Consider the following 71,129-nt stretch of genomic DNA (forward strand, 5'->3'; position numbering starts at 1 on the left):
CTGTGAAGCACTATGAAGTGGTATATAGGTCTAAGTGCTCTTGTTAGTGCTGTATTAATCCAGCCTGGGCACTCCCAGTTGTTTTCAACTCAATTCTATTCACATTCACACTAACTTAAGGATAGGACGGCCTAAGCCACAATCTGGACAAACCAAGATTGGGGAGAGACCCTTGGATTGTTATATATGGCTTAAGTTGCAAATGAAAGAATTTGGCAGGGTACAATTTCTGTGACAGAATCACACACACACACACCCCTCGTGTGCACTAAACACTTTGAATAAAAATGCAAAAGAATTGGCCTGTGCAGTGAATTTCTTGGAAGGAAATAAGCATGAACTGGCTGGCTGGGGAATTCTGGGAATTGAAGCCCACAAGTCTTAAAAGTTGGGAGATCTCTGGTCTAAAGGAACCTCTGTCCTACAGACGTCAACTTTAAAAAAAATGATTTCACTTCGCAAGGAATCCCAGCTGCCTTCATGAGGCAAAACTGGTGAGGAATTTCGCCTCACGTGAGGAAAAATTCTTTCACGGAGACATTTCCCCCCCTCTTTTACAGAATTTTAGGACACTTAAAACTGTTTTACAACTGGATTCAGCCAGGTGCGGCCAACGCAAAGCTGATGACTTACAAAAAAAAAAACCCACTTTTTTGCAGAGCGGCAAATTTCAAAGCTTTACCTTTTCCCCAGAACCATTGGAGAGGAAAAAATATGGATCTCCCACTTCAGAAGTTGTTTACTGTATCTATCTATCATCTACCTACCTGGTACGAACTTTTAGTTTGCAGAGTGTGTCAATTCCTGGACCTCCTAACTTACAAAGAAAAGAAAAAATCCAGAATTCTAAGCTTCTTCCCAAACCTCATGCTCTTCAGATGTAACTACAATGCCCATAATTCAAAGTCAGCAAGGAAATGAGGTTAGGGAAGGCTTTAGGCGGGTTTAGGTATGAAGTGCTAAGTGGTTAATGGATGGCTTATGTTACTGTAGGACAGTGTTGTTGGGTTGCTTTTTTAAAAAAACTTTGGCAACTTTTAAGATGGGTGGACTTCAAGTCCCAGAATTCCCCAGCCAGCATGGCTAGCTGAGGAATTCTGGGACTTGAAGTCTACCCATCTTAAAAGTTGTCAAGGTTGAGATACACTATTGTAGGGCGAACAGGAGGAAAAATGCTGCCTAAATAGGTTTATTTACGGAACAGGTTCACTGCAAGTAGTACAAGAGATAGCCTTGTACTAGCCCCGAGCTACTAGCTTTCCACTTCCAGGGAATTAAGTGCAAAACTGTTAACAGTTCATTTTTCCCTCTCTTGTAACAGAGCCACACCTTCTTGAGGTACCTAGAACGGCTTTCTTGGAAAAGAGTTGTGTTCAGACGTTATGTTTTCCTGCAATCTCTCTTTACCGGGGTGCCCGTCTGGAAAGCTGCCTTTCATTCCAGCCATCTTGGACCTGGATGTCCCCACGTTCATTGGGATGTCCTACCAAATCACCCTCATTTCATCCGAAGGGAGAAAAAGCTTGCATGTCTAATCTAGCTATCGAATAAATAATAAAAACCTAGTCAGCTGAGCTTGCTCTCTAAAGCAAATGTGAAACGAGATAGGGATCGAATTGGTTGCTCAAGGTCCAACGTGACCAAACCAGTTTTCCTCCGTTAATGTCCCCTCTGGTATTTTTTTGCTTCTGTGCCACTATTTTTTGATGCAAGGCAAAAAAAAAACACATTCTGGCTCTGTGCTCAGGTAGGCTGACTCAAGCCCGATCTGAAGGCCAGGCCGCTCCCAAGTATTTCACATGCATCCACTAGGATTTCGTGAGGTAAAAGTTCTTTACGGCTCAAATCCATTAAAAAGTTGAACGCAATTCGTTTTAAAAAACCCCTCTGTGAAACCGAAGTCTCCTCGGAGAGATGGCAAGGGGACCCGTGGACCAAAAAAAAGAGCTTCAAAGACACATGGTTCCTCTGCTACAGATCCAACTTTCCAGTTGATCAGGAACTGCATTCTAGGCCCTGGGTAGCAAAGGACGATACTAAAACTTCAGGCATTCTCTGTCGTTTTCGGATCCACCTGATTCTGGTCCCCTCTCTGCATTTCCAGTTTCCCTCCAAAAGGGTCTGAAACGGGCCCGGTTTGGCAACAGGAACCAAAACTGCGACGGCCATCTCACATCTGAGGGGAAGGCATTCAGCAGCCCAGTCACCTCCCGTCGACAAAACCGGCCCTCCGTCGGCCGCAGCACAGTCCCTTTTGTGGGGTCTGAAGAGGAAGCTAGCTGTACGCCCGGCAAAAAAAGCAGAACACCCAAGGCCCAGCCGGCCTCGCCCGTTCACATCTTAGCATCGTCACTTTGTCCCGCTCCTTCGGCCGTTTCCAGATCAGCCTCTTCCGACGCCCGCACAAGATCCGACATCAGGCTCAGGTTCACGCACTCGGGACACTTCTCCGTGGACTCCGCGGCTGAGGAGAAAATCTTCCCGCAGTCGGCACAGATGAACGAGTTGAGGCCAAAGTGACCGCGCTGGTGGCGGAGGAGGGCGGCCTTGGCTTTGAAGCAGCTGCCGCACTCCGAGCAGACGTAGGGCTTCTCGCCGGTGTGGGTCCGCTCGTGGGCAATGAGCTGCGAGCTCTCCCGGAAGCCTTTGCCGCAGCCCAGGCACAGGTAGGGCCGCTCGCCGGTGTGGGAGCGCTCGTGCGCCACCAAGCTGGAGCGCTGGATGAAGCCCTTCCCGCACTGTGGGCAGACGAAGGGCTTCTCGCCCGTGTGGGTCCGCTCGTGTTTGCTGAGGCTGGAGCGGACGCTGAAGCTCTTGGCGCAGTAGAGGCACTGGTAGGGCTTCTCGCCGGTGTGCGTCCGCTCGTGGGCGATGAGCTCCGAGCTCCAGTTGAAGCCCTTGCCGCACTCCAGGCACTTGTGGGGCTTCTCGCCCGTGTGGGTCCGGATGTGGGCCATGAGGTGGGAGTTTTGGCTGAAGCTCTTCCCGCACTCGGAGCAGGTGTAGGGCTTCTCTCCCGTGTGGATGCTCTGGTGGCGGATGAGGTCGGCGCTCAGGCTGAAGCCCTTGCCGCACTCCAGGCACTTGTAGGGCTTCTCCCCACGGTGGCTCTTCTCGTGGAGGACCAGGGTGGCCTTTTGGCTGAAGCTCTTCCCGCACTCCAGGCAGGAGTAGGGCTTCTCGCCCGTGTGGCTCCGCTCGTGGATGATGAGGCTGGACCGCTGGTTATAGCTCTTCTCGCACAGCAGGCACTTGTAGGGCTTCTCCCCCGTGTGCGTCCGCTCGTGCAGCTGGAGGTGGGAGCTCTGGCTGAAGCGCTTGTCGCAGTGCGAGCACTTGAAGGGCTTCTCCCCCGTGTGCGTCCGGCCGTGGGTGTTCAGGGTGGAGCGTTTGCCGAAGCTCTTCCCGCACTCGTTGCACTTGTAGGGCTTCTCCGCCGTGTGGGTCTGCTTGTGCAGCTGGAGGTGGGAGCTCTGGCTGAAGCGCTTGTCGCAGTGCGAGCACTGGAAGGGCTTCTCCCCCGTGTGCGTCCGGCCGTGGGTGTTCAGGGTGGCGCGCTTGCCGAAGCTTTTCCCGCACTCGTTGCACTCGTAGGGTTTCTCCCCCAGCAGCGGCTTCTCCTGAGTTCGGAGCTCCACCATGCCGGAGCTCAGGCCTGACCCAAACGTTTTGGAGAGCTCCTGGCCTTTCCTCTGAAGGAAACTCTGCTGGACCGCAAACTCGCTGAAGTCGAAGAAGCCCCCACCGAATGGGATCGAGATTGGAGCTCTGGCCTCCAGCAGACAATCCACCGTCCTCGAGGGACTGTCCAGGGCCCCCAATTGGCCCCCAACGCTGGGGGTAAAGCTGACTTCGTCTCCGCCCCACATCATCCTGTTCAGCTGCAGTCCCTCCGAGCCCCCAGGCAAACAATCACGTTCCTTATTTTGGTTCCTCCATCCGGCTGCGGAAAAACAAGAGAACGGAGATGTCAACTCATAAAACATTTCTATGGTCTTTTCAGAATTGCCAACAGAAAGGGAGGGGACGAGCAGTGCAGCAGCTTGCAGAACCGAAAGTGCATTCCATAAATAGTTTTCAAAGATAGTAACTAAGTGACCGAAGTTTGTGCCGCGCAAAATTCTAATTGGAGAACATGATTGATGACTCTTGGCTATGGATGTGTCCCATTGGAGAATGTGAATTACGATACACCCAGGGGGTGGGGAGAAAAACCAGGGTCAAGGGTGACAATGAATGATGGGTCTCAAAGTCGGCTACACCCAGTCAGCGCCGGACATGTTAACTCCTAATAAATCCTTTTTGAAGTTTTGGAAGTTTGGCTCGAGACTCATGATTTAAATGGGGTTAAGTGCCAGAATCCTGACAGAAGTCAAAAAGTTCCTGACCAAGTCAAAGAAACAGGGGAGAGACCAGTTAAAGAAACATGGCCAGGTGAGGAATTCTAGGAACTGGTCCTTACTGTCAGGATTCCGGCGATTGCCCTTATTAAATCATGAGCCTCGAGCCAAGTTTCAAAAGAAACCAAAAGATTTATTAGGAGCAACTTGACCGGCATTAACCTGTATGAAGCCAACTCTGAGACACGTAATTTACTATCACCTAGGACTCTGTTTCTCCCACCCCACTAAATGTATTATATATCAGATTCTCCAAACAAAACACCTTCACGGGCTGGGTGTCATCAATCACGCTCTCCCAATGAAAAATTTCATGGGCAGAAGACCCAGTAGCCTAGGCTACAATCTCCACAAGATAAGCATGGAATGTGCTCCGTCAGGCCTCCCCCCACACACTCTTTCTTATGGTAACTCGGTAACTGGCATAGGTATGATTTACGAGTTGACACTTACCTCTTAGAGCTGCCAAGTTGAGAAACACTGAATTCGGTGTGGCGGAACAGAGCCAATTTAGGTTTTTTTTTTGTTAAAGGCACAGGGATAGAAATCAGAAGACTGGGAGTTTTAGTCTTGCTTAGCTGGTTTGAATGACTTTTGAGCCAATCCCTCCCTCTCAGCCTTAATGGAGGAGGAGGAGGCTGAAGGCAAACCTTCCCCAAAAATGTTGCCAAGAACACTGCAGGGACTTGGGCAGATAGTGGTCAAGATTCAAGACTGACTAAAAATCAGGAAAATCCAAACCAGAACAGAACAGCTGACTGGGCCAAGGGAGTGACTAAGAGCCCACTGGAAACCAAAGCATCACCAGAGACCATATTATGCCCTGTAAACTCTGCACATCAACTAAAGGAGCCTGACCTTTGAGCCGCAGGATCATTTCTTGGAAAACGGTGCTGTTCTGACACAAATTTCCGTATCTTTGCTTGATCTCCTCTAGTCTCCCAGCCAGCGGCTCGTCTTCTTCTCTGAGAAACCCAAGGAGAGAAAGGGAAAAAAGGAATCAACACAATTGACCCCGGAACAAAGAAAAGAACACGAAGCGCAAATTTAAATGACTCTCATTCCTAAGAGTTCTTGGTGTTCTGTGAGCTTGAGGGTTTACCTGCAGACGTTTCGTTACCCGACTCGGTTAACAGTATCAGTGTGAGGGAAAGTGGGGTTTGCTGCCTTTTATAGGCAATAGCTTGTCCTGCCATTTTGGGCTAGGGGTGTACATGTACGACTGCAATTGAGCCCAACATTTCTGTTGCTAAGTGAGACTGTCTGACTCTGAATCTGGCCTGACTGAGGCCATCTTGGAGGAGGCTTCATTGTTGCCACAACGGTGATGTCAACTCATAAAATATTTCTATGGTCCTTTTAGAGTTGCCAACAGAAAGGGAGGGTGGGAAAGGGGTTTGAAAGAGCAGTGTGGCAGCTTGGAAATCAAAAGTGCATTCCATAAATAGTTTTTCAAAGATAGTAACTAGGTGACTGAAGTTTCTGCCGCGCAAAAATCTACCTGGAGTGCATGATTGATGACTCTTGGCTATGGACGTGTCCCATTGGAGAATATGAATTACGATACGCCCAGGGGGTGGGAAAAAACCAGGGTCAAGGGTGACAATGAATTATGTGTTTCGGCTACACCCAGGCAATGCCGGATATTTTAACTCCCAATAAATCCTTTTGAAGTTTTGGAAGTTTGGCTCGAGACTCAGGATTTAATTGGGTTCCTGCCGGAATCCTGACAGGTGATGAGGGATAGAGAGGTGAGAATAGAGATAGCTGGGGTTTTGTAGCCAAAACAAAATAGTTTCCCCTGAGAACCAAGGACGTTCCCACAGGTAGCTGAAAAGAGGAGTGAAGTTTCCAAGCAACCGGACAGCACCTTGATTGGACCATGTGACTGACTGTTTGGGAAAGGGGGAAAAAACGTTTACTTTTAATTAGGTGAAAACCGTGGGAACCTTTAGAGTCGGTGTCAGGATTCTGGCAGTTACTCCAATTAAATCATGAGCCTCGAGCCACACTCCCAAAACTAAAGAGGATCTATTTGAAGTTAAGATTCTACATCCGGCACTAACCTGGGCACAGCCAACTCTGAGATACGTAATTCACTGCCACCCTTGATCCTGCTTTCCCCCCACCCGTCTGGGTGTATCATCCAACGAAACACTTCCATAGCCAAGAGTCATCAATCATGCTCTCCAATTACGATTTTTTCACAGCAGAAGCTTCAGTCATCTAATCAGTCTTTGAAGAAAATATGAATGGAATGTACTTTCGATTCCACACTGCTGCCTGCTCTTTGAAACTCTTCCCCCTTCTTTCTGTTGTCAACTATAAAACGTGTATACAAAATGTTTTATTAATTGACAGGCGGTTTTCACCAGTCTGTGCCAGTATGATACGTCCAATAAAACTGTTCTTTGAGGAATCTGCTTGCCTTGGAGTTCTGTTTGCTATGACCCTATTACCTGGAACCCTGACAAGACAGTTAAGTGAGATTTCCTCCCCCCTCATTTTAGGATCTTGTCAGAGCGGAGTGAATCCACCCCCCATTGTTAAATTAGGAACACGGTTAAGTGGAATCTGGCTTCCCCGTTGACGTTGCTTGTCAGAAGGTCGCAAAAAGGGGATCACGTGATCCTTGGGACGCGGCAACCATCCTATATACGTGTCAGTTGCCAAAAGTTAGAATTTTGATCATGGGATCACGGGGGATGCTGCAACAGTCATAAATGAGGAAAAAAGTCGCTTTTTTTGGCGCTGTTGTAACTGAATGGCTTTAAGCGGAGGAGTATCTGTAGTTTCCTTCTTCCTTCCTCCTGCCACGAAGGAAACAACACCCCATCCAAAATGGGCAAGGAAAACTATTACATATAAACAGGCAGAAAACTGTACAACTCAGAGGTGGTATATTCAGCAGGTTCTGACCAGTTCTGGAGAACCGGTAGCCGAAATTTTGAGTCGTTCGGAGAACCGGCAAATACCACCTCTGACTGGAGATTTTACAGTATCCTTCCCCCTGCCGCGCCCACCAAGCCACGCCCACAGAACCGGTAGTAAAAAAAATTGAATCCCACCACTGGCACATCCCCTCGCATAATGATGTTCCCTAGTCCAGTGGTCGCCAACCAGTGGGCCGGGGACTACTGGTAGTCTGCAAGAAAATTTTGGTGGTCCGCAGAGAAATGTCAACCCCAAAAGCAATTAATCCAGGCTGCGTGGGAACACAAGGCTGTGCCGCCCACATGGCCTGCGGGAACACAAGGCTTGCGTCCCTTGCATTGTGAACAACACGAGGTAGTGAGGGGAGGAAGAAAAGGGCGGAATGGGGGAACTTGCCCCACGTGCCTTGCCTGGCCACCAGGCTGCTTCTTTCCGCTTCTTCCTTCTTCTGCTTTTGGCTGCATGCAAGGAAAGCAGCAAAAGTCTTTCTTGCTCTCCCCCAAACTCCGCCAGAAATGATTCTTTGGGACCCTGCAAGACCCTCCAAGAGGCTGCGCCAGCGCAATAAAGTCTCACAAAGACTCATTTCTGGCGGAAAGAAAGAAAGACTTCTGCTGTTGCTGCTGCTTTCCTTGCACGAAGCCAAAAGTCTCTCTTTCTCTCTCTCTCTCTCTCCGTCCCCGAGAACGGAGCTGGAGACGGTATCCTGCGATCCCAAATAAAGAATGATCGATGGGTAGGAAAACGGGGTGCGGAATTTTCCTGCAGACTTTTCTGGGGATTTTCCCAGGGTCTCTGGTCCGCGGGATTGAAAATGATGAGTTTGGTGGTCCCTGAGGTCCAAAAGGTTGGCGGCTCCTGCCCTAGTCTATTGAAGCCCCCATCAACCCTGGGAAGTCAAAGCACTGTATATAAAAGAGGGAGCAAAACCCCACCCTCCTTCGCACTGATGGTGTTACCTAGTCAGATAATGAAACGTCTTGCAAGCAGACATCCAAACTCAAGAGAGCACCAAGGATGCCACAGTTGAACCCTGAACTACAGATATTCGCCTCTATTGCAAGGAAGGAGTGACAAGAAACTCGAAAGGGCAGGAGAAAAAGACAGTATTTAAACCATTCGGGCCACGTTAAGAGAACTGGATTGTTGATCCTGCAATGGCTGATTTTAATTACTACTGCTTTTTCTACTTGCAATAAATACATTTGATGAACCCGAACATTTAACTCATCACTCCAAGTTCCTAGGAAAAGATTTATTTTTTGAGCCTTGGGTGAAACTGTAGAAGAGCAGGCAAAACTGGTGGTGGTGGTGGTGGGAGTAAAACGTGTCATTAGCTTAGAATCATTATGTTGCCGTAAGTGGTCCAACTCCAGCCCCTCCTTAAATTCCGTTGACTTTTATCTGGCGCAGATTCAGATTGAAGTTTAGTTGACTAGATTCTTGTGTGCAGACTTGAACAATATTTCTGAACAGCAATTTAACTTAATGGCCCTGAACCTTTGCCCCTGACAGAAATTCCGGCAGAGATGCCATGAAATTAAAAAAAACCTCTAATTCTTACCTGCTCTCAATGCTTCCAGACTCCTAGGGGAAAAGAGAAACATAATTATACAGACAGAAAAAGCTACTTAGGAACTCTAGCAAAACTTATTATTTCACTGGCACAGAATATTGCAGCAGTAGCAATTTCTTTACTTTTCTTTTTAGTGTTAATGTAAATTAATTTAATTTGTGTCTTTTTAGCTTAAAAATTGAACGAAACCAGTAGCAATAAAATTTAATGTAAACCTTCACAAAAATATTCCTCTTGGCCAATTTTTTCTGTAACTTGGCTTCCTGTGCACAAGATGCAGCTTCAATACCATAAAGACATACCACTATCTCCTCACTGCTGTTCTCTTCCTTGCCTTCTTCCTCTTCTTCTTTCACTTGACTCAGGTCAATCATGTCTGAATCAGGCTGCACCTTCCATTGAATAAAACTGTATTAATAGAAACCATGAGAACTTTCTCTGTTTCCACTTTTCCAGCCCCCAACTGAAAAAAGCCACCGGGTTCTGTTTAAAGATATCCAGGAGACATTTTTACACCCCAAAGAAATCAATGAATTTCAGGAAAGGAAGAACTAGAGTTAGGCAAAGAAATACAAAACCTTGAACAGATTTTGACCGGAGCATCTTGCTTTCAAGAAGAGTTCTTTCAGACTTCCTTATTCAACTTCTACTCTACTAGCTTTTAGTAGGAATGGAACAGGGGAGGGAAGGAGGGAAGGAAGGAAGGTGGAAGAGAGAAGGAAGAAAAGGGAAGGGGAAAGGAAGGGAGGGGAAGGGGAAAGGAAGGGAGAGGAGGAGGGAAAGGGGAAAGGAGGGAGAGAAGGAGAAGGAAATGGTAGAAGAGAAAAGGAAGAAGAAATGGGAAAGAGAAAGGGAGGGAAGGAGGGAGGGGAAGAAAAAAGGGGAAAAGGAAAGGAAAGGGGGGGAAGGAAGGAAGATAGAAAAGGAAAGAAGGAAATGAGAAGGAGGGAGGGAGGGGAAGAAAGAAAGAAAGGGGAAAGTGAAGGGAGGAGGGAGGAAATCTATTATGCTTTATGAGAAAGGGAAGAGGCAGATGTGACATTTTAAGAAAACCTAGAGTCTCTTTTCAATCATGGAAGCTCCCTGAGGAGAATCATCCGGGCGGGTCCTTTCCTCTCAATCCCAGGCCCAGGATGGGGCTGTAGAGAAGGAGCCGGACATGGATTGTACAAACCCAGGTCTTGGTTCTCTCACATACCAAAACTCACTGACTAATCCTTCTTGCTTAGCCCAATCTACCTCACGGGATTATTATGCACTCAAGCATAATATGACAGGCAGAACATAAGTAAATAAATAAAAAAAACAGCCTCCATCCTGCTCCGATTAATACAACCGCAGTTTGAAATTAAACATAAAATCTGCCTGCCAACCTAGGGTAAAATTATTCTTAAAAAGTACCTCCTTGTGGTTTCTGTCTTCTTCCTCCTCCTCCTCCTCTTCCGTCACCAAGGCCTTAGCGCTTTCACCTTGTTCCATTTTAATCCCCTGCAGCTCCTTGTTAAGAAAACAAAATAGGGGAAGAGAGACTGTTAATACCTGAAAAGGTATCCCCAATCAGAACAGCAGGGATATTTTGAGACTGGAAGATTTCAACCAACAACAGGCCTGTAATGTACTGGTCCCATTGCAGAAATCCAGCACAGAAAGGCCCAGAATCGCTTTGGATTATATAATTTAATAATCAAAATAATGCCAAGGTAAATCAGACTATGAAACCAGTGCTGGGGAATTCTGGGTGTTGAAGTCCACCCTAAAAGTTGTCAACTTTGAAAACCACTGAGCAGCCTTCAAGCCTTAACGTGCTTCTCCCTCCCTCCATCTTCTTGTGAACAAGCTTTGCTGTTTCTTCTGCCCTGTACACATAAGCTATGGGTTTCTTCCATCCCTTTTTCAACCTCTCGACAATCTCTCCTACACCTGGGTCCATCCGTCTATGTCACCAACAGCCAAGTGGACAGATTCAGAAAATTCATAACCAGAATAGCAAGATTCTCCGCGTTGTTATGTTTAGTCAGTAAAAGGACAGAGGATTTTGCTAGAACAGCAGAGAGAGAAAAAAAATCAGTATAAAGGATTCTCAAAAATAAATCCTGATTAAACTCTCGACATTTTTTATTTACAGGGAGTCCTCAACTTAAGACCATAACTGTGCCTGGAAGTACATGAATTACAGTCGTAGGTAATGCCAGCTGTTGGCCATAATGTGACCAGCCTGATTTTACAACGTGTTTTTTTTTTGCAGCGGTCATTAAGTGAATCCACTGTCCGCAATGCATGCTTTTTGATAGCACCAGAGGATCCTGCAAAGGGCTGTCAATGTGGGTCGGTGGCTGAATGCTTAAAATGTAATAAAAGTGAAGACTAGGGGAGGGATGCAGCTGTCAGAACTTCTAATACAGGTGTCAGCGTTCCAGCAACCCCCCATTCCACCCAATAACTCCGAGACAGACATCTTCTGAAAGGTTCCTTTTATTTTGGATGGCACAACTGGCACAACTGTGGAATCCTGAATCTGAAAGTTCCGGGCTTCTTTACAATAAGTAAAAACTACAAAATCCATCCCCTGTACCCATCGTCACATCACATGGCCCCATTACCATCTGTCCCAAGTTAAGACTTCCTCTCAGTTATGCGCAACACCACCTGACCTTGAATCAGAAAAAGAATGTTATCATGTGTAACTAGATATACTCCAATAAATTCCCTTTCCCAGGCTCAAATGTGGCAGCGCGGGAGGATCGGATCTCAATATGGCTATCAAAGCTGACAACCGGTCTTAAAAGTACCTTTTGCGGGTTTCCCTTCTAACTTTGAATGATTACTAAGTCAATGGTTATAAGCTGAGGACTACCTGTATTCAATGGACAAATATGAAATAAGATTCAGACAGATGGTCCAGAATGAATTTGAGCATCTGGAATAAAATAAATGAAATGTATTTCATTTAAGAGGTATTTAACTCCGAGACGGACTTCTAGTTCAAGAAAGCAAAAATAAAAATAAAAATACCCCTCTTCTCTTTTTCTTTTCATCGTATTACTTTAAGAGTGTTTATAGCTTACTGTCAACTCAAAAATATTTATCTGGTCTTTTAGAGTTGCCAACAGAAAGGGAGTGGGGGAAGGAGTGCATTCCTTAAATGCTTTCATGGATAATTGCTAGGCTGCCGAAGCATGCAAGATTATTACTGGAGAGCATGATTGATGACTCTTGGCTATGGATGTGTCCCATTGGAGAATAGACATCCAGAGGGTGGGGGAAGAACAGGGTCAAGGGTGAGATGAATAATGTGTCTCAGAGTCAGCTGCACCCAGGTAGCGCTGGCATGTTCACTCCTAATAAATAAATAAAATTTTAAACTGAGAGATGCGGCTGATGTGGAGACAATAACTTCGTCCTCAACATCAATAAGACCAAGGAGCTTATAGTGGATTATAGAAGGAACATGTCAGACATCCAGCCCTTGCTTATCAATGGAGACCAAGTGGAGCAAGTGGACAGTTTTAAATTTCTGGGTGTTACCCTAAAAGAGGACCTGACCTGGGATGCTCACATTGCAGCACTGGTCAAAAGGGCCCAGCAGAGTTTATACTACCTGAGACTTCTCAGAAAACAACAACCGAATGAAGAACTGCTGGGAACCTCCTACCGCTGCATCATAGAGAGTATCTTAATTTACTGCACTTCTGTATGGTTTGCCAATTGGAAATAGGAGAGTACTCCAGAGGGCTAAGGTCATTGCCCAGAGGATCATGGGTTGTCCTCTCCCCTCTTTGGAAGAGCTTTATAGCTCCTGCTGCCTTAAGAAAGCTCAAAACATTCTCAAAGATCCATCTCATCCTGGGAATCCTTTTTTTTTGAACTATTACCATCTGGCAGACGGTACAGGAGAATAAAAACAAGGACAAACAGGCTGAAAAACAGATTCTATCCCAGGGCAGGAGCTCTGTTGAATTCTACTGTATAGTGCAGTGTTGGTGCGGTGTCGGGGGTTTTCAGTTCAATGTGTGAAGAGTGAAGGATGTGTGTTTGTGGTTTATTTTCCTGGTCATGATGTGCACTGAAGATGGTGTTTGATTTTGTTGTACGAGGTGCAAGGACAATAAAGTAAAACTAAACTAAGTTAGACTTATGATTTGAATGGGGGGTGGATGCCGGAGCCTTGACAGCTACTGATGAATTTCTTCGACAGGGACACCCTTCAAGATTTTCAAGTGGTTAATTTAGGAAAAAATGGATTTCATTTGCCACAATCCCGGGTATTCGTCAACTTCTTTTAATGACCCCATAATCCCTTGCAGAGTGGGCAACTGAATGGAGAGCTAGCAGAGGGTTTAATGACTGGATGCCCTTTCGTTCAGCAGATATAATCTCATGGTGCCCAGAGAAAGGACCATCTGCCTCTACCTGGGATCGAATTCACAGCCTTCTGATTATGGGGCGAGAGTTCCTCCTTTAGGCCACCACTCTAATCCCAGGTATTATTGTTATTATTATTACTGTATCTTTTGGAAGATAATGGACACCGAGCTGGCCGTCCTTGAGTGAGGAGCAGTGACGCCTTGGTCCCTTGGTAGCATCTCGTAAGGGCCTGTCAGGAAAAGTGCTGACATGTTGCTCCTAATAAATAATTGGATTTCTTTTGAACCTTGGCTCGAGGCTCATAAATTAATTAGGGCATCCGTCGGAACCCTGACAGCTTGGATGAGAAGCAAAATGCCTTCAAAAGAAAAACCAAGAAAGTCCAGTTGCCTCCTGAAAAAGCACCTGTCATGCCCCTGGTGGAGACTGACTCTGAGGGAGAGGAGGAACAGCCGACAGGGAGTAGAAATGTGGCTCCGGAGGTTGTGGAGGAGGCTGGGGAAGGGCAGAGGCCGGCTGGGCAGTCAGAGGAGGACCTAGGCCCATCCCCTATCCATCCTAGGTCACGCAGGGAGGAGAGGATCAGGGAAAAGCGAGGTCTACTCAGGAGGAGAGGGCCTTGATCCTCTTCATGGGCTGCAGCTGTGACAACCGGATAAGAGGACGGACGTGCGTACGGGCAAATGCTGAAGACAAAGAGTGGTTTTTCCTGGATGAGGTTTATCTTGGTTGGCGTTCTCTGGTTATCTTCTTGAAGTTTGTAATTAATTATCCTGGTCTGTCGTGGAACTTTCTTCAGTGCGGTTTGTTTTTGCTTCGTGATCGGCTCTTTGATTCTGAACTGTAGTTCTTTCGTTTGGAATGTTATTCTGAAAACTAGTTTCATCTCCCAACTGTGAACAATTGCCAAGTTGAAGGCATTAAAGGACCTTTATTTACGTTTTGGTTTTTGTTATATTTGTGGTACACTCCGGGTCATCAAGGGCCCCTTTTCCAGGGTCACAGGAGAAGATGGTCAACAGTTTTGAAGGAGGAAGAGAGCTTTACGCCCCAACGGCAGATAAAACGGTAGAACCATCTTCTAGGAGAAGGCGAAACACTGATTTCAAACCTCCACTGCCTTATCTATTTTTGGAAAAGGCTTCAGGAGTCAACCTCAAGGCAAAATCCGGAGCCAGAGTCCCGGAAGCAGTTCGTGACAGTGTACAATCACGTTCTGGTAACTCCTGTGGCGCAACTGGAACTCTGCCAGTCCAATAGACCAGGGGTCCCCAACCACCGGTCCCCGGACCGGTAACGGCCCGTGGATCATTTTTTACCAGGCCGCAAAGCTTGGGCGCCGCCATCTTGTTTTGACGGCGCTTCCGGGTTTGCGGTTGCTTCCGGGTTTTCAGTTGGAAAGCAGCTTTTGGGTGCTCGCGCTTTAGTTTCGTTGAAGAGGACGGGGGCGGCTTCGAACGAAGAGCCGTCCCGATGGCGGTGGAGTCTCGCGTTACTCAGGTACCGGTCCGTGGAAGAATAAATAATCGTGAAACCAGTCCCTGGTTCAAAAAAGGTTGGGGGTCACTGCAATAGACTGTTTCAGTGACATGGAGAGTGGGGAATCTGCTGCTTGGGTAACGGTTCATCCTCCATATTAAATTACCCAGGCCTCGTGCTCTGGAGAGGACGCTGCAGCTTTACATACAACATTGAAACAACACAGGAAGTGGCAGTTACCGGTTTCATAGCAGGATACCACAGTCTCTTAAGAATGGAAGGATGCCAATTCCAATTAGTGCATCTTACATCGCCAATAGAACAAAATGCTTCATCATTTTCTTTGCTTCCCCTTTTGAGTCAATTTTAGAATTATTATTTGATCCAAGTGCAATCTGGCAGGTCCTGGGAACTTTATTCAGGAAATGATTTTAAGGCATGTTTAATAGAATAGAATACTTTATTGGCCAAGCGTGATTGAACACACAAGGAATTTGTCTCGGTATACATAAAAGATACATTCGTCAAGAGTCGAGAATCATAAGGTACGACACTCAATGCTGTAAGGTCTATCAGGAAAATATCACTGATCACTTATACTTCCAATTCCTTTGTCAACAGCAACAACAAAATTTATACTGAAGAGTAAATGAAAGAAAAAAAAGCACCCAGTAATTATTTTTCTGCAAGGGGAGAGGAGCTTCAACGCCACATATCTTTACTTAGTTTTGTATCATGCTCTGCCAGCTTCATACATGGAGCTGTTCCATCACTCTGGTACGTGCCAAGGAATTTGAAAAATGCAGCTGGAGCCTCCAGAAGCAGGTCTAGGATAACTTCCGCGTGGCCAATTCGCTGGGGACAACTTGCCACAGGAGAAGAGTTATACTAATACCAAAGAAAGGGTGGAATAGAATAATTAAAGGATGCCAAAGGACGGCCAGAATGAAATGGGAACGACAAAAATTCAAATAATGTTTTAATTATTTCAAATACTTTAAAAATTGAATTGTTAAAATGGTCCCGTGGCGAGTTGGCCGTGGAATATTAGCTGCACCAAATTGTCCCATTCTATCCAGAGGCCCCTAAGACAATTCTTCTGAATGTTATCTCTGGAACTTTTGTAGTCATCACTTCCTAAAGTGGACCACACAACAGTGCAGGGTGTGTGTGTATGTGAGAGAGAGACAGAGAGAGAGAGAGCACAGAAGGAAAATGGGAATGTGATTCCTACCTGTAAATCATCCTTGGTAGATGTGCAGTCCTCATTTCTGTTGTCTTCTATTATCTTTTTCTCATTGTCTTTCACCTCCTGACTATCACGTCCCTCGTTCTCTCTTTCTTTGTTAAGGTTTACGAGACTGTCCTAAAGAAAGGAAAAAAATAAATAAATCCCAGGGAGATTGCAAGAAATATTCCAGTTTTTGTAAGCTTTACATTGTAGGTTTTTGGATTTAGCTCCAAGTGGTGCTTCTTTATTTTTTTCTTCTAACACTTCTATCTATGGTTTATTCTACAATTCTTTTCCCCTTTCAAATTGCTTGTATTGAGTGAAGGATGCCGCTTTGAATTTTGTTTTCCCAGCACAGCTATTTTTAATTTGACTGTTCTAATAAATAACATATATACTTCTGTTCAGCTGAATAAAACCAAATAGTAAATACAACCATGGCTGGCATTGTGGACACTTTGTTTGGAACTGCTTCATACAAGGTGCAAATCCAACCATTAGGCCACATAAACCATGGTTTATGGCCTTGTGCACACTCAAGCCATTGTGATTCATTCAGTAAAACTCATCTCGAGCATGTGATCATCCAATCAATCCCAATTTTCATCCAGTTTTGGCCAGTTTTCCCCTTAAATTGACATCTCACTGGGATCAAAGATTGTCTTCAGGCATTGCGGATCTGTGTCTCTTCTCCAAAATGAAGTGGATACAAAAGATTAGAAGACTACCCTACCACAATTTAGTCTTTTGCTCTTTCCAAGATTGGGGGCAGAGAAGAATCTGGGATGTAAAAAGCTGCACTGGACTCTAAAGCTATGTGGGAAGGAGGCCATGCCTGGTATTACTTAAAATGAGCAGCACAAAGAAAAATACTATTTGTTGACAAGGCCCATTCTAGACACATTTTGATGGGACAACAATCTCACTTCTGAATTTTTCATCCAAGATCCTTGTCACACACTTCTTCACCAAGAGACAAATTTTCCGAGCTGGAATTTTTAAAAAAAGGCACAGATTCATTAAAAGACAGCATTTCCCAATCTTGGCATCTTATAGTTGCCAAGGTTGAGATAAGCTGTTTAAGAAGCAGACAATAGACGTAGAGATGCCCACACTGGACCGAAACTATCTTTGCTCATTTCAGATCAGATCAGCGGTTGTCTTTCGACAGTTCCTCTTTTGCCCCCTGCCAATTTCTGTGATTGTATTAAAGCTTTAATGCCTCAAGGATCTTGTCTGCAATATCTCAGACTGCCATTAGAGGGCAGCAAAGAGACGGAGACAATATTCCCAGCTGCTGCCTAGTGGTTTCCTTGTGTCTCTGCAGCCCAGATCTGGTGGCCTAATTTAGATGGAAAATTTGGTGCCTAAATCTCCAATCATCTGAAAGCAAAGCCAGTTATCTTTGCCATAGATCTAACTGTCACATCACAAGTTAATAGTTAATTTCTACAAAAAAGATATTTATATACATATACACAAACACACACACACTTTTGTCTTAAGGGATCAGGGATCTTCCCTCCACTGATCAGGATCCCTTCCTTCTTCCCAAATTCTTACTTGCATTTTGTCCTCCCCAGTCTTGTCGATTCCAACATTCATGGTAAAACTGTTTCGATCTTCCACAAAAAATGAGGCGACTGGAAAAGAAAGGAAGGGAGAGAAAAAAGCAGTCAGGAGAGATGTTTGAAGGGGTGGATTTAAAAAAAAAAAAGGAAAGGAAAAGAAGAAAGTGACAAAAGTAATTGTCCCACTTTGACTAGCAGAATATTTGCAATATATAATACAATACAATATAGTAATATATTCTAATATATGCAATATGTAATATAATGTAATATATTCTAATACATTATAATTAATAATATAAAACGTAAAATCAATATAACATCTCTTTTAAAAAAGGAAAAATGGTGCTGCTCCTCTGAGCTTTTCCATCAAGTTGACCACAACAATCAGCAAAGGCGGATAAGTGGCACTTCGACTTGCCATTCTGGAAGATTAAAAAAAAAAAAAAAGAGCGCCTCTGAGCATACGCAGAGTGCTATATTCCTCCCTTTCACAGAGGGCAGCCCAGCTCCTCGCCCAGTTACCGGAGGGAAATAGGAGAAAAAGAAAACGAACGTAAAAAGCAGCAGCTATAGGATTTTTTTTTCCTTAAATATTTTTTTTGTGGGGGAGGGAAAAAGCGCCTTGCACCAAAAATGTGCAGAAAGTATTTCCCCCTCCTGTATCCAAACACCCACCCGATGAAACAAACGCCCGTCTTTCTTCTTTCTTCCCCCCAGTCGATAATGGAGACCGAAACGGGGAGGGGGCAAAAAAAAAAAAAAGGCCGTCCCAGCAAAGGAGGGCGATGCAAGAAAGCAAAAGACGAGATCCCTTCCGAGCATGTGCAAAGCGCACTTCCTTCCCGCAATATCACGCGCGGCTCCCCTTTTCCTTTCTTCGAGCGCAAAAGACAAGGGAAGCGGCCCCGATTCGGGGATGGGGGAAGGAAAAAAAAGGCGGCCTCTGAGCATGTGCAAAGTCCCTCTGCGCTCTTCACCTCCGGGCGTGGTTTTCCCAGGCCGGGAAGGCCTTTCCTTTCAAGAAAGGCGGGCGTGAGGACGGCGGGGCAAGGCGAACCCGGGAGAGAAAGCGAGGGGAAAGGTCGCCCCTCGAGGCAGCTCCTCGGCCCGGCCCTCGCCATTCCTTGGGGGGCCTTCGGGGTGGGGGAACGTCTACATTGCAAACTTGAGACCGAGTCGGACGCTTCATTGGCTTCCCCCATCTCCCGGAGAACTCTGGGAGTTGTAGTTCGCCTCCGCCGAGAGGGCTCCTCGGGCGGTCGGTCTTTCGGGCCCTTCGCGGACTGCGTTTCCCAGGGTCCCTCGCGTGCGCGAAAGGGGCTCGCGGCTGACAATGGCCCGCCGCGAGCGGCTGCCGCAGAGATGCCGGGCTTGGCTCGCAAAGTAAAGAAGTCGCGTTTTCTTCGCTTGGCGATCCGGGCGCCGATGCCGCGAAGGGGAGCGGAGCCCGGATCGACGGCCGAATTAAGATCGCGCGCCGTTCAAACTTTGCCGCGAGGTTAGCTCCCCCCCACACTCCAGGTAAAGGACTTTGCAGCGTGCCCACACCGTTGGCAGGGATGCCAGGACAAGGGAGTCCTCCACTTGCAAGCAATTCGTTTAGTGACCGTTTGGAAGTGACAAGGGCACTGATAAAAAAGTGCCTTTTGGGACCGCTTTTTCCCCCACACTTAACGATCGTGGCGGGAATCCTCGTGATCACATGATCTCAAAAGTCAAGCGGTTCGTATTTATGACGGTTTCAGTTTCCCCCGGGACCTTCTGACAAGCAAAGTCAGTGGGGAAGCCAGATTCACTTAACAACGATGTGACTAATTTAACAAATGCAACGATTCGTTTAGCAACGGTGGCTAGAAAAGTCGTGAAGTGGGGGGCAAAAACTCGCTTAAGAAATGTTGCACTTAGCCACAGAAATGTTGGCCTCAGTTGTGGTCGTTACTACCCTGTACTCTCTTCTGTAGATAATCCACAACTTACAACCACAATTGGGATCGAGGACTACCTTCGGAAGAAGCATGGCTGCTTTCTCACCCCAGCACGGAGTTCCAACATTCGGTCTCCCATTCCCCCCGGGGGGGGAACACGACACCCTTTGTCGGTCAGTAGAAGTGGGTCAGGAGAGAGGCGGGTGAGGAAGGGTTAACAAAAAAAAAACACACTTCCTTGCAAATACCCCCCCACACACACACACTTCCTTGCAATGTTGGGCCCTGTCTCTGCTAGGTCTATGGAGCAGGCAGAGGTTCAACAGATATATATGGTCACCCCAACACCTGAAAGTGAGCTCTTTGGCTTCCTTAGTGAAATAGGAAACTTTCAACATCAACTTACTGTATTTTATTATACTGTACGTTACATTGTAAGCTGCCCAATTCATTCTAGGATACAGTCAGTTGTTATATACATATAGTGTAAGTGCATTTGTCTTGAACAGGGGTAGGGAAACTTGGCTCTTTTATCACTTACAGACTTCAACTCCCAGAATTCCTGAGTGATATATGTCCTACATTTGTATATTAAACAGTCCCATTCCAGTCAAAAATTGATATCCCCCACAACTGAAAAACCAGTAGGCCAGGGATGGGGAACCTTTTATGGCTCACTCAGGAATTCTGGGAGTTGAAGTCCATAAGTGATAAAAGAGCCAAGTTTCCCTACCCCTGGTCTAGAAAGTGCCACAAAAGGTTGCTTTTCTTACATAATATTACCAAGACACTATTTTGTACAGGATCTCCTGGTGGTCTTCCATCCCAGTACTAACAACGTCCAGTACACAAGCGATCTGCCACTGACTTTCCCTTTGACTTCCCAACAGCCTACCCTACAGAGTAGCTCTAGGACAAGGGTCTTCAAGCTTGGCAATTTTAAGACTTGTGGACTTCAACTCCCAGAATTCCTGAGCTAACATGACTGGAGGAGGAATTCTGGGAGTTGAAGTCCACAAATCTTAAAAGCTGTCACGTTTGAAGGCCCCTGCTCTAAGGAGGTGACGACCTATTCTCGCTAGGGTTGATGATATATAGCTTTTCAAGAACAGCTGCGGCAAGCTATGAAAAGTAAAGTAAGGGCCACCAGTTTTAGTGCAATTTACTCCTAGGTAAGCCGTGTAAGATTGCAGCCTGATGATAATGAAACAATTAAAACCTGGACAATTCCACTCATTAGATAAATAGCTGGAATACATGTTGACCAACTCTACTTACCAAGAGAAATAGGTGGTTGTGGAATGTTACAAGTTCACCAACAAAGGGGGAAAAAGGGAATTGGAAGAATATCTGAAGGACAGATGTACAAAAACGGAGGTTGAGACTTTGGGAAAAGTGCAAAGAAGAGCAACTGGGATAATTAAAGGAAGGCCTGGAGACTAAAACGTATGAAGAACAGTTGCAGGAATTGGGTCTGGCCAAGTCTAGAGAAAAGAAGGACTGGGGGATGACACGATAAGAGTATTTTAGTATTTGAGGGGCTCCCAAAAAGAAGAGGGGAGGTCAATTTATTCTCTAAAGCCATAGAAAGCAGGACAAAAAAAACCCACGATGGATGGAAACTAATCAAGGAGAGAAGCAACCTGGAATTGAGGAGAAACTTCCAAACAGTGAGGACAATTTAACCAGTGGAACAGCTTTGCCTTCAGAAGTTGTGGGTGCTCCAACACTGGAGGTTTTTAAGAAGAGACTGGACAGCCACTTGTCTGAAATGGTATAGGGCCTCCTGCTTGGGCTGGACTAGAAGACCTCTAAGGTCCCTTCCAGCTCTATTCTGATTGATTGGTTGACAGTGAAGAAGATGCACTGAAGCTAGTATACCAGGAAGGCTTATTAAGTACTGCAGAGACCAAACTAGCCTGCAAGAAAGACCAAATGAAGAACCGAAAGGAGGCATGAGAAGACGAAGTGCATTTAAAAATAAAATAAAATGGATAAAGCAAGTTATAGCTTAGCAATGGCCAAGAGGAAGAAAGTTAAGGAAAGAGACAGAGGGACTAATTCAAGCCTTCGGAAACAAATGCGTACAAAACCAGAATTGAGAAGTTGGCAACAAATAGAAATGCCACCTCTGCAAAGGAGCTGAAAGAAAAAACAAACAAACAGTGGACCAACTAGCTAGGTACTGCAAGAAAATTGCACAGAATTGACCACAAACCACAACATGGCAAAGTAACAACAATGGCGCATTGGCCTGCAAGCAAGAACGGGTGGGACCACCAAATAAAGAAACAGGAAATGAAGCAGCTCTGGGATGGTTTCAGAATTAATACAGAGAAACACCTGCCACCTAACACCCCAGGCTTAACAACTGTTGATAACAACCACAAAGAGGTCTGGATAGCGGCATGGTGGTATCTGGAGACAGCAGAATAGAAGGGGAAGAACTGGGGGGGGGGAGGGGGAGAATCGCAAAATGCAAAGACCCACAAATAGAAGTAGAATGACGGTGACAAAGGAAAGCCAAAATAGTATCCATGGTAATAAGCAGGATGATAGATAAGAGCACTGCACACCAGAACAACTAGACACAAGAACAGTTTTTTTCCCCCAAATACCATCACTCTGCTAAACAAATAATTCCCTCAACACTGTTCAACTATTTACAAAGTGTACACTACTATTACTGTTAATCTTCTCATCGCTCCTTACCACCCATCCGCTCCCACTTGTGATTGTAGGACTGTAACTTTGTCGCTTGTATCCTTACAATCTATATTGACTGTTTCCTAGTATGATTTGATTGCTGATTGTACCCTGTGACTATCATGAAGTGTTGTACGTTATGATTCTTGATTCTTAAGAAATGTATCTTTTCTTTTTATGTACACTGAGAGCATTTGCACCAAGACAAATTCCTTGTGTGTCCAATCACACTTGGCCAATAAAGAATTCTATTCTATTCTGTTCTATGGCAGAGAAATTCATGGTTGGATGGAGAGGATGAGAGCTTGATAAAGAGTGGAGATTGTTGTGGCGCCCTCGGTGGCTAGCGGAACCGGCAGCCGAGTCGGACAGTGAGGAGGTTGGGGAGGAACATGAGCTAGTCCTGGAGGCCGAGGAAGGCTCGGACGAGGGCTCTGCATCAGAGGCAGAGGTGGGGCCAGGGCAGTCCGGCAGTCATCAGCTGCCTTTGGAGTCGGACAGCAGTGAAGTGGGGGAGCAGTTGGAGCCGGTTTCCAGCAGGGGTGGGATCCGACAGGTTTAACTACCGTTCGGTGATTTATGATGTGCTTCCCTGCACGCTGCGCTCGTGGGTAAATCTTCGTCAGCTTGCTGCCTGGACAGCTGAGCAGCGCTGCATGCAGGGAAGCAGCGTTTGAAAAAGCACTTTTTTCCTGTTTTTTTTTTTCAACCGCAGCTGTGCCTCGAACAGCGGCTGAGGTTGAAAAAGGTCAGGTAAGAGCCCGGGCGGGTGGGTGGGCCAAATCAGCAGCAGATATAGAACCGGTTCTATGTCTGCTGCTCTTCAGAGCTACCGGTTTTACAGAGCCGGACGGAACTGGTAGAATCCTACCCCTGGTTTCCAGCCTGCGCATGCGCAGAGCTGCCAAAAGAAAAAGAACAATTACAAACTAAGGGTCGACGTGGGAGTTAAAGCCACAGGTGGACGGTGAATGGCCCCTCACGTAGGGATTAAAAGAGGAGGAAAAGGGAAGGGGGCTTTTGCAGGAAACAATTTGTCCGTTGCAGCAGTGTGAAGTGTCCGTGCCTCTCAAGAGATTCTGTGCCGAGTCCTTCCTTGTTTGCACTGTGTTTGGAAATATTTACCTGGCCGCTCTCCAAGCTAGATAAGGTCTGTGCTCCTATAATTACACCCTTGAAAGACCGTTTGCCAGGCTTTTGGCTGGAATGTGAATGCAAGAAATTCACCTTCGTTTAATAAAGAGGAATTTTGCTGGGACAAAGAGTCTGTTTAGAGCTTTTTGGGGAAGCCTAGGTCAGAACAGAGATGCTTAAAAGCATAAAAGGCAACATGGATGGATGTGCTGAGAACAGGACACGTATGGAAGGACTGAAAGACAGAAAGAGGAGAAAGCAAGCGAAGGGTGCTGGAGTCGACTATATCTCCTTGTTTTCCTCTTGCCTTTGATTATTATTATTATTATTTTGGCTTATTCTCATACTCTTTGAATCAGAATCAGAGCAGAGTTGGAAGGGACCTTGGAGGTCTTCTTGTCGAACCCCTGCTCAAGCAGGAGGCCCTATACCAGGGGTCTTCAACTCCCAGAATTCCTCCTCCAGCCATGTCAGCTCAGGAATTCTGCGAGTTGAAGTCCCCAAGTCTTAAACTTGCCGAGTTTGAAGACCCCTTGCCATATACCATTTCAAACCAATCAATCGTGCATCCCTTTGTTCAGTGCCATTTGTAACTTATTGCTAAACAAATGGCCATAATTCGAGGACTCCCTGTGCAGAAAGTTAGAGAATGGCTATTTATTATTGAAATCTTTTCCTCAGCACCAGGGTAAGGATTTTTTTCCAGGGGAGGGGAGAATATGGGAACTACAGACATATATTGGCATCCTTCAGTCTCAAGAGACTATGGTATTGTGCTCTGAAAAGAGGTCCTAAAAGAGCATCTAGTGTGGCTAAAAAGGCCAATTTGAGAGTGGCAATCCCTTCCATGCTGAGGTCAGATACAGTCTGTCCCCTGTCCAGCCCCTGGTTTTCGCTGGTTCTGGGGCTGCCTCTTTGCCTCAGCCTGCCAAACGAGTGTGTGATGGCCCGGGGCGTGACACAAAAATAACGAAGTCATAAAAGTAGAATAAATTCCCTTTAACTCCTCCAACTTGCCTCCCCCAATGCCCAATTATCCTCGGCAGGATATCAAACTTTTGAAAAATCAGTCTACGAAGGGCAGAAATACAGTCCAAACCCAAAGTAAAGATAAATTAAAAATTTAAAAAAAACTCAACACAAACCACACTGAAGTAATTAACTCGGCAGGCTAGGATGATATATTGCAGACTTTCAAAGAATAAGGTAGCACCGGCAGTTGGGAGGACGACAAAGATAATGCATGCTTCGCTTCCAGCAAGGAGCTGTGTACAAACACCCCACTTATATCCTGTTCTCCCAGCTGCAACCCATGAAGGGGATCAGGGCCCTTTCCTCTCCCATAAGACAAGTTGGTCCCTTCTCGGTTCCTCCCTGCATGCCCTAGGATGAAGAGGGGATGGCCCTGGGTCTTCCTCTGAATGGCCAGCCGGACTGTGCCCTTCCCCCATTTCTTCCACAGCCACCGGAGCCACACTCCCACTCCCTGTCAGCTGCTCAATCTCCCCCTCAAAATCAGACTCCAACAAGAGCATGACGGAGCGTTTCTTCGAATTGGAGAAGGCCATGCTGCGTCTTAGCTGAACAATCAGAGGTCAAGGTTTCCCAGCTGGAACTACAGAGAATCCTCAAATTGCAACCTTTTGTTTAGCGACCATTCAAAGATATATGACGACACTGGAAAAAGGGACCTACGCCCGTTTTTCACACTTGCAGCATCCCCAAGGTCACGTGATCCAAATGCAACTGCTTGGCAACTGACTCAGATTTATGACCATTGCCGTGTCCCATAATCCCCTTTTGTAACCTTCTGACTAGCAAACTCCATGAGCGGGGGGAGCCAGATTCACTCAGCTAGCTTAACTAAGTGTTAACCAAGTTAAAAATAAACAAGCGAATCACTGCAGTTGTGATTTTATTTATTGATTAAATTTATTTGCCACCTATCTTGCAATGAAAGAAACGGGCAGCTTAACCCTTAGACGACTGCAAGAAGAAAAAGAAGAAGAAAAAAGTTATAAAACGGGGTGAAACTCACTTAACTGTCGTAATTAGCAACGGATAATTTGGGGGGAGGGGGGGCTCCATTGTAGTCGTAAGCCGGGGACACTCCACTCTCCCCCTGCATTCGCTTCCAAGCTTCACAAAACACTACTGAAGTTTCTCTCTGGGTGAATTCAGTGATCCTTCCACTGCGTCTCTCGCTGTCCAAAATCTTCCCCAACTGATTAAACCCGGATAAGATTTCTCTCTTGCATGGAGCCTTCGGTGCTTCAACAATGTCTCTCTCTGACTGAAACTTTTCGGGCAAGCAGGACAGGCGTACGGCTTCTCCCCGGTGTGGACCCTTTCGTGTCGAATCAGCTTGGCTTTCTCGCTGAAGCTTTTCCCACACTGCGAACACGCGTAGGGCCTTTCCCCCGTATGGATCTTCTGGTGCGCCACGAGGTTTCGTTTCCTCCGGAATTCCTTCCGACATAAAGAGCACTGGTAAGCCTGGTCTCCTCCGCCTTGCCTCACGCGGCGCTGGCTTGGCTGAATCCACTCGCGGAAGCGTCTCCCGCCCATGGCGGCTGCACCTGGCCTCTCCCTCTCCAGGTCGATAGCTCGATGTGCAAAGAAGCTTTTCTCGCAGCTGGGGACATCCTGCCGCTCTGTCGGTTCGACATCAACATGGATCGTCCGACGCTTTACCATCGGCGGCCGAGAGTGGAACTGTTCACCGCATTCGGGACTTGACTGTTTTTGCTCACTTATGTGGGTTCGATGCTGGTTAAGGGTCTGGCCCTTTTCCCAAAGCCGCCTCCTGTGCAGCGTTGTCCCCTCAGTGTTTTCTAAATCGGCGTCTTCTTTGTGGCGAAAGGGCTTCACAAATCCTTCCCCACAGGAACTTTCTATTTGGTGGTCTCCTTCCGGTTCAGGGCCGCCCAGCTGGAGTGTTTCTTTCTTGATCTCGGCTGCGGCGAAGTGATCTGAGAGAACAGGGAAGAAATTGAAAGTGAACAGAGAAGGAAAGAAGAGAAAATATAGCTAGTCCTCAACTGAATGAATACAGGTCGTCCTCAACTTACAATCACAATTGGGCCCCAGACTTCTGCTGCTAAGCGAGAACTGTTACATGAATTTTGACCCATTTTATGACATTTCTTGCCACAGTTGTTAAGGGAATCATTGCTGTTAAGTCAGTAACCCCGTTATTAAATGAATCCGGCCTCCCCATTGGTATCTTGATAAAGGTCAAGGTTTCCCTCGGACATACGTGCTAGTTGTTTCCGGCTCTAGGGGGCGCCAGTGTTCACCTCCGTGACAAAGCCGAAGAGCCAGCGCTGTCCGAAGACGTCTCCGTGATCATGTGGCCGGCATGACTAAACACCGAAGGCGCACAGAACGCTGTTACCTTCCCACCAAAGGGGTCCCTGTTTTTCTACTTGCATTTTTTACGTGCTTTCGAACTGCTAGGTTGGCATAAGCTGGGACAAGGAACGGGAGCTCACTGCATTTTATGCGGTGCTAGGGATTCGAACCGCCGAACTGCCGACCTTTCTGATCAACAAGCTCAGCTTTTTAGCTACTGAGCCACCCTGGTATCTTGGTTACTCGATGTTCATTGGTTGTGGGAGGCACAACCAGCATCGAAAATTACAAGTGCCAAACAAAGCAGGGGACTCTGTTTTGGCTGGAAAAAAATAATAATCTGTCATTTTTGCTATGTCAATGACTTTCCCAGCATGGGCAACGTCCTGTCCATCCTTTGCATCTGTCCCCCTTTCCTTTTGCAGTGGCCCTCCCAGGATGGCCAATATCCTGTCTGCCACCCCACCTCTTCCTTTTGTAGTGTCCCGAATACCAAAGAAACTACGAGTATCGGGACAACACTTTTGCATCAAAATATGTCGAGTAGCACAGGGGTCCCCAACCACCGGTCCACGGACCGGTACCGGTCTGTGGAACAAATCCTACCGGGCTGCTGGTTGCTGGTGCGCCGCCATCTTGTTTTGATGAAAAAGTGCTTCCGGTGAGCTCACCAGAAGCACTTTTTCATCAAAACAAGATGGCGGCGCCCAGCTGATGCCGGTACCGGGCCGCGGCATAAAAAAGGTTGGGGACCACTGGAGTAGCAAATTTGACAAGTTTTGAAGCCGTCAAAGAGCGAGGTACCATTATAACAGATTAATAATAGATCCCACTCCCCCTGCAATGCTGACCCTAACTGCCTTCCTCCCCATCATTTGGTTGGGATTGAGTATTTGTAATTTTATAGGGTGTTTTATTGGTATTGCGTATAGATTTTGTGTGGCTTTATTTTTTGAACACTAAAAGCCACCCAGAGTTGCCCTGTGGTTAAGACGGGCGGCCAACAAATCTAAGAAATAAATAAACTAAACTAAACCTGGAAATATTTAACCTGGAAAGAAGGAGAAACTTTCTGACACTGAGAACAATCAACCAATGGAATAGAAGTTGCTTTCAGAAGTTGTGGGAGTTTCATCACTTGAGACTTTCAAGAAGAGATTGGACGGCCATTTGTCAGAAATGGTATAGGATATCCTGCTTGGGCAGGGGGTTGGACTAGATGACCTACAAGGTCCCTTCCAACTCTGATTATCTGTTCTCTGTTAACTTAAAACTACAATAGGGACCAGAGTTTCCATTGTTAAGTCATTGCCGTCATCAGTTGAATTACCACATGTCCGGACTCAAATTTATGACCAGTTTTATGATGAATCCTAAAGTGAATCCATTTTGCTGAAGGGATGTTTTTTTTCCAGAAACCAAACTAGCAAAAAAACATCCCAAATCATGATAATGTGATCTTAGAATGCTGCAACCGGTCATAAAGGCAAGCCCGTTGCCAAGCCACCAAATCACACTCAACTGACCAGCTGACCACAGGGGATCGTGCAACAGTGTGCGATAGTCATAAGTGCTTTTACAGGCCATCAAACACCCTTTCTGAAGCCTTCGTAACTTCAGGCTGTCAAAAAAACAAAAACAAATGGTCTATGCAGACTCTCAGTCATCCAGGTCATGGTTATCCCAAAGAGGCAACTGGACTTTATTTTTCTTTGAAGATGTTTTGCTTCTCATCCAAGAAGCTTCTTCAGCTCTGACTGGATGGTGGGGAAGGGAAGGAATTTATATTCCTTTACAGACAGCTGGTCATTTGGATTCTTTTTAGAGAGTTGCTGAGGCCACTTGGAGGTTTATCTGTGTCCCCAGGGTCTCCTGAGTGGTGCAAATGGGTGTGGAGCCTCCTTGGAACGGCCGAAAGGACTACGTTGTAGACTGGAGATGGTTGATGTGCTATCCCTCCCCCACGGTGACTTTAGGACCCAGATAAACCTCCAAGCGGCCTCAACGACTCTCTAAAAGAACGCAAATGACCAGCTCTCTACAAGGAATATAAATCCTTCCCTTCCCCGCCATCCAGTCAGAGCTGAGGAAGCTTCTTGGATGAGAAGCGAAATGTCTTCAAAAATAAATAAATAAGTCCAGTTGCTCTTGAAAAAGCACCTTGGGGACAAAATGATCCTAAGTTGAGGACTAGCCGTATATGAAAATCAGAGAACCTGTACAGAGTAAAGATTACTTTGAGAAGAGAGGCAGTCAGGGAAAAAACATACTTTAAATCCAAAACAACCAGAATATATATGCAGAAGAAGCTCAGAGAGACGGGTCCTTAATTCACATAAGAAGGAGAAAGGAGTATTGCACGCTTAAGACTTAAAAGATTACGATTCGACTTAAAACCAAAACTGAGCTCAAATTTTCCACTGCTAAGTAAGACAGTGGCCTGTTTTTGCTGCAGAGTGCAGAGAAGAGCACTAAAGACGATTAGGGGACGGAGGATAAAACATAGGAAGAACGATTGCGGGAATTGGGTATGTCTTAAGTTTAATGAAAATAAAGACTAGGGGTGGCAGGATAGCAGTGTTCCAGTATCTCAGGGGCTGCCACAAAGAAGAGGGAGTCAAGCTATTCCCCAAAGCACCTGAGGGCAGGACAGAAACTAACCAAGGAGAGAAGCAACCTAGAACTGAGGAGAAATTTCCAGATAGTTAGAACAATTGATCAGTGGAATAACTTGCCTCCTCCAGAAGCTGTAAATGCTCCAACACTGGAAGTTTTTAAGAAGAGATTGGACAACCATTTGTGTGAAATGGTATAGGGTTTCCTGCCTCCAAAGGTCCCTTCCAACTCTTGTTATTCTGATTCTGGCTTCCCCCATTGATTTTCCTGGTCAGAAACCAGCTGGGAAGGTCGCAAATGGCGATTATATGATCCCAGATCCGCTGTAAATGTACGATGCCCGTTGCCAAATGCCTAAATTATGATTACGTGACTGCTGCAACAGTACAGGTAGTCCTCGACTTATGACAACGGAGCCCCAAATTGATGTTGCCAAGCGAGACGTTTGTTAAGCGAGTTTTGCCCCATTTTACCACTTTTCTGGCCACCGTTGGCAAGTGAATCCTTGCAATGGTCAAGTTAGTAACTCGGTCGCTAAGCGAATCTGGCTTCCCCGTTGACTCTGCTTCTCAGAAGGTCGCAAAAGCTGATCAATCACGTGACCCCGGAATACTGCAACCGTCATAAATATGAACCAGTTGCCAAAGTGTCTGAAATTTTGATGATGTGACCGTGGGGGATAACTGCAAGCGTGGTTAAGTGTGAAAGAGGACCATAAATCCCTTTTTTTCAGTGCCGTTGTGACTTTGAACATGAAATGAACTGTTGTAAGTTGAGGACTACGTGTGTGTTGTTATAGGTTTAGAGAAGGCCAGCTTAGAGTTGGAGGATTCAGATCCTTCTGGATCTTGAGCCTATCATCTTGCGTTGATGTCAGGTCTGCAAATTTGATGCATTTCCCCTCATAAAACATTCCTAGGCCTGTTTTAGTAGTTGCCATTAAAAAAGGGGGGGGGGGAGGAAATCTGGAAGAGCAGTGCAGCAGTTTGGAAGCGAAAGTACATTCCAACTCTTTATCTTTCAAAGATTCTAACTAAACTACCAGAGCTTTTGCCCACGTGTCAATCCATAAAACATTTTGCATACACGTTTTATAGCTGACAACAGAAAGAAGGAAGCGGTGGGGGGAGTTTCAATGAGCAGGCGGCAGTGTGGAATCGAAAGTACATTCCACTGATATTTTCTTCAAAGACTGATTAGATGACTGAAGCTTCTGCCACAAAAAAAAAAAAAAATCTAATTGGAGAGCATGATTGATGACTCTTGGCTATGGACGTTTTTCATTGGATGATACACCCAGAGGGGTGGGGGTGGGGGAAAAGCAGAGTCAAGAGTGACAGTGAATTACGTATTTCAGAGTTGGTTATGCCCAGATTAGTGCCAGACATAGAATGGTAGCTTCAAATAAATCCTCTTTAGTTTTGGGAGTGTGGCTCGAGGCTCATGATTTAACTGGAATAACCGCCAGAACCCTGACACTGCGAATGTATTTAATTGGAGAACGTGAATGAGGACATCCAGCCTGTGCACGTGCTCAATTGGAGAATCTGGTTTATGAGACAGCTAGGAGGAGGCGGGGAAAACGGGGTCAAAGGGGACTGTAAATTACGTATACCAGAGTTGGCTTCATACAAGGCAATGTCAGTATGTCGCCTCTAATAAATTCTTTGAAGTTTTTTGAAGTTTGGCTCAAGAATCATGATTTAATTAGGGCGATTGCCGGAATCCTGACACTATCCCTTCATCTAAATTGTTTATGAAAACGTTGAAGAATACAACTTTCAACAGCCAGTGTTGTAAGTCGAGGATTAACTTTAGTCAATATGTGATTTCTTATACAGGTAGTCCTCGACTTACGACCACAATTGAGCCCCAAATTTATGTTGCTAAGTGAGTTTTGCCCGCAATTTTATGACTTTTTGGGCCACATTTGTTAAAGAAATCGCTGCAGTTATTGAATTAGTCACCCGGTTGTTAAGTGAATCTGGCTTCCCCATGACTTTGCTTGTCAGAAGGTTGCAAAAAAGGAATCGTGTCCGTCATAAATGTGAACCAGCTGTCAAGCATCCGAATATAAATCATGAGGGATGCCTCAATGGTTATAAGTATGAGAAGTGGTCATAAGTCACTTTTTTCAGTGCTGTTGTAACTTTGAACGGCCACTAAGCGAATTGTGGTAAGCCAAGGACTACTTGTACTAGGCCCAGGACCAAACCTTGAAGTAAATCGTTCAATGCTTCCCTCCACATGGATGTAATTCCATATATTTAGCCATAAGCAATTTCAATCCATGCCTCTACTCTAGGCAAGGTAAAAACACATTTCAGCTGTTGGAGATCCATTTTAGGACTTTTTACCAAAATCCTGAGAATAATAATTTGGGCTGGCACAAAATTAAGTATGGAATCCGTTACCTCTTGCAATATAACTACAAAGGCAGATCTACCATTGAGGGATCAGAGATGCCCCAAAAATACCCTCAATGGCAACCAATTAATTATCCCATTTTACAGATCACAAAGACTGAGGCTGAAAGAGAACAGATTCAGACAACTTCAAGCCATTGCTGAGATTCTGTTAAAAATCAACTTTACTTCTTGAATTGTCTGAAATATTTAACCGTCTGTGTGACAGACCGAACGTTGATCTATTACGAATCAACTTTACTTCTTGAATTGCCTGAAACATTTAACTGTCTGTGTGAACAGATTGAAAATTGATCTATTAAGAATCAATTTTACTTCTTGAATTGTCTGAAACGTTTAAACATTTGTATGAACAGACCAAACTTTGCCCCGTGTGATCTACTTCTAGTTCCTGATCACCTTCAGATTATCTTTTTTCCTATTCCATGAACTGTTATAATATTTGCTAATCTGGTATTTAAAGCAGAGGAGAAAAAAATGAGCGTAGATCTTTCTTCCCTCCAACTCAGTGCACTGGATCATGTACTGGGGAGGGTGTAACTGATATTATCCCTAAATTCTTTGGGTCTTCTAAGGCAGCCTTCCCTCGTTTCTCCAAATATGTTGGATCTGGAACTCCGGGAATTCCCTAGCAGAGTGGTGGTTAATCTTTTCGGCACCGTGTGCCGAAATGGGAGCGTGCAGGCACCGAAAAGGCACCGAGCGCCAAAATGCAGGTGCGCAACCTGGAAACTGGAAGAGCAGCTCCTGGTGGGCACATGCACACTGGCCCCCTGGTCTTCCACCTACTGACACGCATGTGTACACGAAGACCAGCTAACTATCCGGTTTCTAATGCGCATGTGTTAGGAATATGAGTCACCTAACAGCTTTTTGGGTTAGAAATATATAAACCAGGATAAACATTTTGATACTGTCTCTTTAGGGGAATGCAAGAGCATGCAATTGGGTGTGGTTTCTCAAACGGCCATAAGATGGAGCCAGAAACCTGGATTGTTTTAGTCTTGAGTCTCAGAAGAGAGTGTGAGTGTATCTCTGTTTCCTTCTGTTGGAAAGTATTGCCGTTGCTCCATTTCTTCTAATTGACTGATATTCCTGGATTTAATGTAAGTCTGATACTGAACTGTTTTTGACACTGGACTTTGATATTTGGATTATCCCTGGATTGAAAAACTGACTGATTTACCTGTGAATGACTTTGGACTGCCTATTTTGGACTTTGCTTAAACCTTTCTGGAAGTAAAAACCTACATTTACTGTACAGCAGTGGTCCCCAACCTTTTTGTACCAGGGACCGGTTTCAAGCAGAAACATTTTTCAAGGACCGGGGGAGGAGAGAGAATCCGACTTTGGTAGTTTGCTTGCAGACGTTTCATTACCTGACTAGGTAACATCTGATGTTGTTATCTAGTCGGGTAATAAACGTCTGCCAGCAAACCACCAAGTTCAGGGCGCCTTGGTCCTGCCTCCCTCAGCCCCATCCCTCAGGTGTCTCCCTCCCTCCCTCCCTCAGGTGTCTGCCTCGTTCCTCTCTCAGTCACTCTATCGCTCCTACAGCAGCCCAGGAAGAAACTGCTTCAAAGAAGCCGGGGTGGGGGTGGGGTGGCTTTCCTGTCGCCACAGCTTCCCGAGCGCCCGTTTCACCCCACCCGCCCGCCCGCCCGCTCGCGGTTCAATCCACAGTGCTCTGTTCTACCTGCCTGCCTGCCTGCCTTCTTCGTTTGGAGCAGCTTCGGCTGATAAAAAGAGGCGAATAGTTATTATTCTCAGCCGAAGCTGCTCCCAAACAACCAGACAGGCAGGCAGAGCGGGCACTGTGGATTGAACCGCTGAGCGAGCGGCGGCGGGGGTGAGTGAAACGGGCGCTGGAAGCTGCGGCGACAGAAGCCACCCCGGCTTCTTTGAAGCAGTTTCTTCCTGGGCTGGTGGAGGAGCGAGAAGCGACTTTGAGAGAGCTGAGCCAGAGAGCAGGACAGGCTTGGTTGCTTCCTCCTCCCCTTCTTTCATTTGTGTCCTTGATCCCGATCCCAGCAGCATTCACCGAAGGCGAAGAAAGCCGCCATTTTTTTATTTTTTTTTCTTTGCGGCCCGGTAAAAGAGTGCTCCACGGCCGGTACCGGTCCGCGGCCCGGTGGTTGGGGACCCCTGCTGTACAGTGTATCTGTATGCTCTGTGTGTATTATTCCAACACTACTCTCAAATACATCTCCCTGTATGCGCTCATTCTCCTAACGGGGAATTACCTCAACAGCATGCATGCGCCAACCAGCTGGTCTTCATGTGCGCTGGCCAACTGGTCTTCGCGCACGCATGCACCTTAGAAACCGGAAGACTAGCTGGCCGGCTGGTTTCCAACACACATGCATACCGGCCAGCTGGTCTTTGCGCGTGCATGCGCGTTAGAAACCAGAAGTCCAGGTAGCTGGCGCGCATGCGCATGCTGGGAGCTGCTCTTCCAGTTTCTGGCACTCGTGAGGTGCGAAGACCAGCTGAGCGGCACGCACCAAGAGCCGGAAGAGCAACAGACGACGGCTGGCGTGCCCTGAGAGACGGTTCTATGTGCCACTTCTGGCACACGTGCCATAGGTTTGCCATCATGGCCCTAGCGTATTGGCTGAGGATTCTGGGAACTAAAGTCCCTGGAGATGCCAGATTGTAGAAAGCTACCCCATAGGGCAGGGGGTCGCCAACCTTTTGGACCTCAGGGACCACCAAACTCCTAATTTTAAATCCTGTGGACCGCTAACATGAATTTTGACTGACGGTGGCTTGCTGACGTTGGTGGGAAAGTCGGTCCCATATTCCAGAGCTGCAGTAGTCACAGGACTGGCCCTTTGGTCATCTCGGAGCAGCTGCTCCTCCACCCAGGTGCACCAGCCTGCCATGGACTGGAGGAGCTGCTCAGGGATGACCAAAGGGCCAGTCCTGTGACTACTGCAGCTCTGGAATATGGGACCGACTTTCCCCACCAATGTCAGCAAGCCACCCTGGGACGGATTTCCTTCCCCTGCCGTTGGTCTTACCTTCCGGTTCCAGCTTGCGTGGCTTTACTCAAGGTAAGGTTCACGCTTAGCTGAAGGGTGGGGGCCAGTGGGTGGCTGGGCCACGTGGGCAGCGCAGCCTTGTGTCCCCGCGCAACCTGAATTGCTTTGGAGGGGGGGACATTTCTCTGCGGGCCACCAAAATTTTCTCGCAGATCCACCAGTGGTCCCCGGCCCACCAGTTGCCGACCACGGCCATAAGGTGCCTCTTGATTCCTTCTACCCCCCGAAAAAGAAAAGAAAAATCACTCCTTGCTTCGATCTTCGAACGTGGCTAAGGAAATTATTTTGCTTCAGCTGTACCACACTAGGAAAGGACACAACATGGAGGGTTTTTGTTTTGTTTTTTAAAAACAGGAACAACCTTTTTCTCTCTCTTTTCTTCCAAGGTAATAATGGAAAGGGGTTCTTGTCTTACCCAAAGATGTTCCCTTTTCACGACCATCTTGCAGAATCTCTTTGTAAAAGGCTTTTGGGGCTGGGTCCAGGGAAGAGCACTCTCCCTCCGCGAAATGCACAGCCAGTTCTAAATCCACCGATCCCTGAACCGAGAAGAAGCTCAATTTGTGATTTCTATTTTATTTGCATCCCCCTGTACTATTTTTACAAATAACTTAAGGCAGCGAGCATATCCAACGGACTTTCAAGAAGAGACTGGACTGCCATTTGTCAGAAATGGTGTAGGGTCTCCTGCTTGGGCGGGGGTTGGGGTTGGGGGTTGGACTAGATGACCTACAAGGCCCCTTCCGACTCTGATTATCTGTTAAATCTGTTAAACCTTTCTCCTCTTATTTTCCCCCACAACAACAACCCTTTTACCGTGTTTCTCCAACAATACGGCCTCCACCAATAGGAAGCCCCACCATGTTTTATTGGCATAAAATCAAATTAAGCCCCTCCCCCCAAATTAAGCCCCATATTAAACATGCGAAATGAGGGGGGAGAGCGGGGGGGCTTGTCGTTAGTAAGTACTTTTGTTGCATGCCCGATATGGTGCTGCCTTCGTTGGTGGGGCACTTCATATCGGGAGACCTTCCACCGTTGCTTCTCCCTTCTCCTTGCTGCCCCTTCTCCCTTGCTGCCGCGGCGTTACGGCGCAGCCACGTGCGGCCAGTCAGGGCTCCTCCCCTGCAACCGGAGCCCTGAGGAGACACTTGCTTCAGGCGCTCCCGTCTTCCCTTTGCTTTGAAGGTAAAGCGAATTATTTTACAAAGCCTCCCCTGCCCGAGAGGGCAGCCCAACCCCACGTGGGGAGGCTAATTTCCCAGGGCCTCTTCCGTTCCTCCCGACCTCCCTACGCTGCGCGCCTCTGACGATGCCGCTCCCTTCAGCCCAGCAAGCTCTTCCACCTCAAAGAAAGGCCAGGCGGGCGGCTGCGGGCAGCAGCAGCGGGTCTGAGCCGCTCGCAGCGAAACAGCCACCACCCGTAGCCCGGCGTGGGGAGAACGAGCGAGGTTAGCGCCCGCCAGCCCGGGCGAGATTTGGGAACGAGGGGCAGGAGGAGGCACGCACACACCCGCGGCTCACTTTCCCAGCTTTGCCCAGCCCTTACGGCTCTGGCGCGGCCCTGGCAGGATGAGCGGAGGGTCCGGCGGGGAGGCCCGGAGATTAGCCTCCCAAGTGGGGTTGGGCTGCCCTCTCGGGCAGGGGAGGCTTTGTAAAATAATTCGCTTTACCTTCGAAAGCAAAGGGAAGACGGGAGCGCCTGAAGCTGAGTGTCTCCTCAGGGCTCCGGTTGCAGGGAGGAGCCCTGACTGGCCGCATGTGGCTGCGCCAACGCCGCGCAGAAGGAAGAAGGGAAAGCAACGTGGCCCGAACCGAAGGTCTCCCAATATCCAAGCTGTCGCCGCCCGCCCACCCACCCAAGGATGCAAGGGGGAGAATTAAGTCACCCCCGAAAAGACGTCCTAGCCGTTTTTCGGGGTCAAAAAAAAAAGGCCCGGCCTTATTATGTGAAAAACACGGTAGGTGGGTTGAGCTTAGAGTGTGTGACTGGCCCAAGATCACCCAGCTCTGGCTTTCATGGCTAAGGCAAGACTTGAACTCATGGTTTCCTGTTTTCTAGCCTGGGCAGGGAAAAACCAAAGGTACAAGTACAGATTAGGCCTGTGATGGTTAACCTTTTTGGGCTCCTGTGGCAAAAATTGTGCGCACGCTTGCATGCTCGCGCATGCGTGCAAGTACCCAGAAGGCAATGCATGCCCCCCACGCCCCCTACGCATGCACGCGCAATCCCCACCCACCCCCACCAACCCCTTACCTGCACTGCGCCTCACAGCTGATTTTCAGCCAGTTTGAGGCCTTTTTCCGCCTCCCAGAGGTTTTAGGAAGGCTTCTGCAGACTTTGGAGGCCGAAAACTAGGCCAGTTTCGTCACTTCCGGTATTTCCGGAAAAACAGGAAGTGATGAAACGGGCCTAGTTTTCGTCCTGAAAAGCCTGCAGAAGCCTTCCTAAAGCCTCTGGAAGGCCAAAAAAGGCCTCAAACCAGTTGAAAATCAGCTGTGAGGTGCACACATGCGCAGTGAGGTAAGTCTGCCTGCAGCTGGCGTGCCGGCACAAATGACATACTGTTCGCCATCACGGGATTAGGCGAAAGCCAGCTCAAAAACAATAGCTGTGAGAGGGACCTTGGAGTCTTAGTGGACGATCACTTAAATATGAGCCAGCAACATGCGGCAGCAGCAGCCAAAAACATCTAATACAACCCTTGGTTGAATAAATACAGGCATAGAATCAAAACCATGTGATGTGTTAGTACCGCTTTATAAAGCCTTAGTAAGGCCACACCTGGAATACTGCATCCAGTTTTGGTCACCACATTATAAAAAAAGATGTTGAGATTTTGGGAAAAAGTGCAAACAAAGAACAGCAACTAAGATGAGTTAAAGGCCTGGAGACTAAAACATATGAATATTTATTTTCTAAAGCACCATAAGGCAGGACCTGGAATTGAGGAGAAACTTCCTCACAGTGAGGACAATTAACCTGTGGAACAGCTTTGCTTTCAGAAGTTGTGGCTGCTTCATCCCTGGAGGTTTTTAAGAAGAGACTGGACTTGTCTGAAATGGTATAGGGCCTCCTGCTTGGGCTGGACTAGAAGACCTCTAAGGTCCCTTCCAACTCTATTCTGATTCTGATTCTTAACCACTAGGCCAGACTGGCTCCCTGTATTTGGCCATAAAATACTGAACCCCGTAAGGTTTGCAAGTTGACCTCCAGAAACCCACTTTGTTTTTGCTGCTTCAGCTGGCAATCCCAGTAGAAAAACAGGGCAGAAGGACCAGAATACAAAGTGTGTACTTCCTGAAGAGTTCTAGAGTTGGAAATGACCTCAAAGGTCACCTAGCCCAACCCCTGCTCAGTGCAGGAACTTCTAAATCTTTTGGACCGACAGTTATCTGGCTTCTATTGAAAACACTCTAGTCTAGTACTGAACGGAGTCTATCATCCTTCTCTATACGGGTAGTCCTCAACATACAACCTGTCAGCTTTGGAAGCCATATTGAGATCAGATGCTCCCACGCTGCCACATTTGAGCCTGGGAAAGCGGGAATTTATTGGAGTATATCTAGTTAGACATAATAACATTCTTTTTCTGATTCAAGGTCAGGTGGTGTTGTGCATAACTGAGAGGAAGTCTTAACTTGGCACAGATGGATTGGGCCATGTGATGTGACAATGGGTGTAGGAGATGGATTTTGTGCCAGTTGCTATCCAAAATAAAAGGAACCTTTGAGAAGATGTCTGTCTCGGAGTTATTGGGCGGAATGTAGGGTTGCTGGAAGGCTGACACAACCATTTGTTTAGCGACTGTTCAAAGTTACACAACCACTGAAAACAGTGACTTATGACAAGTCCTTGCAGTTATGACCACTGTGGCATCCTAGCGGTCACATAATCAAAATTTCTACCCAGTAACATTCAGAAAAAAATATATAGTAAATATGAGCATTGTTACTCCTTTACTGACTGTTCTATGTTAAAATACATGAGAGCCAATGTCAGTTAATCTATTTTTATAACACAATCCTCAGCTTACGATCGGTTGCTTGGCAACCATTCAAAGTTATGACACACCACAAAATAGATAGGACCTGGGTTCAAAGTTGCTAAGGGCAGCCTCTCCCCCGTCACGTAATCACAGTTTTGGAAATTGGCCATCAGGCCGCATTTATAGCTATTTGCAATTGCCTCATGATGATCTGACCACAACTTATAATGTTTTTGCCAGAAACCGGCTTTTATTTCCAGTTTCTGGCAAAAAAAACCCACCACCCATCGGGACTAAAGGGTTGACTTAATGACTGTAGCATTCACTTAATCTCTGTGGCGTTCACTTAATAACTACGGTGTTGGTTTTATGACCATTGCATTGGCTTAACCACCATGGCAAAAAAAAGATCATAAAATCATCAGGTGCAGTCACATAACAACCCCTTAATGACCTAAAATCATAATGGTGGGTTCAATGACAGTTGTAAATCGAGGATTACCTATCCAAGATTGTCGCTGTTACAAAAAGCTGGTCGCAAGGCCTCCCCCCTCCCGCCAGATGTTTACGAACCTCATTTGGTCCTGTTTCTACAAAATCTTGTCCCTCAGGTGGTGGAAAAGTTACTGGATGGTTACAAGGGCTGTTTTCATCATCTGTAGAAGACAAAATTGGTTTCTTAAACTTTTCCATGAAATATGCCCAAAAGGGCTGACTGCAATAAAATACAATAAAAGATGCACCATTCACATGACCTAAGTCTTAAGAAAAACCTATAACATTGGATTAAAAATAAATGTATGCTAATTGTCTATTAAAGTAAAGCTAATGTGTTTTCTTCCTCTTAACCATGGACCATCAACCATGAATTGGGGTTTTGATTTATTATGTGCTGTTAGGTATAACATTGATACCAAATATGGTTTGGGTGAATAAATATATAAAACTTAGATATCATGGTTTAAGTGCTTATCACTTTAAGCACAATGCAGCAGGCAATTAGCCGATTAAGGGTGCGGTTAGAAGTTACAATATAAGGAAGCATTAGAAGCTGGAAAGCTGGCTGTAACTGTCTGTTACTGTAACTGTGAGTTACTGTCTGTTACTGTAACTGTGTGCTGCTGCGATTAACTGCTTCCTGCTGCGACTAACTGTGATTACTGACTGTGAGTGCCTGTGACTGAACTGTTATTGTTTGCTACTGTTTGCTGAATATCCAGCGTTTGTTTCTCTGGAGAGTGAAACCGGAGGAGGAGAAGATATCTTTATCGGCTGATAAAGATATTGCAAGGACTCTTAACTTGGACTATACTAGTGAGTCTTACTGGATGGAAATATAGTGAATGACTATTGGACTGAATGACAATGCTTAAACTCTAACTGGATTAAAAACTATTTAAACTACAAACAGTGTTTTGTGTTCAGTGTGTGTATACTCTGGGGCCCTTCCGCTCTCCTTTGGTTGCCTGGCTTGACTACTGCTGCAATACTCTTCTAGGGGTTAATTCCAAAACGCTAACATTGGTTATGGGCCCAGCAGCATAGTCTAACTAACCAGGATATAGCAGAGAGAGTTGGTGTGAGTTGCACATTACTGTAAAAACAAACTGTTTTAATTAGTTTAAAATAGTCAAAATATCTGAAGAGTAATGGCACAAGTAAATTTGTCACAACTGTCCATGATATCCAGGCTGGATGGAACAAACTATGTTTCATGGTCAATGAAATGTAGTTTACTTCTACGCAGAGAAGGTTTGTGGGACATTATAGCAAACCCACCAGATGTGAGTAGCTGGGATCCTGCTAATGATGATGATAAAGAAAAGTTACAAGACTTTAAACTGAAGAATGAGCAGGCTTTATGCATCATAGGACTGACTCTATGTGATCAGCAGCTTGACCATATTCGTGGAGAAGAAAATGCTGCAAACTGCTGGGAGAACCTCAGGAAGATTTATGTTCGGGACAGTGTAGGAGCACATATAAATCTTACACGAAAGCTTTTTCGAACGCATCTTCAGAGGAATGGAGATATGTTAGTTCATTTAAACTGTATGAAGAGCATTTTTCAAGATTTGCAAGAAAAAGAGCTTATATTTAATGAACTGCAACAAGTCTACATAATATTATCTTCATTAGATCAAAGCTATGATGACTATGTGACTTCGTTGGAAGTATTGCCAAAAGAAAGCCTCTCATTAACCGAGATTACAGGCAGGCTACTAGAAGAAGCCAGAAGAAGGCGTGAGCGTGACGAGCTGAGAGAAGATAAGAAAGAAGAGAAATTATCTTCAAAGCTTGAAAGAAACCAGATAAGCAAAGTAAAGCACCTGGAAGAAGAGAATTTATCTTCGACAGCATACACAATTAAAAAGTGTTTTAATTGTGGAGGCAGAAGGACATTTGGCAAGATTCTGCAAAAAGAGAAAAAGCCAGAATGTAAAAAAGCCAAAGAAAGCATTTGAACTAGCCACGATTAGCAACTCTGATGTGAAGAATAATTTATGGGTGGTTGACAGTGGCGCATCCCACTGCATCACAAGAGATAAGACAAAATTTATAAAAATGTCTACAAGTTCTCAACATATATCTCTTGCCAATGGCTGGAACCTGAAAGCGAAAGGTCAAGGTTTTGCACGTTGTCCGTACATAAACCAGGATATAAAAATGTTGTATGTACCGCAACTAAAGTTTAATTTGCTTTCAGTAAGGGTATTAGATAAATTAGGTTATGTAATTACTTTTAAGGATAATAATTGCATAATTGAAAAAGATAACAAAAGGGTAACTGCAGCTTTAAATGGAACATTATATGTCTTAGATAATAGTAAGAAAGGGAGGCTCAGACTGTATTTAATAATATAAAGCCTCATGATGAATGTATCCATTTATTGCATAGGCGTTTGGGGCATGTAAATTTTAAAATGCTAAAACGTACAGTTGAGTTATCTGAAGGAATAAGGTTAAAACATTGTGATAAATATTTGCGTTGTAATGTTTGCTGTGAAGATAAAAGCAAGGTATTGCCTGCAAATAGGCTAAATGGTTTCAAAACAAAAGAACCTTTAGAAGTAGTATTTGCAGACATAATAGGTCCAAAGAAACCCAGTATGGGGGTGCTAGATATATACTGAGCATTATGGACCATTATTCTAGATATGGGTTTTGCTATTTAATGAAAAGCAAAACTGAAACATATCAACATTTTTCAATTGGCTTAGGTTTGCTGAAAGAAAGTCTAAGCGACAACTGATAACCCTGGTGACAGATAATGGCACGGAATTTATTAATAACAAATTCCAGAACAGACTTAAGATAGCTGGAATAGAGCATAAGAAGTCTGCTCCATACAGGCCAGAACATAACGCTTTTATTGAAAGAAGAGGCCAAACACTACAGGCAATGGTTAGAACAATGTTAAATGATTCTGGGTTACCTGATTCTTTGTGGGGGAGGCTACAATGTGTGCTAATAACATATTGAACAACGTTGTTAATACAACAACAGGTGAAATACCATTCACCAGGTGGCATGGCAGGAAACCTGATCTAAGTTACCTGCACACATTTGGTGCACCAGCATGGGTGCATATTCCTGCACAACTCAGAAAAAAGGGCAACATAGAGCTAAAAGATTTTTCTTCGTTGGTTATCAGGCAAACCATAGGGCATATAGATTTTGGGAGAAAGGCACATCTAAAGTGTTATGTAGTGCTAGTGCCCAATTTCTAGAACATGAAGGATGGGAGAAATTAGAAAAGGATGCCAATAAAGATGTAATTATTGAATCCTATAGAAATCCCATTAGTTATCCCTGTAACTTTAAAAATAAAGTAAAGAGACAAATACAGGATGAAATAGTGCCCATAGAGGAAGAAACAGATTCAATAGCTGAACAGGATGAGGAAGATGAACAGGTAGTAGTTCAACAAAGTCCTCCTGTAAGCCCTGTAATTCCCAGAAGAACTACACGTGTATCTAGACCGCCTGATAGGTACCAGGCTAACACAGTGTGCCAGATTAATCAAGTTCCTAATTCTGTAGAAGAAATTAAAAAGTATCCTACTAAGGAAAAAGAAAGTTGGTATGCAGCAATGAATAAGGAACTGAATTCATTAAGAGATATGAAGGTGTATGAAAATGCCAAATTACCTGTAGGAAAGAAATCCATTGGCTGCAAATGGATTTTAAAGGTAAAAATAGATAAAGATGGTAATTTAATCCATAAGGCAAGGTTAGTAGCCCAAGGTTTTAGGCAGAATGCTAATGACTATGATGAGGTGTTTGCACCTAGTCTTAAGGCAGCAACCTTGAGGGCAGCTTTAGTGTGGGCAGCTAGTAAAAACTATATAGTTAACCATTTAGATGTGGAAACTGCTTACTTGCACGCCCATTAAAACATATTATTTATATGAAAAAACCTGTTGGTATTAAAAGTGAAAGTAAGAATAATAATGATTGTTGGTTGTTAAAGAAAAGTCTCTATGGTCTTAAACAATCAGGCTATGAATGGAACCAGTATATTGTAAAGGAACTAGACAATATAGGATTTAAAGCTGGTTTAGCGATCCATGTCTGTTTAAGAGGAGACAATTGGGAAAGTATCATTATTATTACTATTCACGATGACATTGCATTGATAACTGAAACTAATGATGAAGCAAATAAAATAATAGCATCATTAGGAAAGAGAATAAAGATCAAGCAATTAGGGGAGATAAAAGTATCTCGGTTTGAATATAAAGAAAACACGGAAAGGTTTTAAGATATCTCAGGAAGATAAGATAAGCAAATTGCTAAAAGATTACAAGATGGAGCTTTGTAAGCCAGCTAAGACTCAATGAGTCAGGAGTTTAGCAACACTGATGAACAAAGCCCTGAGTTTGATAAGGTGATTTATCAATCTTTAATTGGTAGTTTGAGTTATATTAGTAATTGGTCTAGACCAGATATATCGTACTGCGTGAATCAGTTGGCTAGATTCAATTCTGCACCATGTGAAAGACACTGGAATGCAGCTAAGAGGATATTAAGATATCTTAAAAGACAATGAATTATTCATTGTATTTAGAACCAAAGGGTGATTTAATTCTAAGTGCTTATGCAGATGCTAGTTTTGCATCAGAAAGAGACACTAGAAAGTCGACTTCAGGAACAGCCATAATGCTGGGTAATACATTAATAGGCTGGAAGTCAATAAGACAACAGCATATAAGTTTGTCTACTATGGAGGCAGAATTCTCCTGTTTATCATTGTTATGTACAGAATTAATAATGTATAAACAAATGTTAATTGATATAGGTATAACTGTAGATTATCCTATAATTATACATGAAGATAATCAGGCAGCAATTCAAATGGCCACAAATATTGGAGTAAAAACAAGGAGCAAGCATACAGATCTAAGATACCTAAACGTGAGACAATCTGTAAGAAGTAAGATGATTCAGCTAGAATACTGTATGTCGGAGGACAATTTAGCTGATAATTTTACTAAAGCCCAAGGTGCCAGTAAGCACCAGGAGAGTTGTGAAAAATATGGGATTAGATTGTAAAGGTATTATATATTTATTTCACCCAAAGGGGAGTATGTTAGGTATAACATTGATACCAAATATGGTTTGGGTGAATAAATATATAAAACTTAGATATCATGGTTTAAGTGCTTATCACTTTAAGCACAATGCAGCAGGCAATTAGCCGATTAAGGGTGCGGTTAGAAGTTACAATATAAGGAAGCATTAGAAGCTGGAAAGCTGGCTGTAACTGTCTGTTACTGTAACTGTGAGTTACTGTCTGTTACTGTAACTGTGTGCTGCTGCGATTAACTGCTTCCTGCTGCGACTAACTGTGATTACTGACTGTGAGTGCCTGTGACTGAACTGTTATTGTTTGCTACTGTTTGCTGAATATCCAGCGTTTGTTTCTCTGGAGAGTGAAACCGGAGGAGGAGAAGATATCTTTATCGGCTGATAAAGATATTGCAAGGACTCTTAACTTGGACTATACTAGTGAGTCTTACTGGATGGAAATATAGTGAATGACTATTGGACTGAATGACAATGCTTAAACTCTAACTGGATTAAAAACTATTTAAACTACAAACAGTGTTTTGTGTTCAGTGTGTGTATACTCTGGGGCCCTTCCGCTCTCCTTTGGTTGCCTGGCTTGACTACTGCTGCAATACTCTTCTAGGGGTTAATTCCAAAACCCTAACATAATAAATGTATGCTAATTGTCTATTAAAGTAAAGCTAATGTGTTTTCTTCCTCTTAACCATGGACCATCAACCATGAATTGGGGTTTTGATTTATTATGTGCCATCAAATCGACGGTAGTACAAGAACTTATTTATGATAATAAACTGGATTTAATTCTAGTTTTTTCCCCTAAGACTCGTTTATGCCAATAAACTGGTTCTAATTCTAGGGTTTTTTTTTAAAAAAAAATCTTATTTATGGCAATTAATTGGCTCTCATTCTAGTTTTTTGTTTGTGTAGTGCAGTGTTGGTGTGGTGTTGTGGGTTTTCAGTTCAATGTATGGAGTGTGAAGGATGTGTGTTTATGTTTATTTTCATGGTCATGATGTGCACTGAAAATGGGGGTTGATTTCGTTGTACGAGGTGCAATGACAATAAACTAAACTAAAACTTTTCCCCTAAGATTTATTTACGGCAATAAACTGGCTCTAATTCTAGTTTTTTTTTCTAAGACTTATTTATGACAATAAACTGGCTTTAATTATAGTTTTTTTCCCCTCTAAGACTTATTTATGGCAATAAAATGGCTCTAATTCTAGTTTTTTTCACCAAGACTTATTTATGGCAATAAATTGGCTCTAAGTCTAGTTTTTTTCCTAAGATTTATGGCAATAAACTGACTCTAATCTAGTTCCCCCGAGACTCATTTATGGTAATATACTGGCTCTAATTCTAGCTTTTGTCTGCTTTTCTTATATGCTGACAATGCAGCCATTCTTTTCATTACAACTGTACAGGTAGGCCTTGAGTTATAACAGGTTGCATACCAAAGAAAGTTATAAACTACATTTCAGGTGCTTGATAAACACAGCTGCCATTACAGCCATTTGCAGAATCTTACCGTCACATGACCCCATTTTGCACCAGTTTTGCCAAAAACTGCAAGTTACTTCCAGTTTTCAGAAAATGTCCACCCGTTTTAAAGTTGCACAATTTGCAAAATGCTGAGATAAATGTTTAAAAAGTGTAATTGTAAGTCCTTGCAGGTTCTAACACTGGTGTTATTGTCAATGTTGCCAAATCCTGTTTTAGCCCCCTACACTGTGACAAATTATAAAATCTGGCTTGATTTGTTTGTCAAGGACGGCATATATTTTGCTGCTGGGAGTTGATAGTGTGTTGCACACAACGTGTTGCTTGGTCTTATGAACCATAATGAAGAATCAATCAGTGCTAAATTGTAATGTAGTCCTTACACACAAACCCACTCATGAGTTCCCATGTTCATTCTCTGGAGCAGGGGTCCCCAACCATCGGTCCGCGGACCGGTACCGGTCCGCGGAACAAGTCTTACCGGGCGCTGGTTGCTGGCGCCGCCATCTTTTTGATAAAAAGTGCTTCCGGTGAGCTTTTCGGGTAGAAAGCTCACCGGAAGCACTTTTCATCAAAAAGATGGCGGCATAGCGCTTCGGTGAGCTTTCTACCCGAAAAGCTCACGGGCGCTGGCGCCGCCATCTTTGTTGATGAAAAAGTGCTTCCGGTGAGGTCACCGGAAGCACTTTTTCATCAAAAAGATGGCGGCGCCCAGTTGATGCCGGTACCGGGCCGCGGCATAAAAAAGGTTGGGGATCACTGCTCTGGAGGACATGTAATGAGCACGTTAAATAATATACCCAAACAACTTCATCTTGCGCAAGACCAAAACTGCTTTTCTAAGAGGCAATTGTTTTTCTTTGAAAAACCAGAAAGTCCAGTTGCCTCTTGAAAAAGCACCTTTGGGACAACTATGACCTGGATGACTGAGAATCTCCATAGACATTCCTACCTAAGAGTTTGAAAGGTTAGGATCTGGCACGCTAATTGTTTTCCTTGCATCAGAGATCAAGTCAATGGTGCTAAATCCACCAACCTGGATGTGCTGATCTCCAATCCCCAAGAATGTGCTCTTTGTTCTCCACAAATAGCAGTTCCTTTACAGGATTGCATGCATCTCCAACCCTATCTTGGGAAGATACCGGCACCTGAAACAGACAAGAAAAATCCCAGTTGGTTTGGAGGACTGTTTTACAAAAACTATAATTATTTCACCCAGGTTTTGCATGTTCTGCAACTGGCTTAAAATGCTTTTATTTTCGCTGCCACGGAAATCTCACAGTAGGCCTTTACACAGAATGCTCTAATCGCCATTTTTAATCTCCCAACAATCCTGTGAGGTGTTGTGACTGGGAGGCTTGAGCCTGCTGTGAGCTTTGAGTCTGATGTGTCAGAAGACACAGGTTCGAGTGATGAGGAGGGTTTGGCATTGGAATTTGAGCCTGCTTTAATGGGAGATGCAGACGTGAGCCAGGAGGATGAGGAAGTGTCGGAATCATCCTCCTCTCCAGAACCTTCCACATCCATTATGCCTCAGGTGTCAGCAGCTGATCCACAGAATGTGCCAGAGTCTTTGAGTGATGATCAAACTGACGAATGTTGGGTTGATGCAAGGACTAGACGTAGGCTGAGACGTCAAGCACATATTGAAAGGAAACGTCAAATCAGAGACTAATTAGAAAGACTGACACGCCCCTTCAAGGAATATAAGGAGGCGTGTTAGCTAACGATCCTTGTTCGGGTCAAACTTCGTTAATTACGTTCGCAGTTTGGGAGAAGCCTTCTGTTTACCTTTTGGCTCTGATTTATTGTGTGGCTTCTTATCTGAGTTTGAAGACAGTTTCTGGGAAAGCTGCCAACGACGACTACAGAGGAAAGTTAACTCTGTTGTTTCCTGATATTGTCTGTTCGTGTTTATTCCTTTGGGACATTTGGACTCTCACCTTGTGGCTACAGGTGAGACAGAACATTGGACATATGTTTCACTGAGGGGAAAAATAGATCAGGAAAAAGTTACCTGGCACTTTTCATGTCCGGGTGAGGATTTGAACTCAGGTCTTATCATTCTTATCTAACAGAGTCGCTCTGTGAGATGGGCGCTCTCCAAAATTAACATAAATAAGAATGTACAGGTAGTCCTCAACTTACGACCCCAATTGAGCCAAAAATTTCTGTTGGTTAAGCAAGACATGTGTTAAGTGAGTTTTGCCCCATTTTATGGCCTTTCTTGCCACGGTTGTTGTGAATCACTGTGTCAGCTTTGGAAGCCATATTGAGATTCGACGCTTCCACACTGCCACAAGCCTGAGAAAGTGGGAAGGCGGGGGGATTCAATTGAGTATCTCTAAGTAGACAAAATAAAATATTTTGCTAGTTCAATGTCATTGAGTATGGCGCAGAATGAAATAAGGCTCTTACTTTAGGACAGATCGTGATTGGGCCATGTGACGGGATGACAGCCAAGGGACGGGGGGTGGATTTGTAGTTTTGAATATTGCAAGGAAGCCCAAAAACTTTCAGATTCGGGATTCCACAGATGTGCCAGTTTACTATCCAAACAAAGGTAGCATTGAGAGATGTCTGTCTCGGAGTTATTGGTCGGAAAGGAAGGTTGCTGGAACGCTGACACTTGTTAAGTTAGTAACAAGGTTGTTAAATGAATCTGGCTTCCTCACTGACTTGGTCAGAAGGTCGCGAAAAGTGATCCCGTGGCTCCGGGACACTGCAACTGTCATAAATATGAATCAAGTTGCCAAGCGTCTCCATTTGGATCACGTGACCGTGGGAATGCTGCAGTAGCCATGTGAAAGATGGTCAGTGTAACTTCAAACGGTCACTAAATGAGCTGCGGTAAGTCGAGGGCTTACTTGTAATAGCTGTTCTTTTGTAACATTCCTTCCATGACCTCTCGCAGCCTCTCCGTCATCTTTCACGGAGCTCTTGAAAGGAGGAATATAATAGAAATGTAACATACAAGGTTTTGACTCGGCCTTTCATCCTTGCAAGGTCAGTAAAATGAGGACCCAGATTGTTGGGGGAAAGATGATAACTCTGTAAACTGCTTAGAGAGGGCTGTAAAGCACCTTGAAGCGGTATATAAGTCTATGGCAGGGGTGGGATTCAAATGTCTTAACAACCGGTTCGGTGGGAGTGGCCTCATTTGTGGGTGTAGCTTGGTTGTCATGTGAATGGCTGGGTGTAGTTTACTGACCGGGCGTGGCTTGGTGGTCATGTGACTGGCTGGTCGTGGCTTGTATGTAAATATTGTAAATATTTATATAAATACTGAATTTTTTTTTATAAAAAAAAAAGAGCAACTTTTACCCAAAATCAGGCAAAGCAGGCAGGCAGATTGAGTTGCTCACAGAATCACAGATTCACTCAGAGATCTATCTTTCTGCAATCTGCTACCTGAGTCAGCACTGAAAAATAGAAGCTTCAATCCTAAAGAAGGTTCAGCTCTTCTTTTAGACTAGCTAGAAAGCAAGAAATCCAACAATTTCCTGCTTTCTAGCTAATCTAAATCTCCCGGCACAGCTGATCGTCGGAACAGTGGATGGTCAGGGGGGGAAAAAAGGTGAAATAACAACTTACTAAAAATTAGGGGAAGGCACAACGCAGGCAAGTTGGATGGTGCGCATGTCAGGTAAGGACTGAGTGGGAGGGGAGGGGCCAGCCAGAGGCGCGATTTGCTGGTTCTCCAAACTGCACAGAATCGTGGAGTTCTATAGAACCGGTCCGACCAGGTAGAATCCCACCCCTGGTCTATTGCTATTATTATAAGAGTTTGATAAAGGGCTGATGAACTTATCCACTTCCAATACCCCCAAACCTCACCTGTTGTTTCCACATCTCTGCCTCCTGTTGGCTCATCAGGAAATCCTCCATCAGGTCTGTAGTCTGGACCCAATTCTCTGGGTCACATTCACGGATCCAGCTTTGGATCTCCGGGGGCAGGATAGCCAGGAACTGCTCCAGGATCAGCAACTCCAGAATCTCCTCCTTGGTGTGTTTCTCTGGCTTCAGCCACCGATAGCAAAGCTCCCGGAGGTCACCGTAAACCCTCCGCGGATCTTCAACCTCCTGGTAGCGGAACTGGCGAAAGTGCTGGCGCTGGGCCTCCATTTTGAAAGCTGCCCCTCGCAAGATGGCAGCCTTGACTTTCCCATAATCCTCTTGGTCTACGGTTTCTAGGCCATTAAAGGCCTCTCTGGCTGGTCCGGTCAGTGCCGGCAAAAGCCGGGCCATCCATTCGGCTTTAGGCCACCGGCAAGCTTCAGCCACTTGCTCGAAGGAGATCAGGAAGATCTTGGCATCGTCCCAGGGGTCAGAATTCCTCTGCCTCCCAATTGAATGAGAGAGAGAGAGACGCCTTACCTTTAAAGATTCCTGCCCCGGGCTTTCCCAATCCTTGGCTTGTTCTCCTTCAGGATCTCGTTTGATCTGTTTTGATGCAAGGCAGCCCGGAAGCTCTCCGGGAATAAAAGTCTCATCAGGGCCTTTATCCAAATTCAGATCCACCAACGGGTCTAATTGTTTCATCTTTGCATCCAGCACACAGCCTCTGTTTGAATGCAACTTCCCTTCCTTGCCAGAAATCTTTTATTTATTTAGAGAATTTTGAAGGCCGCCTGCTCACTTTTAGCGACTGAGGGTGGCTTGCAAACAATTTCAAAAATCCAATATAAAAAGAATAAAAGAGACACTGGGTCGTTAGTGACAAGCGACCAATCAATCTTTGCTCTAGGTTCAGACTGTTCTGGCAGCCCAGCAAGAGAAATCCACTTGTCTCCCAATTGAGCTGAAGGGGCCGGTTTGAAGAAGGCAATTACTCTTACGTTGATGGTGCAATTCATACAGTACATAGGACAAACTGCAGCACATTCCAAAAATCTCCCAACAGATGTCACATCTAGTCATGGAGGAATCCTGTGGAGAAAAGAGAAGGATTATCTTATCTTCTTTGGTCCCATTATTTCCTACTACTATAACCAATGGTCAGAGATAACGGGGAAGGAAGTGTCACTCTACAACACTTGGAGGCTCCCATGCTCCTTTTTCCTGGTACAGGTAGTTTTTACTTAACGATAATTGGGATCGACACCTCCATCATCACTAAGCAACGTAGTTGTTAAGCGAGCCATCATGTGACTGCGACAGGCTTATGACTTCACTTTCTACACCATTTCAACATGGTCAACTTCCAAGGGAAATCTCTCCCTGAATTTTAAAGAGGTTTTCCAGCGAAGGCAGTACCTCAGAAGCTCTGTCATCACTGAAGGCAACTGAGGAAATATCAGAATAGAATAAAATAACAGAGTTGGAAGGGACCTTGGAGGTCTTCTAGTCCAACCTCCTGCCTAGGCAGGAAACTCTACACCACTTCAGACAAATGGTTATCCACCATCTTTTTGAAAACGTTCAGTGTTGGAGCATTTACAACTCCTGAAGGCAAGTTGTTCCACTGATTAATTGTTCTGTCAGGAAATTTGTCCTGCCCTCAGGGGGCTTTGAAGAATACTCCCTCTTCTTTCTGGCAGCCTCTGAGATATTGGAAGACTGCTATCCTGTCTCCCCTAGTCCTTCTTTTCATTAGACTAGACGTAACCAGTCCCTGCAACCGTTCTTCATATGTTTTAGCCTCCAGTCCCCTAATCATCTCTGAATAATATCTCTAAACAATAACGGTCACGAGTTGTCTAGCAAATAAATAAATGCTGGAGCACACTGAAATTAATAAATCAATGCCCACCGTATTGTTAAAAATAAATCAGACATCAAAAATGGCAATCACGGTCACGGGTTATCTAGTAAATAAATAAATGCTGGAGCACACTGAAATAAATAAATCAATGCCCACCGTATTGTTAAAAATAAATCAGATAGCAAAAATGGCAAGCATCGAAACAGCACCAGTGTGTTGGTCACAGCAAAATTAGAATTGGGATTATTAGAATTAAAATTAATTAGAAGTGGAAGGGATCTTGGAGGTTTTTCTAGTCCAGCCTCCTGCCCAAGTAAGGAGACCCTCTACTATTTCAGATAAGGACTCTCCAGTCTCTTCTTCAAAACCTCCAGCGATGAAGCACCCACAACTTCTGAAGGCAAAGTTGTTCCCTTGGTTAATTGTTCTCACTGTCAGAAAGTTTCTCCTGAATTCCAGGTTGCTTTTCTCTCCTTGATTAGTGACCATCCATTGTTTTCTTGTCTTGCGTTCTGGTGCTTTGGAGAATAAATTGATCCCCCTCCCTCTTCTTAGTGGCAGCCCCTTAAATAGTGGAATATTGCTATCATGTCCTTTCCCAGCCTTTCTTTTCTCTAGCCCAGGGGTCTCCAACCTTGGCAACTTTAAGCCTAGGCGGGCTTCAACACCCGGAATTGGGCAGGGGAGCGGGGTTGGACTAGATGACCTAACAAGGTCCCTTTTCCAACTGTGTTAAAATCTGTTCAAATCGCCAGCCTCCGTTGGAGTTTTAAATCACGGCTCTTCAAACTTGGCAAGTTTAATAAGACTTGTGTGAACTTCAAACTCCCAGAATTCCTCCTCCCGTCATGTTAGCTCGGGAATTCTGGGAGTTGAAGTCCAAAGCAAGGCCATGGATGGGGTCCGTTAGAGTCTTAAAGATCCTCGCGCAGCGGCTGAGGAATTCTGGAAAGTCCACAAGTCTTAAAGTTGCCAAGGTTGGACACCCCTGGTCTAGACTATCCAAACCCAAATCCCGCAACCCTTCTTCATTCCATTAGCCTGGAATAGATTACCTTCACAATGCGCATCGCTTCGCAGAGGGTAAAAAATCTTTTCCTGCCCGTTTGACCATATGGCGACGAAGAAAGCCTCCTTGGATAGAAGAGGTCTACCTGACCCGCAACGGGGCCAGGGGAAAGGATCTCTCTCTCTCTCGCTCCCCTGCCCTTTAGACAGGAGACAGCAGCAAGCGGACCCAGCCTTCGCTTTTTGCAGGACGTCCCGAGCGAGGCTTCCCACTCCCCCGGCTCCCTGGAACTCACCGACCGAAAGAAAAAAAAGCCAATTTCCTTATGAAGATCAGGAGGAGCAGAAAGAAATAAAAAATAAATAGCGTTGCGGGCAGGTCTAGGAAACCAAAACTCCGTGGTTTTAACTCTTTCGTACCTCTCTATCGTAGCTTGAAAAAAATGAGCAGAAACCGAACAGAATTACAATTAGAATTCTTTTTAGTGGGCAAGTGTGACTGGACAGACAAGGAACTTGTCTTGGTGCAAATGCTCTCAGTGTACATAAAAAGAAAAGATACATTCGTCAAGAGTCAAGAATGATAAGTTACAACACTTTAAAAAAAGTCATAGGGTACAATAAGCAAACAAATCATACTAGGAAACGGTCAATAAAAATTGTTAGGATAGCAACAAGGTTACAGTCATACAGTCACAAGTGGGAGGGGATGGGTGATAAGGAGTGAGGAGAAGATTAATAGTAATAGTAATGCTGACTTAGTAAATAGTTTGCTAGGGTTGAAGGAATTATTCGGGAAAAAAACTGTTTTGGTGTCTAGCGATTGTTGGTTTTGATGCTTGTAGAGACATCACCCTGCCAACAAAAGGGCATCTAGTCAAGGCTATGGTTTTCCCAGTCGGCTGGGAAAACTGGAGCGTAAGGAAGGCTGAGCGCCAAAGAATGGAGGCCTTTGAACTATGGTGCTGGAGAAGACTCCTGCGAGTCCCTTGGACTGCAAAGACGATCAAACTGGTCAGTCCTAGAGGAGATCAACCCTGACTGCTCTTTAGAAGGCCAGATCCTGAAGATGAAACACTCAAATACAGGACTTTGGCCACTTAATGAGAAGGAAGGACTCACTGGAGAAGAGCCCAATGCTGGGAACGATTGAGGGCCAAAGAAGAAGAAGGGGACGGCAGAGAATGAGGTGGCTGGATGGAGTCACTAAAGCAGTCGACCTGAGCTTAAATGGACTCCAGAAGATGGTAGAGGACAGGAAGGCCTGGAGGAACATTGTCCATGGGGTCGCGATGGGTCCGACAACTAACAACAACAACAACATATTACCTTCCAGTAATAAGATCAATTGTTACTGGCACAATTTCTGTAGCTTCGGGAAGACAGGACAAGCCTGCCAAAGTACTTACTTGGACCCAAGCAAGTCATCATTGTTTCAGCAATAGGAAGCACCCTATTGCCTTAAAAGGGGAGGCATGAAATGATTAGAGCATACACAGAGTGTATAACTCAGCTTTTGTTATTCCCGCTGAACTGAGCTCCATCGTAACCCAATGCTCTTATCTGCATAGATAAGGAAGGCCTCCGTGCTAATTGCCAAGCTTAACTAAATAGCCTTGCTGTCATGTTAAAATGTGAATTCTGTCTCTGCTGCAAGTATCTAATGTGAAGATAACAACCTAGCAAGTTCTGGAAAATGTGTATTATTTTTCTTTCCTCCTGAGCCCCATTGTTCCCGAGCTCTGGGAAAATTATGAAGTTTGCATGAACTTTTGTTGTTGTTAGCTGCAAAGTCGTGTCAGACCCATTGTGACCCCATGGACAACACTCCTCCAGGCCTTCCTGTCTTCTACCATCTTCTGGAGTCCATTTAAGCTCACGCCAACTGCTTCAGTGACAGTCACCTCATTCTGTGCCGTCCCCTTCTTCTTTTGCCCTCAATCGTTCCCAGCATGAGGCTCTTCTCCAGGGAGTCCTTCCTTCTCATTAAGTGGCCAAAGTCTTTGAGTTTCATCTTCAGGATCTGGCCTTCGAAAGAGCAGTCAGGGTTGACTCTTCTAGGACTGACTGGTTTGATCGCCTTGCAGCTCAAGGGACTCGCAGGAATCTTCTCCAGCACCATAGTTCAAAGGCCTCCATTCTTCAGCGCTCAGCCTTTCTCATGGTCCAACTTTCACAGCCATACATTGCAACTGGGAAAACCATAGCCTTGACTATACGCACTTTTGTTGGCAGGGTGATGTCTCTGCTTTTTAGTATACTGTCTAGATCAGGGGTCCCCAACCACCGGTCCGTGGACCGGTACCGGTCCGCAGAACAAGTCCTACCGGGCCGCTGGTTGCTGGGCGCCGCCATCTTTTTGATGAAAAGTGCTTCCGGTGAGCTTTTCCGGGTAGAAAGCTCACCGGAAGCACTTTTTCATCAAAAGATGGCGGCGCTGCACTTCGATGAGCTTTTCGGGTAGAAAGCCATTTCTACCCGGAAAGCTCACCGGCTGGCGCCGCCATCTTTTGATGAAAAAGTGAAAAGAGGTCACCGGAAGCACTTTTTCATCAAAAAGATGGCGGCGCAGCTGATGCGGTGCACCGGGCGCGGCGCCCAGCTGATGCCGTGCACGGGCCGCGGCATAAAAAGGTTGGGGATCACTGGTCTAGATTTGCCATAGCTTTCCTCCCCCAGGAGCAAGCTTCTTTTAATTTCTTGGCTGCAGTCCCCATCTGCGATGATCTTGGAGCCCAGGAAAATAAAATCTGTCACTACTTCAATTCCCCCCCTCATCTATTTGCCAGGAATTGAGAGGGCCAGAGGCCATGATCTTGGTTTTCTTAATGTTGAATTTTAAGCCACCTTTTGCACTCTTCTTCTTCACCCGCATCAAGAGGCTCTTTAGTTCTTCTTCACTAATGGATAAGAAATTATGTTTCTAACACAATGATGGGTTGTGCATGGACTATGTGTAGACTATAAAAAGAAAAAAAAAGTTTTAGTTAGTGCATGGCCTTTCTTTTTCTCTCTGCCTGCTCTGTTTAAGGCAGATTAAAAACACCCAATTTTAACCTTGATCAATGATAAAGCTGATTATCCATTGCCTCATGTTCCGAGTTTCATTGGATTAATTCAGATTCTGAACTGCACTAAAACCTAACATGTTTCCTTGATGGTGCTTTTAGAAAATAAATCAACTCCCTCTTTTTCGTGGCTTCTTAGTGTGTTTAGAAGAATAGAATGGAATGGAACAATAGAGTAGAGTAGAACAGTTGGAAACCCTACCATTTCAGACAGGTGGCTGTCCGGTCTTTTCTTAAAAACCTCCAGTGATGGAGCAACCACAACTTCTTAAAGGAAACCGTTCCACTGATTAATTCAAGGGTCTTCAAACTTGGCAAGTTTAAGATTTGTGGACTTCAACTCCCAGAATTCCTGAGCTAACATGACTGGAGGAAGAATTCTGGGAGTGAAGTCCACAAGTCTTAAAGCTGTCAAGTTTGAAGACCCCTGGATTAATCGTTCTCACTGTTTCTTCTTAATTCTAGGTTGCATCTCTCCTTGATTAGCTTCCATCCATTGTTTCTTGTCTTGTCTTCTGGTGCTTTGGAAAATAAGTTGAGCTTGACCCCCTCTTCTTAGTGAATTGAGTGACAGGATAGCAGTCTTCCAATATCTCAGGGGCTGCCCCAAAGAAGAGGGAGTCAAGCTATTCTCCAAAGCCCCCTGAGGGCAGGACAAGAAGCCATGGATGGAAACGAATCAAGGCGAGAAGCAACCTAGAACTAAGGAGACATTTCCTGACAGTTAGAACAACTAATCATTGGAATGACTTGCTTCCAGAGTTGTGGATGTTCTAACACTGGAAGTTTTTAAGAAGAGATTAGACTAGACTAGAAGTTGAAGTCCACAAGTCTTAAAGTTGCCAAGTTTGGGGACCCCTGGTATAGACAGTATAGTTTGGTTTGGTTTGGTTTGGTTTGGTTTGGTTTGGTTTGGTATGGTTTGGTATGGCATAGTATAACATAGCATAGCATAGCATTGTATAGCATAGCATAGCATAGCATAGCATAGCATAGCATAGCATAGCATAGCATAGCATAGCATAGCATAGCATAGCATATATAGTACAGTATAGACTAGACTAGACTAGAAGTTGAAGTCCACAAGTCTTAAAGTTGCCAAGTTTGGGGACCCCTGGTATAGACAGTATAGTTTGGTTTGGTTTGGTTTGGTTTGGTATGGTATAGTATAGTATAGTATAGTATAGTATAGTATAGTATAGTATAGCATAGCATTGTATAGCATAGCATAGCATAGCATAGCATAGTATATATAGTACAGTATAGACTAGACTAGACAAGAAGTTGAAGTCCACAAGTCTTAAAGTTGCCAAGTTTAGGGACCCCTGGTATAGAAGGTATAGCTTGGTTTGGTTTGGTTTGGTTTGGTTTGGTTTGGTTTGGTATGGTTTGGTATGGTATGGTATGGTATGGTATGGTATGGTATGGTTTGGTTTGGTTTGGTATGGTATGGTGTCACGTAGTGTAGTATAGTATAGCATAGCGTAGTATAGTATATATAGTACAGTATAGACTAGACTAGGAGTTGAAGTCCACAAGTCTTAAAGTTTATTTATTTATTTGATTTATTTATTTGATTTGCCAATCGCTTGCAAGATACAGGTAGAAGAATAAACATAGTTTTGAATACATGAGATGGATACTTATAAGAAAAATAAAAAGAAACAATAGGACAGGGATGGCCTCTTAGGAAGGGAGTGAGGTCAATAGTAGACAGTCTAAGGTTAAAGTTTTGGGGGTTTGGGGAAGAAACCACAGAGTCAGGTACAGTATTCCAGACATTGACCACTCTGTTGCTGAAGTCGTATTTCCTGCAATCAAGTCTGGTGCGGTTTACCTTGAGTTTGTATCTATTGTTTGCTCTTGTGTTGTTATGGCTGAAGCTGAAGTATTCATTGACAGGTAAGTCATTGCAATGTATGATTTTATATACCATACTTAGATCAGACCGAAGACGGCGTATTTCAAGGTTTTCTAGGTCTAGAGTTTCAAGTCTGGTGGCATAAGATATTCTGCAATGAGTAGAGGAGCGGAGAACTCTTCTTGTGAAATATTTCTGGACTTTTTAAATTGTGTTAATATCAGATACATGATACATGATATACATGATAGTTGCCAAGTTTGGGGTATAGACAGTATAGTTTAGTATGGTATGGTATGGTATGGTATAGTATACAGTAATGATAGGGTCTGCTGCAGGGGGCTGGACTAGACAACCTCCAAGGTCCCTTCCAGATCTATTCTAATCTACCGTCCACCCCTGCCTCTCTCTGCCTGGAGATAAAGCGAGCCGGGAGCCTCTTGTTGACAGGCCCGCCCGGGGTGCAGAAAGAAGTGGACCCCATCAGGGGACTCCTTAGCCGCTTTTCCCAACCCCGAGTGCCCCTCAATTCCGGCAGGACCCGAAGAGATCCGAAGTGCCTCTCCCTCCTTCCACCGCCTCCACCCTGCTCCGCCCCCCCACCCCTTGTGTCCCCGCCAGCGGTCATGTGATCCTCTTGCCGTGCGACCCACTCATCCCTCTCCCATACCCGAAGCGGCGCGAGGACCCCAGCCCTCAAGGCCACTGAGGGAAAGGAGGGAAGGAAAGATGGCGCACACGACGGGCGTTGCTCCTACTCTGCTGCTGCGACCGTCGTCTCCACCCGTGTTGGGGTGTTCCTGGGGCCACCGCCACCGCCGCCTTCTTTTGTCCCTGCTGGGCCCAAGGGCGAAGCTGCGACGGTCGCAATTCCTCCCGGTCGCCCCCTTCCAGCCGCCGCTTTCGTTTGGAGAAAGGCGCACTGGGAAGGGACGAAGGATGGGAGGCCACTCAGAAATCCCGAGGGGGATTTCAAAATAATTTGAAAAGTGGATATAAAGTTGGAAAGCAACAGAAAAGGGGAATGCAGAAGAGGAAATGGAGGTGGAGAGACAGGGGGTAAAAAGGGGAGAGAGAAGAAGAAAGGGAAGAAGGAAAGGAAGAGAAGTTACAAAAGTTTGAAGCAAGATGTAAAGAAACAGAACTTATTCAGAGATAATGGGTGAAAATTTAATTGAAAAAGGGATTCTGTGAAGGTACATAAGATTGTATTGTTATATTTGTAATAGAAATAATGTTAGAAAATTGGAAACAACGTATGATTAAAAAGTGGGATAAAATAGTCAGCGTAATTTAGTGAAACTTTTGTGAACAAAATAAATGAAATAAAATAAATGAGAGAATTGAATTAGGAAGGAGCAGGGAACATTTTAATTACTCAATGTTTTATAAAATATAAAGTTGGGGGAATCAACTATGGAAAGTTTATAAGTGTTCCCATAGAAGTATGATACTTATCTGAAAAGTAATGTGTAAAACGTTAAGATTTAAATGAATATTAATATTAATGATATAATTGAATTGGTATGGATTGTTGTTTTAATTTTTTCATTTTTTAAAATACAGTGTGTAGTTTTAGAATGTACCAAGCAGAATCCGAACGGAAGTTATGTATTATATTAAGTGTTATAATTTTAGGGGAAAGATATAAAGGCGTCATACTCCAATCAGTGATCACAGGAGAAATTTTGTTCAATGAGAAAAGATAGTAGACAGTTGAAACAGGACAGACAAAGAATATAAGTATAATGATTTGAATTGAGATGAAATAAATAAAATAAAATTAAGAAAGTTAAAAGAGGGAGAAGCTATATAGAAAATGTAGAATAATAATAAGATATGGAATGGAATATAAAAATGAGCATGAACTTGAATTTGTGTCTGTACGAAGAGATGTAACCGGGATTATGCTGCTTTCAAAAAAAGATGTTTTATGTTTTTATGTTCTATGTTGTGTTTGTTTATGTTTGTTTTTAAAAATCAATAAAATTTTCAAAAAAGAAAAAAGAAATCCCGAGGGATTTGGAAGCCAGGGAGGGGGGAAATCGCCCTTGGATGTCTATGGAGATGCTCAGTCCTCCAGATCATGGTTGTCCCAAAGGTGCTTTTCTTTTTTTTCAAGAGGCAACTGGACTTTCTGGTTTTTTTTTCTTTGAAGACCTTTCGCTTCTCATCCAAGAAGCTTCTTCAGCTCTGACTGGATGGTGGGGACTGGATCCATCGTCCATCCTTCCATTTCCCCACCATCCAGTCAGAGCTGAAGAAGCTTCTTGGATGAGAAGCGAAAGGTCTTCCAAGGAAAAACCAGAAAGTCCAGTTGCCTCTTGGGGAAAAAAAACAGCTTTGGGATACCTAACTTTAACTTCATAAGGCTGTAGCAATGTACAGATCCGTCCCGGGTGGTTTGACCCACCAGAGTAGTACATGGCAAGATCTCGGTTCAAATCCAGTCTTTCCCCAATTCCAGATTTGCATGTCAGTATGTGAACCTCCCTGGCTCCTTAAGGGTACTTGAAATGCCTCTCACTGAGGATGAGCCTGTGTCGTCTGCCTCTCACACTTGAAATGCAAATTAATTGCTGTAGCAAAATAGGCGATCGCATGATGACCCCGGGAACCCTGCAACCGTCATAAATGTGAGTCAGTTGTCAAGGAATCTGAACGTACAAGTCGTGACCCTGGGGATGTTAACGTGGTTGTAAGTGTGAAAAAGGGTCATCAGAAGCCCCCTTTTTTTTTAGTGCCGTTGCCACTTCGAACGGTCACTAAGAAAACTGTTGTAAATCGAGGACGACCTGCACCTGTCCCGCTCTATATCCTCCCTAAACTTCCAGCATCAGCTTCCCTACAAGACTATCAAAGGAGAAGAGTGGTCATGCAGCAAGACGACCGCTAGGGGCGATCGCGCGCAGAGCTAGCCCGAGGACAGAAAGCGGAAGGGAAAGGACCAATGAAAAGGCAGGGTGGGCCTTCCGGAAATGTCTCTCACTTCCTGTTTTTTTTTTTTCTTCCCGGAGCGGATACTTTCTAGCCTGGAAGGAACCGCCTGGAGGAATCAGGATTCCCGCCCCCACCTCCACAAATCTCCTGCGGGCGTTGCTGAGCAACCGACAAGAGAGAAAGGCAGCGGCCTGCACTTCCGCCGGCCTTCTAGTTACTTCCGGTACGGGTGGTCGCCTTGGGTCCCTTGCATGGCGGGGTGGAGAGAAAGGGGGCGAGGGGGCCGGGCCTTTCCTTGGAGATTGAAGTCGGCTTGAGGGCCGCGCTGGGCCCCGTCTGGTTCAGCTTGAGGTGGGATGGAGCCCGAGGCGTTTCCCCACCCTTCACTCCGGCTCGTTTAGTGACGGTTCAAAAGTGACATGACTGGACAAAAAAAAAGTGACTGGTGACCATTTTTCACGCTTGCGACCGTTGTGGCGGGGCGTGCGGGGCAGCCTCTCGGGGAAAGGATTAGGAGAAGAGGACGCCTCCTGGGCCTTCTTCCCTTCTCCCATAGAATACAGGTAGTCCTCGACATACGACGTTTAATGACCATTCAGTGTTACCAAGGCACTGAAAAAAGTGACTGGTGACCGTTTTTCACATGTATGACCTTGATCAAGGGATTAAAACCGAGGTGCTTGGCCTCTGGCTCTTAGTTATGACCTTTGCTGCATCCCCGGGACCCTTTTGCGACCTTCTGACAAGCAAAATCAATGGAGAAGCCAGAGTCGCCTAACAAACCAGGTTGACAAACTGAACGACCAAAATGGAGGCCAAAATTGCTGCTGCTGAGCGAGGCGTTTGTTAAAGCAAGCTTTGTCCCGTTCTGCAACCTTTCTTGCCACGGTCGTTAAGTGAATCGTTGGCAGCTGTTAAGTTAGTAACGTGTTTGTGAAGGGAACCTGGCTTCCCCATTTTAACTTTGCTTGTCAGAGGGTCTCAAAAGATGATTGCATGATCCTGGGACGCTGCAACGGGCATAAGTAGGGATGGTAGACAAACACCTGCACTTCGGTCTGTAACCGTGGGAGTGCTACAACAGTTGTACGTGTGAAAAATGGCCACAAGTCGCTTTTTTCAGTGATGTAACTTGGAACAGTCACTAAATGAACTGCTATAAGTCGAGGACTACCTGTAGTAACTTGTCAAGTTACCCTGTCTAGGGTCCTGCCTGCATGGTGCTCTTCCATTATTAAAGAGATGAGGTGCAAAAGATGAAAGGATAGTGGGAATAAAATGGGTATATGTGGTAGGACTGGCTGTTAAAAGGACACAGTGATGACTTAGTTCCTCTGGGTTACGTTGTATTATATTTTCTTTTATATTTCGGAGCAGAAAAGCAGCTTCCTTTAAGCTTCCTTTTTCATTTGCAGGAAGATGTCGCCCAGAATCTTCCAACATTAAAGGCGATTCTTTTAAATCTTCTCTTTCTTTGGATATGCACCATGTGATTAAAAAGTAATTGCTTCCTGTTTGGATAAATGAAAAAAAAATCAAATAAAAGACTTTATTTGAACATGAACTATTTTTTTTTTAAAAAATTCACAAATAGCTTACTAATTGGTACTGAGATCAAAAAGATCAACTGCATTTTATAACTGTACTTATAAATTCCCTCAGATATCTAATTGAAATATGATGTATTGAAAAACAAACCATTGCTGTGAAAGCAATGGATGAGCCAAGAGCTGCTGAGACAGATCGGGAACCAGGAGGAACAGAAAAAAACACCAGCGGACTTTATCACCAACATAAGGCAGAGCGCCTGGGATGGGGAACGTCCCAACATGGCCGAAGGGAGACCCGTCACAGGATGCAGGAGCGCTGGGAAGCCCAGCTCCAGCAGTTCCTGAAGTCTCTGCAGCCCATTTTAGCAGGACAGGGAAGCTCTGGGATGTCGGAGGCTTCCCCCTGGGAGGACACCAAGGAGTTTCTGGCCTCCTTCGAGCAAGTGGCCAAAGCTTGCCGATGGCCTCGGGACCAGTGGGCGGCCCATCTCCTGCCAGCCCTGAGCGGAGAAGCGGAAGAGGCCTTCCGAGGCCTGGAAGCCAGAGAGCAGGAGAACTATGAGAAGGTGAAGGCCGCCATCTTACGGGCAGAAGCCCTGAGAACGGAGAGGCAGCGGCAGCATTTTCGGCAGTTCTGCTGCCAAGTGGTAGAGGATCCCCGGAGGATCCACAGCCAACTCCGGGAGCTTTGCCGCCAGTGGCTGAAGCCGGAGAGACGCACCAAGGAGCAGATCCTGGAGCTGCTGATCCTGGAGCAGTTCCTGGCCAGCCTCCCACCGGAGCTCCGGAGTTGGATCCAAGCCAGGAGGCCGGAGTCCTGTTCCCAGGCGGTGGCCCTGGTGGAGGACTTCCTGATGAGTCAACAGGAGGCCAAGACCAGGATATCTCAGGTGGGTTTTACTATCCAGATCCTCACGCAGTGCTGGTCACGCAGTGCTGAATCACCTTCAGTTATTAATTGAAACCTGAGAGCATTGAATAACTTGAGGTGTTATTTTTTAGAAGATTATTCTAAATAAGAACATGGCTGCAATCTCTCTCTTTGTACTCTCATCAGTATGTCGATAATTAGTTACAGCCTGCTCAATTCCATAATATTTTGAATAATATTATATGTAAAACTATTTCAAGAATGGTTCAAGTTCACTAATTTATGAGGAAAGAGTAGCACTGAAAAAAGTTACTTCTGACTTCTTGATGAGTCATTTTTCATACTTATGGCTCTTGCAGCATCCTGTGATGACCCGGGGCATGGCTAAAGGCAACACAGTCAGATAATCAAGAAGAGTCCCTTTATTATCTCCAACTTTGCCCACAATGTCCAGGTTAGCTTCTGGCAGGAGAAAAACTCTCCCAAGAACAGCCTTTGACTGTAGAATATTAAGTCCAAAACAGGGGAAACACAAACTGTAACTTAAATTCCAAACAAGCCAAACTGAAGTAATTAGGTTGGTAGGACAGGAGCAAGAATTTCAGACTTGAAAGCACGGCAAAACTCATACAGTTGGGAAGATGCCAGGAACACAGATAAACCACTACAACACAGGATAAAGTCACATTTGCTCCCAGCAGCCTGCCGTACGCAGCTTGCCTTTTTTATACACTGTGTTCCCAGCTGCAGCTAATGAAGGGAATCAGGGCCCTTTCCTCCCCCATAAGCCACACAACCCACGTTGTTCCCTTCTCTGTTCCTCCCTGCGTGCCCTAGGATGAAGAGGGGGTGGGCCTGGGTCTTCCGCTGAACCCCCTCTCCCTTGTTCTACTTCTTCCCTGCTCTGCCCAGCCGGACTTTGCCCTTCCCCAGCCTCCTTCACAGCCAACGGAACCACACTCCCACTCCCTGTCAGCTGTTCGTCTTCCTCCTCAGATTCAGACTCTGACAGGGGCATGACACATCCCCATGGTCACATGACGGTTGCAGTGTCCTGAGGTCATGTGATCACTTTGTGCGACCTTTTGACAAGCAAAGTCAATGGGGAAGCCAGATTCACTTCACCGTGTTGCTAATTTAACAACTGCAGTGATTCATTTAACAAGTGTGGCAAGAAAAGTAGTAAAGTCATTAGTTACATATCATCCTAAGGCCCAAACTTTTGAACTATGGAGGCTGAATTCTTACAGCACAGGTAGTTCTCAATTTACATCCAAAATCGGGACCAGAACATCCGTTGTTAATCAGTGCAGTCAATTATGTGACTTGAGCACAATTTTATGGCCATCTTTGCCACGGCCGTTAAGTGACTTACGATCGGTCAGTGAATCCGACTTCCCTCATTGACTTTCCTAGCCAGAATCCCCCCCTAGGAAAGTTGCAAATGGCAATCACATGACCCTGGGACCATCACAAATAAAACGGTGGTCGCCAAGCGCCCAGACTTTGATCACATGACCAATAGAACTGCAGCTGTTGTAGGTGTAAGAACCAATTGCAGGTCACTGTTTCTAACACTTGTAGTTGTTTTTTTTTAATTTTTAAAAAGTTTTTCTTTATTAAACAAACACAAACAAACACAATATACATTAAAAATGTTGAACCTGGTACAGTCATTCCTAACATCAATCTTTTGTCATTGCTAAATCCAATAATAATAATAATACATAATTTCATTCCATATACATTAAATATACATATAATCATTCCTTATTCTCCTGAATCTTCCTCATCTCTAGCCAACCATAAAATTTGTCCCATATTTTATAATAATCCAAATCCTCTTTATTTTTTTAGTTCCTTTGTTAGTTTATCCATTTTTGCGCACGTCATAATTTTCTTCAATATTTCAAATTCATTTGGGGTATCTTTACTTTTCCAATTCTGTGTGTACGCCAATCTTGCTGCAGTGATTATATGAATTATTAAATATATGTTTTCTTTATCATATTTCCTTTGTATTAATCCCTAGCAGAAAGAACTCTGGTCTATGTTCTATTTTCATTCCACAAATTTCTTCTAACCACTTGTAACACCATTGTAGTTTTGAGCAGCCATTAAACGAATGCTTGTGAATCGAGGACTAGCTGTAAATTAGTGAGCCAGAGGATCTGTGGTGTCTTCCCTTGGACGATTTCCCAGATACCCATTTTAAGATTTCAGCTGAGCTGGAGGATGAACCTGTTCTTCAGGAGCCGAGTTAATTGATGGCTCTGAGCAGCCCTCCTCCGGAAGGGGCTTGTCTGAGGCTCCAGCTAGAGAAAGCACGCAGTTGCAGACTTCAATCAATCAATCAATCAATCAATCAATCAATCGGAATAGAGCTGGAAGGGACCTTGGAGGTCTTCTAGTCCATGCAGGAGATCGTATACCAGGGTGTCAAACTCAAGGCCCGAGGGGCGGGGTGCTTAGATCTGGTCCGTGGGATCACTCTGGAAACAGCAAAGGACTGACCCACAGTGCCTCTGCCAGCAAAAATGGAGCCCAGGAGGGCTGTGTACGGCCCTCCCGAGGTCCGTTTTCGCTGGCGGAGGGTTGCAATACGCCATCGCAGCCGAAAACGGAGCTCGGGAGCCCGTTTTTGCTGGCAGAGCGCTCAGGCCACCATCACAGGTGCCCCCCGACATGAGTGACATCAAGTTGGCCACGCCCAGCCTGGCCATGCCCACGCCCAGCTCCCCCCAAGGTCAAACACAACTCTGATGTGGCCCTCAATGATATTGAGTTTGACGCCCCTGTCCTATACCATTTGAGACAAGGGGATTGTCCAGCCTCATCTTCAAAACCTCCAGTGTTGAAGCAGCCACAACTTCTGCAGGCAAAGCTGTTCCACTGGCTAATTGTCTTCACTGTGAGGAAGTGTCTCCTTAATCCCAGGTTGCTCTGCTCCTTAAATTAATTTAATTTAATCAGCCTCCTGGTTAAACTTGATTAGTTTAATGATCCTTATGATGGTCAGAGAAGAGGAGGAGGAACTGCCTTCTACACCTGATCCGAGAACACGTAGGGCAGAAAAAAGGCAGGAACAGAGAAAGTCAGCTAGACCAGTGGTCCCCAACCTTTTTTGTACCACGGACCGGTACAATCCACGGACTGATCCACGGACCGGTACCGGCATCAGCACACACGACCAAGGCAAGGCGAGCCGAGCGACCGGCCAGCCAGCCGTCCCCCGCTTCTCCCCGCCACCTTCAACTCCTCCTTTGTACCTTCTCACGGTCGATGGGCTTTTCGGGCTCTTTCTTAATCTCCTCCTGAGTAACGCGAGACTCCACCGCCATCAGGACGGCTCTTCGTTCGAAGCCGCCCCCCCCCCTTCAACGAAACTAAGGCGCGAGGATTCCTTCAGCACCCAAACGCCGCTTTCCATCCAACCGACGACCGGCAAGCTCACCTGGAAGCACTTTCTCAAGCGCCGTCGAAACAAGATGGCGGCACCCAAGCAAAATAGGCGGCCCGGTACAAAATGATCCACGGACCGGTACCGGTCCGGGGCCCGGTGGTTGGGGACCACTGAGCTAGACTACTCTTCTTGATATGGCTGCACCAGGAGCTGGCTATTTAGCACTGCAGACAGTGAGAAGTGTTGCTGGGAACAACTTGTTTCTTTCCTAGCTGTGTGTTTTCCGGTCGTGGTGATTCCTGCCCTGCTTTGGATGGACACCCTGCCTTGACTTTGATTGTCTTGGAAACTCTGTCCTTTGCTTGACTGATCGTGGATTTCAGTTGGCTTGGTGGATTTATTCTGTTTGAGGGACTTTCAAGTGCTTTGCAGACTCTTACACCATTGCTCTGGGGGGCTAACATTGGTCTGCTCGTGACTGGACTTAATTAGGACAATTCTGGGGGTGGGGGGGGTTGCTGAAGGGAATTGCTGCGGAGTATTACTAAACTCACTACACCACAGTGTACAGTGTGTGAGTGAGCAGGGCAGCCTAGCAGCTAACCATCACATGTTGAATTGGCAAAAATTCAGCGGAGGATGTTTTGTAAGCCACCCAGGATTACGGTGCGTAAGGTGGGCTACTATAGAAGACTTTTAAATAGAATAGAATTCTTTGTTGACCAAGTATGATTGGACACCCAAGGAATTTGTCTTTGGTGCAAATGCTCTCTGTATACACGAAAAGACAAGATACATTCGTCAAGAGTCAAGAACCATCAGGTGCAGCACTTAATAATAGTCATAGGGTACAATAGGCAATCAAATCATACTAGGATACAGGCCATATAAATCATAAGGATACAAGCGACAAAGTTAGTCATACAGTCACAAGTGGGAGGGGATGGGTGATAAGGAGCGATGAGAAAGTTAATAGCAATAGTAGTGGAGACTTTCTAAATAGTTGGACAGTGTTGAGGGAATTATTTATTTAGCAGAGTGATGGTGTTTGGGGGAAAAATTGTCCTTGTGTCTAGTTGTTCTGATACGCAGTGCTCTATAACGTCATTTTGGGGGTAGGAGTTGAAACAGTTTATGTCCAGGATGTGAGGGGTCTATAAATATTTTAACAGCCCTCTTTTTGACTCATGCAGTATGCAGGTCCTTGATGGAAGGTAGGTTGGAAGTAATTTTTTTTTTCTGCAGTCCTAATTACTCTCTGGAGTCTGTGTCTGTCATGTTGGGTTGCAGAACCAAACCAGACCGTTATAGAGGTGCAGATGACAGACTCAATAATTCCTCGGTAGACCTGTATCATAAATAAATAAAATGAAATAAACTGTATCAAATAAATAAAAGGGGTGTTAATGCAGTAATATTGCTGCACTTTGTCCCAAATATATCCTGGCACTGGTAGAAGGGACTTGGCAATCTCATCCTTATAATTAGACAGCTAATTGACTTTCAAAGAGCCTAATTTTTTTTTTTAAAAAAGCTGCTGTGATCTCCTTTTTTCCTTGAAAAATCAGAAACCATGTTACCCTCTCCCATCGTACCACGGTTTCCTGCTACAAAGGTGTTTTTCAGGAGGGAAGTGGATTTTCTAGTTTTTCTTTGAAGACGTTTCTCTTCTCACCCAAGAGGCTTCTTCAACTCTGACTGGATGGTGGGGAATGGAAGGATTTATACTCCTCGCAAACAGCTGGTCATTTGCATTCTTTTGAGAGAATCGTTGAGGCCACTTGGAGGTTTGTCTGTGTCCTCAGGGTCACCCAATTAGTGCAAATAGGTGTGGAGCCTCCATGGAACTGCTGAATGGACGGTTATGAAGCTGAGATTTGTGCAGGTTGTTTTCCGCCCTGTGGTTTCTTTGCTTGTTGAAGGCAGGTGCAGGCTGTTGGGCAGGAGTTTGTGTTGTTTGCATCTCCAACTTGAAGCGCAAATGGCTCCTGTAGTCTGCAGTTTTTCTTTGTAAATCCTTTCATACTCCACCAAGTGGCCTCAACAGCTCTCTAAAAGAATGCAAATGACCAGCTGCCTGCAAGGAGTATAAATCCTTTCCCTTCCCCACCACCCAATTGAGAGTTGAAGAAGCTTCTTGGATGAGAAGTGAAATGTCTTCAAAGGAAAAAAAACACCAGAAAGTCTAGTTCAGTGGTCCCCAACCACTGGGCCCCGAACCGGTACCGGTCCGTGGATCATTTTGTACCGGGCCGCCTACTTTGCTTGGGCGCCGCCATCTTGTTTTGACAGCACTTGAGAAAGTGCTTCCGGGTGAGCTTGTCGGTCGTCGGTTGGATGGAAAGCGGCATTTGGGTGCTGAAGGAATCCTCGCGCCTTAGTTTCGTCGAAGAAGGGGGGGGGCGGCTTCGAACGAAGAACCGTTCCGATGGCGGTGGAGTCTCGCGTTACTCAGGAGGAGATTAAGAAAGAGCCCGAAAAGCCCGTTGACCGCGAGAAGGTACAAAGGAGGAGTTGAAGGTGGCGGGAGAAGCGGGGACGGCTGGCTGGCCGGTCGCTCGGCTCGCCTTGCCTTGGTCGTGCGTGCTGATGCTGGTACCGGTCCGTGGATCATTTTGTGATGCCGGTACCGGTCCGTGGTACGAAAAAGGTTGGGACCACTGGTCTAGTTGCCTCTTGAAAAAAAAGCACCTTTGGGACAACCACGACCTTGGATGACTGAGGATCTCCATAGATGTTCTGTTTCCTGTTTCAGAGTCCATTCAAAGAAGAGCCGGTGGACTTCCTGGTAGCTGAGAACGAGGAGGCCCTGAATGCCGCAAAGGGACCAGTCCGTGGTGAACCTGAACCAGATGTGGATGCCAAATTGCTGGGTCAGACATCAGCAGCTCTTAAATTTTCCTCTGCTTTTCCTTTTGTGAGTTTTTATGGGTGACCCAATTTGGGGCGGGGGAGGAGCCAGGGGCAAAATTCCTTCCACCTCTTCAGCCTTGTGGAGGAGATAATTGGGGAAACGAAAGTCGATCGTGGAGGGTCAGAAAAGTTGCACCAGCTGAGTTCTAGAAGAACCTGATGCATCCTCTCTTCTGTCCTTGCATCTCTGGTCAGACCTGTAAAACTTTGGTAATGATGCATGCATGTAGATATGCATGCATGTATCCATCGGGGGGGTGAGATTCAATTGTTTTTAATAACCGGTTCTGTGGGTGTGGCTTAGTTGGTGGGTGTGGCTTGGTGGTCATGTAACTGGCTGGGCGTGGCCAACTCAATATCACTCACATCAGAAGCACGCATCTCCTCGCCTGGCCTCTCATGACTGTGGGGATGCTACAACAGTCATAAGTGTGAAAAATGGTCAGAAGTCACTTTTTTCAGTGCCATTGTAACTTTGAATGGTCACTCCACACAAGCAAAGTACCAGCAAAGGAGGGGGAAAAAACTCCAGAGAAGTTCCTGAGACAGGAAGTCTAGTCCTGCCAAGAATGTAATAAGGGTTAACGGAGAGGCAGTTTCTGTAAGCAACACCAGAATGTTTCCTTCCTGCCTTCCTTACAGGATTAGCCCAGTAATTTCTTCGAACAACCAGTTCTCCAAACTGCTTGGAATGTTAACAACCGGTTCTAGCGAATAGGTGCGAACCGGTAGAATCCCATCGATCACATTTTTTAAATTTCCCATCTCCTTCTCAATTCTTCAATATCTAATTATTAGCTGAGCCGGTTCATCTTTTGTGAAGGGTTTTTTTTTTCCTCTTCAGAACAATAATCCATGCAAGATCATTGTTGCAAAGAGTGCAGGACCTAAGTCTGTGATGGTGAACCTATGGCAGACGTGCCAGAAGTGGCACGCAGAGCCATTTCCCACGGCACACGAGAGCTTGCCCGGAAGAGCTACCTTGCGTGCGCGCGCCTTCCCCCCAACAGCTGATTGTCGCGCCTTCCCCCAACAGCTGATCTGGCGCAGGAGGGCGGGGCGCAGGAGACACGTGTGCATGCACAGAGATACGCATGCACTGGGGGTCGCGCGCACATGCGCAGACGTGGCACGGGGGTGATCACTCACACCGCTGACGCACGGCCCGTGGAAGGGTGATCTCGTACGCAGGCCCAGGGAATGTGGTGGGGAATTGCGCACGCAGACACAGATGCGTGGCACGCGGCGGGGGAGTTGTGTGGCGGGCGCACAGCGTCCGGCAAGGGGATCTCGCATGCATGCGCAGACGGGTAGCGTGCTGCAGGGGGAATTCGCACACATGCGCAGGACGGAGTGGGGTGGCAGCACACATTGCCTTCTGGGTGCTGGCCCGCGAGCATTATCGGCAAGGGAGCCCCAAAAGGTTTGCCACCACTGACCTTAGTTGATAGGTTAATCTTTGGCATACAGATACGAGCACAATGGAGGCCAACATTTCCATCGCTAAGCGAGACAGTGGTTAAGCAAGCTCTGCCCCATTCTGCGGTCTTTCTTGCCTTCGTCGTTAAGTGACTCACTGCAGTTGCTACGTTAGTCGCCCTGTCGTTAAGCGGACCTGGCTTCCCTGTTGGCTTTGCTTGCCAGAAGGTCACAAAAACAGATCACGTGACACACACACACACACGGAACAACACTGCAACCGTCATAAATACGAAGCGGTGGCCAAGCCTCTGAATTTTGATCACATGACCACAGGGAATGCTGCCATGGTCGTAAGTCACTTTTTTCCAGTGCCGTTGTAACTTCGAACGGTCACTAAACTTACAGTTTATAAAGTTGAGGACCACCTGTTTAGTGATGGTACAGGCAAACTCTGCCCGCTGCCAGGAGTTCAATCCTGATCGGCTCAAGGTTGACTCAAGCCGTCCATCCTTCCAAGGTCGGTAAAATGAGAAGCCAGATTGTTTGGGTGCAATAGGCTGACT

General features: G+C 45.4%; 2 protein-coding genes across 5 annotated transcripts in view; one reads left to right on the top strand and one right to left on the bottom strand.

Annotated features, from left to right (window-relative positions):
• Nucleotides 1–1,023: 1,023 nt before the first annotated feature.
• Nucleotides 1,024–52,865, bottom strand: LOC113425114 (uncharacterized). The gene is made up of 16 exons (XM_087954123.1): nucleotides 52,586–52,865; nucleotides 49,664–50,755; nucleotides 48,694–48,765; nucleotides 46,863–46,974; nucleotides 39,327–39,409; nucleotides 35,180–35,303; nucleotides 25,477–26,296; nucleotides 25,301–25,310; nucleotides 18,235–18,370; nucleotides 17,549–17,628; nucleotides 15,989–16,120; nucleotides 10,312–10,407; nucleotides 9,213–9,302; nucleotides 8,899–8,921; nucleotides 5,259–5,365; nucleotides 1,024–3,943 (listed from the first exon to the last, which is right to left on the bottom strand). The coding sequence occupies exons 2-16, from the start codon at nucleotides 50,366–50,368 to the stop codon at nucleotides 2,334–2,336; spliced, it is 4,200 nt and encodes a 1,399-aa protein (XP_087810249.1). The 5' UTR covers nucleotides 50,369–50,755; nucleotides 52,586–52,865; the 3' UTR covers nucleotides 1,024–2,333.
• Nucleotides 52,866–60,485: 7,620 nt separating this feature from the next.
• LOC113425123 (uncharacterized) overlaps nucleotides 60,486–71,129 on the top strand; it is an 18,270-nt gene continuing 7,626 nt past the window's right edge. For 2 of the 4 annotated variants that reach the window (XM_087953045.1, XM_087953048.1), the window contains exons 1-3: nucleotides 60,486–60,630; nucleotides 62,070–62,847; nucleotides 68,987–69,104. In XM_087953045.1, the coding sequence (XP_087809171.1) occupies nucleotides 62,122–62,847; nucleotides 68,987–69,104 (844 nt within the window). In that variant the 5' untranslated portion in view covers nucleotides 60,486–60,630; nucleotides 62,070–62,121. Of the gene's footprint in view, nucleotides 60,631–60,685; nucleotides 60,759–62,069; nucleotides 62,848–68,986; nucleotides 69,149–71,129 lie in introns of those variants that run through there. The other 2 variants (XM_087953047.1, XM_087953046.1) reach the window with 2 other exon arrangements.

The sequence above is a fragment of the Notechis scutatus genome, chromosome 2 (genome assembly GCF_049901735.1).
Source record: "Notechis scutatus isolate UNSWTSFEM ecotype Mainland chromosome 2, rNotScu1.2, whole genome shotgun sequence".
Lineage (NCBI taxonomy): Eukaryota > Metazoa > Chordata > Lepidosauria > Squamata > Elapidae > Notechis > Notechis scutatus.

Excerpts from the sequence above, each read along its gene's own strand:
- LOC113425114 (XM_087954123.1), bottom strand. The coding sequence starts at position 50,368 with ATGAAACAATTAGACCCGTTGGTGGATCTGAATTTGGATAAAGGCCCT. Across the intron at positions 17,629-18,234 it reads ACGGGCGTTTGTTTCATCGG|TCGCCTCATTTTTTGTGGAA; the intron begins GTGGGTGTTTGG and ends TTTCTTTTCCAG. Across the intron at positions 16,121-17,548 it reads CTGGGGAGGACAAAATGCAA|GACAGTCTCGTAAACCTTAA; the intron begins GTAAGAATTTGG and ends TCCTTTCTTTAG.